We start from the raw sequence: 72,089 nt of genomic DNA on the forward strand, positions 1-72,089 counted from the left end.
AAAATACTGTACAATAGCGGCATATTTGGAAAGCATTTTACTGAAGTCACATATTTAATGTACTCGGTTCATTTAAGAACGAACATGGAGACTATAAACCTGATACCTTTTTCCAAGTGGTAGAGTTTTTTTCATTGAAACAGTACCTAAAGGATCCATAGAAGTATCCAGTCTAATCCTGAGACTATTTTCAAGTGATGGAAAAATTGCCAGCTTGTTTTAAATGTATGGATATGTATAATTGTGCACTGCAAAGCGTAGAATGCCCTTTGACAACAATATCAATTAGTCGCATTTGGGATTAGTGAAAAGTACCCGTGTGTAACAGTTTTTATGGGTTTGAAATGATCACATAGACTTCACTGTAGATATAAGAGGCGGCAGATTTCGTTTCATTTTCAAGACACTGAAAGAATTCAGTCAATTTAAAGAGTCACTAGCTAACAAAACCCTTAAGCGTCACGTCTTAGGATACTGCTCAAGTGAGTGAGACCCATCCAAGTGAAATCGACAGGGATGTTGAACGTATTTGCAGACGGACAGCACGCATGGTCATGGGTACCTTTGACTCACGGGAAGGCGACACGCAAATGTCAAGAAATGTGAACTCATGGAAGCTTGAAGATTGGTATTGCCAGTTATCTACGTGTACATATCTACCTCTACATACTTACTCCTGACATTGCCAGAATGGGAACGATCTGTGGTATAGTGAACTCCAAAGAAACTCCAAACCGAGTTCTGTAAGACTATGTTACCATCTTCGGACCTTCAACTTTACCATTCATACAACCTCCACAATGTGCGCGTTGTATCCTGTCGTATCACAAATGTATGTGTAAGGATAATTGAAACACCCTACATCGGCATGTCATGATTCAAATAACTGTTAATACAAAATATATTATAATTGACACTATAGAAAAAGCAGATGGCGACCGTCTAAATAAACACTGGAATAGCGCTTTTGACCGGAGTTTTTCCGGAATTCTACGTACACACCCTACAAGCCATCATATGGAGCTTGGTGAAGAGAACCTTGTGCCACTACTAGTCATTTACATGTCTTCCATTCGCAAACAGAGGGAGGGAAAAACGATTGGATATGTCCCTCCGTCAGAGAGAGCTCAGTAGGCAGTACAGTCGCAGAGGAAAGGACAGCTCTAAAAACGGCAATCACAGAAGCTGGAAAGGGAAACGTAGGTACAAAGAAGATAATAGTGAAGAAACCATAGGCAACAGAAGAAATTTTTCAGCTGATCGATGAAAGAAGGAGGTACAAAAAATGTTCAGGGAAACACAGGAGTACGGAAATACAGATCACTGAGGAATAAAATAAATAGGAAGTATAGGGAAGCTAAGTCTTAATGGCTGCATGAAAACTGGGAAGAAGTCGAAAAAGAAATGATTGTCGGAAGGGCTCAGTCAACATACAGAGATGTCAAAATAACCTTCGGTGAAATTAGGAAAAGCCCGCATCTCGTGGTCGTGCGGTAGCGTTCTCGCTTCCCACGCCCGGGTTCCCGGGTTCGATTCCCGGCGGGGTCAGGGATTTTCTCTGCCTCGTGATGGCTGGGTGTTGTGTGCTGTCCTTAGGTTAGTTAGGTTTAAGTAGTTCTAAGTTCTAGGGGACTGATGACCATAGATGTTAAGTCCCATAGTGCTCAGAGCCATTTGAACCATTTTGAAATTAGGAAAGTCCGAATAAACTTCGGGGAAATTAAAAGCAAGGGTGGTAACATGAAGGGTGCAACGGAAACTTCACTGTTAAATGGAGAGAGAGCGCGGATAGATGGAAAGTGTACACTGAAGGCCTCTATGAGGGGAAGATTTGTATGATGTGGTAGAAGAAGAAACAAGACTTGGTTTAGAAGGGAGAGGGGATCCAATATTAGAATCAAATTTTACGAGAGCTTTCGAGGACCTAAGAACGAATAAGACAGAATGGATAGATAACATCCCATCAGAAATTCTGAAGTCATTGGGGGGGGGGGGGGGGGGAAGTAGCAACAAAACGACTGTTCACGTTGGTGTGTAAAATGTGTGAGTCTGGTGACATTCCACCTGACTTTCGGAAAAATATCATCCACACAATTCCGAAGACTGCAAGAGTAGACAAGTGCAGGAATTACCGCACAACCGGCTTAACAGCTCAGGCATCAAAGTTTCTGACAAGAATAACATACAGAATAATGGAAAAGAAAATTGAGGATATGTTAGATGACGATCAGCTTGGCTTCGGGAAAGGTGAAGGCCCAGAGAGGCAATTTTAAGGTTGCGGTTGATTATGGAAGCAAGACTAAAGAAATATCAAGACTTGTTCATAGGTTCTGTCAAGCTGGAAAAAGCGTTAGACATTGTAACGTGGTGCAAGATGTTCGAAATTCTGAGAAAAATAGGTGTAAGCTATAGAGAGAGACGGATAATATACAATATGCACAACAGCCAAGATGGAATAATAAGTGTGGACGACCAAGAACGAAGTGCTAAGAGATGTAAGACATGGATGTAGGCTTTCGCCCCTATAGTTCAATTTGTACGTCGAGAAAATAATGACGGAAATAAAAGTTCAGGTGTGGAATTACAATCCAAGGAGAGAGGATATCAATGATAAGCTTCGCTGATGACATTGCTATCTTAAGTGAAAGTGAAGAAGAATTACATGATCTGCTGAACAGAGAACAGTCTAATGAGTACAGAGTATGGATGGAGAGTAAATCGAAGAAAGACGAAAGTAATGAGAAGTAGTAAAAATGAGAACAGAGAGAAAGTTAACATCATGATTGATGGTCCCGAGGTAGATGAAGTTAAGGAATTCTACTACGTAGGCAGTAAAATAACCAATGACGGACGGAGCATGGAGGACATCAAAAGCAGACTAGCTACAGCAAAAAGGGCATTCCTGGCCAAGAGAAGTCTACTACTATCAAACAGAGACCTTAATTTGAGTAAGAAATTACTGAGAATGTTCATTTGGAGCACAGCTTTGTATAGTAGTGAAACATGGACAGTAGCGAAACCGGAACAGAAGAGACGAATTAAACTTCCTGGCTGGTTAAAACTGTGTGCCGGACCGAGACTCGAACTAACCTTTGCCTTTTGCGGGCAAGTGCTCTACCATCTGAGCTACCCAAGCACGACTCACGCCCCGTCCTCACAGCTTGAATTCCGCCAGTACCTCGTCTCCTACCTTCCAAACTTCACAGAAGTTCTCCTGTAAACGTTTCAGAACTAGCACTTCTGGAATAAAGGAATGCGGTGACCTGGCTTAGCAACAGCCTGGGAGAGGTTTCCAGAATGAGATTTTCAGTCTGCAGCGGAGTGTGCGCAGATACGAAACTTCCTGGCCGATTAAAACTGTGTGTCGGAACGGAACTCCAACTCGGGACCTTTGCCTTTCGCGGGCAAGTGCTCTACCATCTGAGCTACCCAAGCACGACTCACGCCCCGTTCGCAGCAAAACTTCTGTGAAATTTGGAAGGTAGGAGACGAGGTACTGGCGGAATTAAAGCTGTGAGGACGGGGCGTGAGTCGTGCTTGGTTAGCTCAGATGGTAGAGCACTTTCCCGCGAAGGGAAAAGGTCCCGAGTTCGAGTCTCGGTCCTTCACACAGTTTTAATCGGCCAGGAAGTTTCATATCAGCGCACACTCCGCTACAGAGTAAAAATCTCATTCTAGAAGAGACGAATGTTGGGACTGACAACATAAGGAATGAGGAGGTTCTGCGCAGGATCGCAGAGGAAAAGAATGAGTGGAAAACACTGATGAGGAGAAGGAACAGATTGATAGGACATCTATTAAGACATGTCGGAATGACTTCTTTGGTACTAGCAGGAACTGTAGACAGCAAAAACCGTTGAGGAAGACAGTTATTGGAATACATCCAGGCGCAGGAGAGTAATTCGTGCCAGTCAGCATCAAACCAGTGAGAAGACTCATATTCGTTGTCCTTAGGCGAAAAGTACTCTGCCGGCATTAGAAACGATCTGCAGTCAGCTTCAGATATCGGTTCTGTAAATTTTTCCAACAGCTGTCCGCGAAATGAACGTCGTATTCCCTCAGTTAGACTTGACTTCCCGAAGTAGCTCCATTAAACTCACGCGTTGTTCGAACCTACCGGTAACAAATCTGGCACAGCGTCTCCGAAATGCTTCGATGTCTCCCTTTAATCCGACCTGGTGCAGATCCAAGACACTCGACCAGTACCAAAGAATTTTTACACTAGTTTTCTTTACTCAATCCCCTCTACAGGTGAAACACCCATCATTCTATTATTGTTCAAATAAATCAAATTCGACCGTTCGCCTTCGCTATTACTGTCCTTAACTATTTGTTCCAGGCCATATCGCTTTGCAACGTTGCGCTAAGATAATTAATCGACATGACTGACTGTCTCAAGTAGCACCGTACTAATGGTGTGTTCGAAAATGACAGGTTGGTTTTTCCTACACATCTGTAGTCCCAATTTAAATTAATGCCTGAAAATATTATAGATAATTTTACATATATAAATAAATTTGTATGTCAATTGAAAGAAACGATGTACTAATGATCATTTTGTGGTGTTACTAATGAGATGATGTAGTTTTCATTACTCATGAATTATTTTGTAAAGAAATATCCATGACTTAAAACGCGTAAAGAAAACTGTGTGAAACAAAATGTAGTAGGTAAATTCGTTTGTCTAACGGTATAAAAAAAGGAACACGACCTGCTCGCTCTCTCTCTCTCTCTCTCTCTCTCTCTCTCTCTCTCTCTCTTTTTCCTCCGCTACCAATGTAAGCTCTGTGTCACTTGTGTAACTTGTACGCTTGTGTTGAACAGCTACGTTAGTTTGAAGTTAAGTAGCCGTGTTTCATTTGAAGATCCCTTTCCTGCCCATTCATGTTAAATGTCATTTTATTACGCATTTTTTTAGTCCAGTTTCAGGCTGCATCGAAGAGAGGTTGCTGGTGCATTGTTAGGTGAGCACGCCCAAACACTTCTAGTGTTCATTCGGCGGTTAATCCATCAGATTATAATTCATACGTCCCTGATATCATTTTTACCGATCATTTTCTCTCAGAATCCGGCCAATGTTATTACGCGAACCGCAAAACATTCAGGTGGGTCATAGGCCTCCGAACAATGTGATCTACAAACGCATTCGCCGGTGTGGTGTAGTGACGATGCTGGAAGGCAGAGATCAGCTCAGAAAAGGGAATAAAATTTTTGTGTGCCACGTTTTATCATTTCAACACTATGGCCCCCAGCAAAGCCAGAAACATTCATGTAGTGTTCTCACCCAATACTTATCGATTATTCAATGCTTTATTAAAAGTCATGGTTACTAACAGAGATAAAATCTATCAACACTCCATTTCAGTTAATTAATTCATATCTCTCTAATCAATTACAATACAAAATATCTTATTTTTTATTGAGAAACGTTACAATGTCCTGCACATGGGAGTTTGAAAGACGGTCAAACGATATGTTGTAACTCCTCCAGCGTGGATGATTTTAAAAACGATAAATTTTCAGCCTTCCTTTTTTTGCCTTCTATTTCCATACTAGTCTGGTCAAGGAGTGACTGGGTAGAAGTTTTCGACCCGCTTACCGACTTTGCGTTGGATCAGAATTATATAGGGTTCTCTGCAATATCTTTTGCTAAGGTATGACGGTGGTTGTTGTTGTAAGCTTCGCAAATCGATCTTTTAGTAAACACACAGATTTCCACTAAATTCTACTTGTTATTTGCTCGTTCTTTTTTTAACCGAGAGTGCAACCGTCTCTGTTTCTTCAGCAGTTTCCGAATTTTATTATCAAATCCCGCGAAAGGCTACATATAAAATTTCAAGGACAAGTTTAAACCGTGCGACCGCTACGGTCGCAGGTTCGAATCCTGCCTCGGGCATGGATGTGTGTGATGTCCTTAGGTTAGTTAGGTTTAAGTAGTTCTAAGTTCTAGGGGACTGATAACCACAGCAATTGAGTCCCATAGTGCTCAGAGCCATTTGAACCAATTTGAACAAGTTTAAAAACAGAAATCGCAAACTGGATTGTGAAATTGGATACGTCAACTCTCGCCCGATCACCGAAGTTGAGCAACATCGAGCCCGGATGGCACTTTGATGTGTACAATGAGTGCCATTGGCTCAGGGACACACAAGTAGCCGAATTGGCGTCCAGGCCATTGCACCATAAACACTGTCAATAGTAAATAACGGACTCTAGAAACGTTGTTCGGCCTCTTCCTTCTCGTTTCCGTCGAGACAACGGAAACAGGATTAATTACAGTGCAAGCAGGGGCTTTCAAGCAGTCATCTTTCCGTTGCTCCTTATGCGTGAGGAAAGGGAAGGATCCCTGACGTACGGTTCACAACTAAATAACTTCGAGGTATTTATGCCACTTTGCTGGTCATCATTTGATTTCAGTGTGCCATATAAGGCAAAAAGACACACGTATAAAGAATTATGCGAATGGGACAGAGGTCGGTAGGTGTGATGTACATGAACCGACGAACAAATGATTAAAATTTCAGAAAAATGGGATGATGCAAGAGAAAGAGCTTCACGAATTTATTAAGTCAAAAACATATTTGGTCCTCCTCTGGCCCTTATGTAAACAGTTACTCGGCTTGGTATTGATGCCCTCCTGAGGGATATGTGTAACTTCTGTCCAGTTGTCCCGTTAGGTCGTCAAAATCCCTCGCTGGTAGATGGGCGCTGCCCATAATACGCTAACAGTTCTCAATGCCCATAATACGCTAACAGTTCTCAATTGAGGAGCCAGCCGGTGGCCTTGCTGCGAAAGTAGGGTTTGGGAAGTACGAAGACAAGAAGTAAAAAGTCTCGCCGTGTGAGGGCGGACATTATCTCACTGAAATGTAAGTGCAAGATGGCTTACCATGAAGGGCACAAAACTTAGCGTACTATTTCGTCGATGTACCTCTGTGCTGTCAGGATGCCACGAATGACAACCAGAGCGGTTCTGATACGAAAAGAAATTGCAAGGTCCGACTGCCAGGAGTGAAGGTCTGGGGGTGTCACTTCTTTTCGTAGCAGTACCGGTCCGGTTACCATTTGCGGACCCCTCAAGTAGAGTGGTACGTCGACGAAATACTACTCTATGTTCTGTTGCCCTTCTAGGCAGGTCATACTGGGCTTATATTTCAACAAAGTAATGCTCGCCCTCATACGGAGAGAGTTTCTATTGCCTCTCCTCGTGCTTTCGGAGCACTGCCTTGGCCAGAAAGTCTACCAGATCTCTTCCCACTTGAGAACGTTTGGAGCGATATGGGAAGGACACTCAAACTACCTCGGGATTTTGAAGATCTAATGCGCTAATTGGACATAGTTTGGCACGTTATTCCTCCGTAAGACATCCAGAAAACTATCATTCAATGGCAAACCGAAAAACTGCTAGTTTAAGGGCCAGGGATTGACCAACACCTTATTGAACTGCTCAGTTTGTGCAGCTCCTTCTCTTGAATACACTATCAAATTTTTCTGCAATTGTAATGATTTGTTTGTCTGTACAAGTACATCAATCTACCGATATCCACCGTATTCGAATAATTTCTTTTCGGTGGGTTCTTTTTTTTGTCTTAGAATGTGTACATTCGCTGCTATGGCTGTGTATGTCAGAAGAGATACGTAAGTTAACCGCCCCACTGAGACACATGGTCAAGACATCTAAACTTTTAGTGCGGAAAAGTTTCAGTGGGTAGAAAAGTCTTTCTTTGATCTAAAGCCGACAGCAGAGACTCCCTTGCAAAGTTGGTAGCATTATGCATAACTTCATTAATATGTTATTCTAAAACTCAGCTGATTATACTGGATTCGCTATTCATAGCCAATTTTGAATAAGGAACAATCAAATGAAAAGGATACAGATGGAGCATTGAATAAACTGATTCCTACTTCAAAAGTAGCTGACGGAATTGTTAATCCACTTATCTCACTGTGAGACCAGACGTTCAAGGCCTTCATGGAAAAATGTAAACGGTTGCCTACGGAAAGGCCTTCGTCCGAAGCAAATCAATGGCCGCGAATGTCTTTCTTCATGGCACCAAATATGTGTAATTCGCACGGGGAGAGATCGGGACTCTGTGGAGGACATACAAGGACTTCCTAGCCGGAAACTTCCTCAGCGTGCTCTAAATAACCTTGATAATTTGTGGATGGGCATTATCCTGCAGCAAAATAACGCTGTTCGTCAATGTTCCTGGACGACTGGACTGGACAGCGTGCTGAAGTTTTTGCAAGCTATCCACGTGCCGTTGTACGTTACTTGTGGCGCCGTGCTCCAGAAAGTGAATGAGCAGCGGGCTCTTGCAGTCAAAGACGAAGATGATCAATACTTTCTTCGAACTTGCGTGTACGGTTTTCGATTTTTTCAGTGGGGATGAATCCACGTGCTTCTGCTGTTGGCTCTGACGCTTGCTATCCGGCTCAAAACGGTGACACATTGCTTTTGTTGGTTGTTTTGCGGGAGGGGACCAAACAGTGAGGTCACCAGTCCCACCTGATTAGGGGAGGATGAGGATCGGGGAGGAAGTCGGTCGTACCCTTTCAAAGGAACTACCCCGGCATTTTCCGGGAACGATTTAGGGAAATCACGGAAAACCTAATCAGGGTGGCAGGACGCTGGGTTGAACCGTCCGTCCTTCCGAAATCGAGTCCAGTGTCCTAACCACTGCGCGGCTGTACGAAATAGGAAACAAAATTCTTCATCGTGATACCGTTTCAGTTGCTGCAATGATGTCGACATTTTGTTCAATTTGTGATCCTCCGTCAGACGTAGTGGAACCCACTGTTCCGGAACATTAGATGGTGCGAGCAGTACCGTGATTGATGCCCGATATGAGCCGAATGTCTTGTACCGTCTGCCGTCGGCCATTTATTATGGCAGCATCTATTGCCGTAATGACTGAAGGGGTAACGACACAATGAGGCTCTCCTTGTCGATTGTTGTCTTTCAATGACACCCGACTTTTTTTAAATAGTTTATTCCACTCAGGGACACGCGCAGCCCGCATCTCGTGGTCGTGCGGTAGCGTTCTCGCTTCCCACGCCCGGGTTCCCGGTTTCGATTCCCGGCGGGGTCAGGGATTTTCTCTGCCTCGTGATGGCTGGGTGTTGTGTGCTGTCCTTAGGTTAGTTAGGTTTAAGTAGTTCTAAGTTCTAGGGGACTGATGACCGTAGCAGTTAAGTCCCATAGTGCTCAGAGCCATTTGAACCATTTGACACGCGCAACTGACATACTGTGTTCGCCGTAAACAAAACATGTTTTGGCATTTATTTCACTTCCTGGAACCTCCTCCACTGTCAAAAATTATATTAGGCCTCGCTGTTCTTCTTTCACCTCATCCACAGTGAAGTCGGGCGCACACACGGCTCCCTGTCCTCAATTCTAACATGGAGAGGCCACGACTTTGGGATCACGAATTTACCTCAAACTTTGTACACCTTTAGTAGGTGATTAAAACAACATAATAGGAATGTATTAAGGTGTACTACTCTTGCAATTCCAAGAAATTTGCAAGAGAAGTTTTACGCAGCTGTCATACAACTGATGTACCTGTGCGTAGCTGCCGGTCGTCAGATTTCATGGTGGTAAAGTGGTTAGCGCTCGAGCTTCGTAAGACACAGTTGTATAAACCGTCGCTTCAACTTCCCTTCAGCCATTCATTTATGTCATGCGAGTGCAAGTTCTGAGATATTCAAAAAATGTTTGTGTCTTCCTACATTAGCAACGTCTCACGCTACGCAGGTTAACTGCCAAATGGGGCCTGCGTCTGTGTCTGCAGCTCGAACTGTCGAGATGCAAAGTAGTTCCGGGTACCTTACCAGACTGCTTGTATAGGGGATTTCGCAAATCACCACAGGCATACATTTCAGAAAAACTCTATGCGTTCCTTCATTTACTTGCCGGTAGTTACAAATATATTCGTTGTAATAATTAAATTTAATTGAAATAGTAAGTAGTCAAATAACATGAAACTGATTAAAACTGTGAGAAAGTACAAGTGGCTTTTTAAATTACGTTACCTCTCAATCCCATACAAATTAATTAATACGACTAGTGCCGAAAAAAATATAGATTAAAAATTAAAACTGAGCTTGACTCGAACCGTCGTCTGATACACGTTCGTCTAACGAAGCTCGCAAGATAGCCACTTTTCTTTAATCTCTTCTTGTTCGTTATTGTTCGTCGCATTTGTTCACGTGACACCCGGTCAAATTCGTCGTTGATAAAATCACTCAGTTTCTTTTGTTACAGACGGCAGCTAATCCTCTGACCGAAAACGCTTTTTTTGTTGAACTAATTTTGTTCGTTACTGGTCGTTCTATGACACCTGTTCAAGTTCATCGTTGCTCTATTCAGTTAGTTTTGTATTACAGGGGACAGCCAGCCCTCCGACAGAGCACACTGAACTAGCGTGAGGTCTTTTATATTACCACCATGAACTCCAACAGCCGATACCTACGCATAGATACATCCGTTACATAAGAGACGCGTAAAACTTCTCTTGAGATTTTCTCGGAATTGCCAGAATAGTGCACCTTATTACTTGTATATTGTGTTTTTTTAATGGCTTACTAAAGGCGCACAAAGTTTGAAGTAAATCTGTGACCCCCCAACGCCGTGGCCTCCCCTTCCGAGAAACAAGTGGCACAGTGGCGAACGTTCGCACTGTTCCTTCCCGAATCCCCATAGATGGCGCCTCTGTGCTCACCTACCTACTTGCTTTATCAAAAATGGTTCAGATGGCTCTGAGCACTATGGGACTTAACATCTATGGTCATCAGTCCTCTAGAACTTAGAATTACTTAAACCTAACTAACGTAAGGACATCACACAACACCCAGTCATCACGAGGCAGAGAAAATCCCTGACCCCGCCGGGAATCGAACCCGGGAACCCGGGCGCGGGAAGCGAGAAAGCTACCGCACGACCACGAGCTGCGGACTACGTGCTTTATCAACGTCCGTGTCTTTCTCGTTATACCGGGTGATCAAAAAGTCAGTATAAATTTGAAAACTGAATAAATCACGGAATAATGTGGATAGAGAGCTACAAATTGACACACATGCTTGGAATGACATGAGATTTTATTAGAACCAAAAAAATACAAACGTTGAAAAATGTCCGACAGATGGCGCTTCACCTATCAGAATAGCAGTAATTAGCATAACAAAGTAAGACAAAGCAAAGATGATGTTCTTCACAGGAAATGCTCAATATGTCCACCATCATTCCTCAACAATAGCTGTAGTCGAGGAATAATATTGTGAACAGCACTGTAAGGAATGTCCGGAGTTATGGTGAGGCATTGGCATCAGATGTTGTCTTCATCCCTAGAGATGTCGGTCGATCACGATACACTTGCGGCTTCAGGTAACCCCAAACCCAATAATCGCACGGACTGAGGTCTGGGGACATGGGACGCCAAGCATGACGAAAGTGGCGGCTGAGCACATGATCATCACCAAACGACGCGCGCAAGAGATCTTTCAAGCGTCTGGCAATATGGGGTGTTTTTTTGTTCTAATAAAACCCCATTTAATTCCAGGCATGTGTGTCAATTTTTACCTCTCTATCTACATTATTCCGTGGTTTATTAAGTTTTCAAATTTATACTGACTTTTTGATCACCCGGTATGTTCTGTCTCCTATTTCATTTCACTGCCTCACACATTTGAAATACTATTTATTAATAATCTTTCGGAAGACAAGCAAATTAATCGACTTAACATCATGAATCTCGTCGAAAATGGCCGTTTTCTGATGGAAATTAGCTCTCTGTGATTAAGTAGAAACTCTCAGGTGTGGTCATTAAGCAATATAATTCGATGCTCGGCGATATAAACACTAACTCGGTATGGAAATAACGAGACGTAATTTGGTAGCTAACAGTGAATTAGTTGTCAAAAATGCCTTGGGCAATATTTTATGCGACTTTAAATGACTCTCAGAAAAAGGCAGTAGCATTAATTACAATAGTTGTGACGTTTTATATTGTGATTAAGCAACTCTGTCGAATCATTGACTTAGGGACTTTTATTGACTTTCACGTGGCATGAATTTTTCATTTACCGGACGTTAGTGTTTCCCTGTTTCACTCAAAAACCACGAGCGAAAAGTATGTATGTGCGGGAGATTTTCCCCCGTTCGCTCCAATTTTTGTTCCACCCTTACTAGATGATGCCACAAAATTTCCGTGGGTAGTCGATACCATTGGATCATACAATGTTTAATTTTTCCATCCCGAGTAGCCTCCTGAGGTAAAACAACATTTACGCCTTAAAAACAGTAGTACTTTGTCGCAGGGAGCTAGTTTCCCTCCTCATTTGTAGGAAATAGACTATTTACGTCGGTCGATCTCTGTTGTTAGTGTTTGAGAGTGACAGGTTTGAAAATGTGAGAACCGTCTTCAAACCATTACTCGTAGTTATATAGGATCCAGTTTTAATTTGACTATCAATTTCACTTTTATACTAGTATTTCGTGGTTTTTAGTTCCTTAATGTACCTTTGACAGCATTATTGAGCTCTTATTGACGGGTGTGGAAAAGTGTTACCTGCAATCAGGCAGTACTGTTACCTGTTTATCCACTTGTTGGTAAACATATTGGAGCAACTGTAGGCTATTGTCACAACTGTTGGAATAGTGGTGTCCGGTGGGAGGTTATAGTATTTTACTTTGCTTTTGGCAACAGGGTTCGATTAAGCGCGCCCTTACTCATTCTATTAAACAGTATGGTTATTTATGGCATTGAAACAAAACCTTTTAACAGGAATAATGGGATTTGGCCGAATCAAATCCGGTGATGCTAAAAGGTGCTGAATAGTTTTCCTATTTGGTCAGCAAAGTGACTGATGGCCGAAGTAGACAGAAAATACAATGCAGACTAGTTGGAGCAACAAGACGTTTCTGAAAATACTAAAAATCTTAATATCGAATATAAATATGTTAGGAAGACGTATGGAAGGTATTTGGAGTGCAGCCTCTTGTGGAAGTCAAACGTAAAAGACAAACAGCTCACATAAGGAAAGCTTTTCGAATGTGGCGCATTCGAGATTTAAGGAGGACGGGGATAAATTTATGGCACAACATGAGTAAATAAACAGATTGGAAGACAGAACCATTGGTGCACAGAGAACAGCTAGCGTGACTAAGGCTCATCTATAGAAAGCATGAGCCTGCTTTGTCACCACTGCTGCATCTCGATCGATATGAAAATAATTACGACTTTTGTGAGTTGCGACAAGACGCGGTTAAACAACTCTGGGCTCATCGATGAGTTCCACGGTCGGTTGATTTTCAGCGCACGTCAGCGCTGCAGTCGCTGATGTGCCGTCTTCAGATGTTTTTCCAGATGTTGTCGGTCGCGAACTTCCGGTCGGAAAAACGTAAGTAGGATACTGAATTTTGTTTAAAGTCGCGTGTCGGATGAGGGTTGAATATTAATTCGCACTTAGTACGAATAAGTGTCTACTAAGATTGAGGGACTCGTGATAGTTGAAGTTTTTATTCAAATCTCGTGGCATTATTTTATTACTACAGTACAATAATCAACAAAGGGATATAGGAGCCGATTTGTAGCATCTGAGTCCATGATGTTTAACGAATTTCAACTATCTGACCATTAAATAACACTAGTAGTGAAACAATACATCAGCGACAGCGAGAAGGGTACATATCAACGATGTGAGGAAATGCCGCGTGAGCCTTGTAACGTGCGTGTGGGTTGCAGTAGTTATTCGGAAATGAAGAGTTTTTCACAGAATAGAGAAGTGCGTACAGCTGCATCAAACTAGTCTACGGATTAAATACCACAACAAACTTTTGATGGCGTATTGTGTGAATTTCTGTCTGCTAAAATGAGCTCTAACGAGGTGTAGATCCAAAAATGCTAACTTGGTAGCAGTGAATTGTCTGTGCAAATCTGATTCTGCTGATATAAGGTCTTCCTTACATGAAGAGGGGAGGTAGCGCATCTCCCAATATTTCCAGGTAAAACACACGCCTGTTAGGTCTTGAATATTCACTAAGAGCTTATCTTCGGCACACTGCGTCCGGCTTAATAAGAATTTTGCTCTGAGATACTGATGTCGAGTACGAAACTGGGGTCGGTTCGCATAGCAGCTTCACAAATTTAAGTCGGTCCGTTGTGCATGGTTGTCTGCGAAAGGCATTCTGTCCCTCTCTCTCTTTCTGTCCCTCTGTGTATGTGTATTTCTGTGTGTGTTACTGGAAGGGGTTTTATGTTCATGCTCTAACCGTCCGTCACAAATGTGGTTAAAACGTGTAACTCGAAAATAATACAGACATACAATTGATTTCCATCGAACTCATTCTCTCCAACAATATCAGCCTATCAATGAGTATGTTGCGGCAATGTAAAAACTGTTTACAACGGGGACTAAAACATGGATTTCCTGATGATTCCCATGATTCACCTCAACAACTAAACTATCCTCTTTTCGTTCCAAATGATTTGTTTTCTTCGTAATAAAAATTCTGTGCGAGTTAATTTCCTGTTATAAACACAGTCTCTCGATGTGCTGAACTCTTTTCTATTCTCTGGAATACTATTTTGGCAGTTTCAGTTCGCCTCCTGGCCTCTCGTCGACGTTCAGTCTTAAATGCTCTCCCAGGATGTAGCTGGAAATGACACCACAAGCGATGTATATGAAACTGATTAAATGCACATTGAATGGCTCAAGGGTGATGAAATCAGTTACGAAACAGTGATATTAAATTATATCTGTGTAAACATTTCAGATACACTCTTTTGAATAGCACTGACACTAATATCGAAATTCTTAATGTAACACACAGTGCTTTCCCTTCTTCATTTTCAACATTCTTCAGTAGGCACACATCTGAAATTATTCGATTCTCTTCTGTTCCGGTTTCACCAGTCGACGTTTCATTCCCATACGTGCTGTGCTGCAAATGTACAAAAAATGGCTCAAATGGCTCTGACCACTGTGGGACAAAACTTCTGAGGTTATCAGTCCCATAGAACTTAGAACTACTACAACCTAACTAAGGACAACACACACAGCCATTCCCGAGGCAGGATTCGAACCTGCGACCGTAGCGGGCGCGCGGTTCCAGACTGTAGCGCCTAGAACCGCTCGTCCACTCCGGCCGGCTCCAAACGTACATTCTCAGTAATTTGTTCCTCAACTTAAGGCCAATGTTTAATACTAGTGGCCGGCCGAAGTGGCCGTGCGGTTAAAGGCGCTGCAGTCTGGAACCGCAAGACCGCTACGGTCGCAGGTTCGAATCCTGCCTCGGGCATGGATGTTTGTGATGTCCTTAGGATAGTTAGGTTTAAGTAGTTCTAAGTTCTAGGGGACTAATGACCTCAGCAGTTGAGTCCCATTGTGCTCAGAGCCATTTGAACCATTTTTAATACTAGTAGACTTCTCTTGGCCAGGAATGCCCTTCTTGCCAGTGACAACCGGCCTTCTGTATCTTCCTTGTTCTGTGCATCGTGTGTTATTTTACTGTCTAGGTAGCAGAATTCCTTAATTTCACCTACTTCGTGATCGCCAATCTTGACGTTAACTTTCTCGCTGCCCTGATTTCTGTTACTTCGCATTACTTTCGTCTTTCTCCGATTTACGGTCAGTTCATATTGTGACTCAATAGACTGTTCATTCCGTTCAGCTGATACATTAAATCATTTTCAGTTTCACTGACGACAGCAGTGTCATCAGGGAATCGTATCATTGATATCCTTTCATCTTAAGTTTTAATTCCACTTATGAACCTCTGTTTTATTTCCATCATTGCTTCTTCGACGTTTAGAGCGAATAGTAGGGCCGAAAGACAACATCCTTGTCTTATACCCTTTTTTAATCTGAGCACTTCGTACTTTGCCTCCGCTCTTATCCACTCTTATTATTCCCCCTTGGTTCATGTACACATTGTATAATCCCCGTCTTTCCCTACGGCTTACTTCTATTTTCCTCAGAATTCAGAACATCTTCAACCATTTTACATTATCGTCGGCTTTTTCCATGTCGACAAATCCTATGAACGTGTTTTAATATTTTCTTTACTTTTGTCTCCATTATATACCATAACGACAGAATTGCTCCTCTGGTGCCCTTCCTAAAGCCTAAATGATAATCATTTAAGGCAGCCCAATTGTTCATTTACATTCTTCTGTATATTATTCTGGTCAGCATGGATGAATGAGCGATTCAGCTGATTGTAGGGTAATTCCCCCACTTGTCGGCTCTTGCATCCTTCGGAATTGTCTGGGTTATGTTCTTCCGGAAGCCTGATGGTATATCACCAGTCTCATACGTTCCACACATCAACGTCAATAGTCGCTTTGTTTCTACCTCTCCCAATGAACTTAGAAATTTCTATGGAATTATATCCGTTCTGTCCACCTCCTTTGATCTAAGCCTTCCAAAGCTCTTTTAAATTTTGGGACCACTGTCTCTTCCCTACTGACTCCTGTTCCTTCATGTCATCAGACAAATCTCCCCTCTCACAGAAGTCTTCAATGCACTCTTTCCAGGTATCAGCTCTCTCCTCTGAATTTAGCATTGCAGTTTTAATGTTAACCTCTTTGATTTCATTTCACCGAAGGTTGTTTTGGATTTTCTATATGCTGAGTCAATCCCTACGACAATCATTTCTCGTTCGATTTCTTCACATTTCTCATGCAAAAATTTCGCCTCACTTCCCTGCACTTCCTATATACCTCTATTTCGTTGGTACTCCTGTATTACTGAATTTTCCTGCAAGTGTTTGTAGTTCCATCTTTCTTTGATCAAGTATTTTTCTTGTTATCCTCATACCTACATTTTTCTTTCCAGATTCTATGACAGCCTTTTTTAGTAATGTCCATTCCTCTTCAACTGAACCGGCTGTTGAACTACAAATTATCGCAGTATCTATAGCCTCAGAGAACTTCAGGCTATCTCTTTATTCCTTAATTCTTCCTTATACCACTTTTTTAAGCATTTATTCTTCCTAGATACTCTCTCAAATTTCAGCCTACTCTTCATCATTACTTCATTGTGATCTGAGTCTATGATCCCGTGTACGCCTTGAAATCCAATATCTGATTTCGAAATCTCCTCCCCTACAACTGCATTTCAAACGAATGTCAGATTTTTATTCACTTTTATGTACTTACTTATCCCTTCAATTCTCTCATGTACGTTCTCTCTCTCTTCATTCCCAGCTTGCGGCGTCGGCATGTACATGTGAACTATTTTTGTCGGCCGATTCTGGTGAGAACAACCCTATCACTGTGCTGTTCACAGAAACTCACTCTCTCCTCTACTTTCCTATTCTAAACGAATTCTTCTCCCATTATACCAATTTTCTGCTGCTGTTGATATTGCCCTGCACTCGTCTGACCGCAAATCCCTGTGTTCATTCCTTTTCACTTCACTGACACAACTGTATCTAGTCAGAGGTTTAACATTTCCTTCCCAGATTAACTAACTTCCCTACCACTTCTGACCTTTGCCGCTCGTCTCGTACAACATTGCCCTTCCGCTGGTTATTCAGTCTTTTCCTCATGGTCGTCCCTCCCTTGTCAGTCCTCTCTGGAGATCTGTTTAGGAGACTAGTCTGGAATCTTTACACAATGGAGTGATCATGGAGTGTGCTATGGATACTTATTATGTAGCTTTAATGCACTGGTATCCACTGCCTTCTGCAATCTCATGCCGTTGACCATTGCTGTTAGTTTCGCTTTTTATTAGCAGTTTTCCACAGCAAAGGAAAAAGCGTACCCTGACCTCTGTTTCCTTATAATTTTTTTTTTTTTTTTGGAAACTTGAGCAGTGATGAGGTTTGAACCCAGGACCGAGGAAGTTTAGATTACTAGTAAGAAGACGGGTGCCGACTATAAAACAGCAAAGTGCAAAAATTCACGTGAAGGGTCAACGCTTTGACAACAGAACCAATGTTCAATCGAATGTGATGCGCGATTTCCATAGCGTCCCAACGGAGAACTTTCCTGGCAGCTTCACATGGTTGTCTGAACGTTCTGTGGGATGTACTGGAGTGGAGGGAGACTACGTAGAATACTCTACAACCACCATTTCAACGTGTTTCTGTTATTTTTATTAATCTCGACTTCTAAGTTTTGTACTGTTTTTGAGTCATCAGTCTTCTGACTTGTTTACGTCCTCATTTATTTGTTGTATGTCTTGTACCGCGCGCCACGAAATTTTAATCCGCGCCAGACGGCATGGACGTCGAAGACCCCCAGGGGTCTCTGCACCATCGCACCGTAAGCCGTGGCGGCGCGCCTCCTGACCCACGTTTAATGTAAGGGCGCCACAGTGGAACACGTGGTCCCAGTGGCCAATAGTGGTGCCCCCGATCATGTATTTAAGCGCCTCGATCTCGCTCAGCAAGTAACATCCATAGTCGTTCCGCCGCCCAGTTACGGCGGTGGCGTCGGTTCCTCTCATCCATCTCCACTCCCCTAACCTCATTGGCCGCATAACGGTGGATGTCCTGGAGCCTATTGGTAGCGACCATCTCCCTGTCCCCATCACCATTTCAGACGGTCGTCGCCCCCGCCCCGACCCTCGTAATGACCCTCCCCCAAAGTACGTCCATGACTATTCCCGTGCCAACTGGAATGCCTACCGGGATACCCTCTCCACCCAGGTCGATAGCCACCCCTTCACTTACCACCACCCTGACGATGTAACCCATGCCGCCTCTTTTCTCCAGCAGACCTTGTCTGAGGCAGTGGAGGCCCACGTCCCTACTGTCGCCATCCACCCTCACCGTCCTATCTTACCCCCACAGGCCGTCCTCCTCCTCCCTGAATCCCGCCGTCTCTACCGTGCCTTTCTCCACACGCGTGACCCGGACACACTACGACACCACCGGCAACTCCAGCGACACATTGGTAATTTGCTCGCGGCTAAGAAACGCCGGGACGGGCGACAGACATGCACCCGTTTAAATGCTACCCTACCTATCAACTCGTCCAAGTTCTGGTCAGCCTTCCGTCTCCTTACCGGAACTAAACCCTCCCCCTACGATCATCTTTTCCATGATGATCTCCCCTTCCCTGACACCCTTAGTAAGGCCAATCACTTTGCCTCCTACCTATCCGATGTCTTTTCCATCCCCGATGACGGCCAGTTCGATTACTCCCTCTTCCCGGATGTCCGTGATCGAAATGACACCTCTGTCCCTCCCCTCGCACCTGGTTTCCAGTACTTGGACAACATTGCACACACGGAACTCAGTGCCCCTATCACTACACAGGATCTCATTGCTACACTCCGCACAAAACGCAACACCGCTCCTGGTCATGATCGTGTCACCTACCGTCGCCTTCGTGAAGCTCCTGTCTCTTTCCTCTCCACCCTAGCCAGGCTCTACAAAGTAGTCCTGTCCATCGGTTACTATCCCGACCTGTGGAAAACCTCCTGTATCCTGATGTTCCTTAAACCGGGTAAACCGCCGTCCGCCGTCTCCTCCTACCGTCCCATCAGCCTTACCTCGGTCTTCAGCAAGGTCCTGGAATCTATCCTCACCCGACGAATCCACCAGCATCTCCACCAGCACCGCCTCCTTCCCATTACTCAGTGTGGCTTTCGGCCATCCTTCTCTTCCGACGACCTTCTCCTTCACCTCACACATCTCCTTTCCAAACAGTTTAATTCCCGTCGCTCCGCAAGATTCCTCTCCCTGGACCTCGAATGTGCTTATGACCGTGTATGGCATTCCGGTCTCCTCTTCAAGCTCCAAACCTTCGCCCTTTCCATTAACTACGTCCGTCTGATCGGCTTCTTTCTCTCCCACCGTCCTCCCTACTTCACCATCCATAGCACGGATTCCTACACATTTTTTCCCTCCGCCAGTGTGCCCCAAGGCTCTGTCCTCTCCCCTTCTGTACCTTTTGTATATGGCGGACATGCCGCCCCCGTCCACCTTCTCCAGTTTGCCGATGACACCGCCTTCCTTGCCCTTGCCCCCACCCTGCAGCGCTCCCAACACCTTCTCCAGTCCCATCTTGACCGGTTCACCGCTTGATGCAATCAGTGGTTGCTCAATGCCAATCCCTCCAAAACCCAGGCGATCGTTGTAGGCAAAACCACCCCTTCCTTCCGCCTCCTTGATTTCTATCTCACCATCTATGGCCGTCCTATCGCCCTCACCCCCACCCTTAAGTACCTTGGCGTCCGTCGCCTCTCTCGGAGCCCCCATCTCCAGACAATCCAAGCCTAGGCACGCTCCTGACTCCGTCTCCTCAAGCTCCTTTCCGGCCGTACGTAGGGTCTGGACTCCTCCACCATACTCCACACCTATAAATCCCTCATCCGCCGTATCCTTTGTTACGCCCATCCGGCCTGGACCTCCGCCCCCCCCCCCTACCTTTTATAAATCCCTTCAAATCCTTGAACGCCATGCTCTCCGCCTCGCGAATCACATCCGTCTCCCCTCCCCCACGCGTATCCTGTACGATCTCATTCCGTTCCCCCACCTCCTTTTCCTTGAAAGTAATACGGATCCTGTACACTTCCCGTGAACTCGATCCTCCTCACCCGCTTGTCTCGCCCATCCTCTCCCACCTCAGCCCGCTGCCGCGCCTGTATTCCATGTCCCACCCAGTCTCCATCACTCCACCCTCCTTACCCTCTCCCAATGTGGCTTCCGCCAGCTCCCGCTCCCTGATGATGTCCTCCTCCCCTCCATCTACCCCTCCTATCAACTTTGATCCTCCCCCCCTCCTGTGTCTTTCCCTTTAGGCACCCTCCCACCTCTCTCCTTTCCCCCCATCCCCCTTCCTCCACCCCTCTTCCCCAAGGATTCCCCTCCCCCTTCCTCCCTTCCCCCTATCTCCCCTGCCAGTGGCATCTCTGCTCTCCCCTCTCCCACTCCCACCCCCCTCCTCCTCTCTTGGCAGGTCCCCGGACTCGTACACGCTCAGTGGACTTTCGTGCGCTGGAGATCATCGCCATCAGTGTCTCGTGTGTGTGCCTTCGTTTTGTGTTTAGTGTTCTTTCGCCGTCACGCCACCACTGTTCACGTGTGCCGTCGCGTCATCCGTGTTATGTTCGCTGTGTCACCAAGTGTTAGTGTTATTTCTCGTCCAGCGTGAACGGCTTCATGTTTATTGTTTTTCGTATCCACATTTTTTGCCCGCCGTTTTTATTGTATTATCTGTGCCACCTATATGTCATATTATTGTACCACTCAAGGCTGAAGAGCAGCGTAATATGCTGCTGACAACCCGCCTTGTATGAGGTGATTAAAATTACAATAAAGAAAAAAAAAATAGCTCAGCCAGTCTAATCTTTGAGTGCGTCTCTTGACGTATCGCCTCGACAAAATACAGCTTGTTTACCGCTCTTTGTTTTCGTCGCTAGTGGACGTATTGGATTCGTTTGGTTGTCTCTGTCACCCCGTTGCTTCTTGCGTGTTGTCGTCGTAAGGTCTCGCTCGATCGGCCGTCGTAGTTTCGTGTCCGTCCTTTCCGTTCGTTTGTTTGTTCGCGGGCCGCTCTCCGTTTTGTCACGCCGCTCTTTCCCGGCCACCCCGCGACCGATCCGGTCGCGGTTAAAACAATGTATCTTTGCCCTCCGCTACAGTTTTCACCGTATACAGCTCTCTCTAGTGCCATATATTTCCTGAGGTCCTAACACATGTCCTGTCATCCTGTTCCTTCTTCTCGTCATTGTTTTCGGTGTGTCCCTTTCTTTGCCGATTCTGCGGAGAACCACCTCATTTCTTACCTTATCATTCAAACTAATCTTCGACATTCTTCTCTTCTTCTCTAGCACCATATATTTCACGCTTCGATTCTCCTACGTTCCGGTTTTCCCATGTTCTGGTTTCCCCACTGTCCATGATACACTAACAAGCAATGCTGTGCTCCAGACATACGTTTCCAGAAATTTCTTCCCAAAATTAAAGCCCATGATTCATACCAGTAAACCTATATTGTTTAGGAAAGCCATATTTGCCTGTTCTAGTCTGTAATGTACGTTCTCTTTCGTATAATTTCCTAAAATTGTTGCCCTCTTGCTCTGTCTAGGAAACTGGAAGGAATTACCTTATGCCTCAAGACATGTTTAATCGTGCCCCTTTTAGTGGTTAGTGTTTTCAATATATTCCTTTCCTCGACAATTCTGCGGAGTACCTCTGCTTTGCTTTTAACACACATAATTTTCAGCGTAGTTCTGCGACACATCTCTCAAAAATCTTAGTTTTGTAGCGATTCAAATGCAACACTGGGAAGGTAGACACTAACGATGGGTAAGTAGTACACACAAGTAACTTTGGGGGTGAACTGATAGGGTAACAAATCACATAGAGAAAGTATTAAAAGAAAAAAAATATGGAAGACAAAGCACTAGATTAAGGTAGACCCAAATACTCGTACAATAAAGTTCGATGTCAGTCTTCGGATACGAACCAATATGCTTCATTACAAGTAGTCGGGAAATACATTTAAATAGACAATATTCCCAAGAGCAGAATTCTTTTTAATAAATTAGATTAATTAAAATGAAGTTCTAGCTCCTGTCGACATCTGGAGCAGGAAGAATTAACTTAGATTATGCAAAGGTTTTTTCAATTACCGCTACCAGTCATAAACTTTGTTAACTATTGTATTATTTACATGAGGCAGAAATGAACACTAGCAAATACATCTCAGATAATAATGACTATCACGAACATGAAATTGACGCACTATCACAATGCACAACTAAAACTAACAACAAAGAAAGTGACAGCTTCCTCACACAACATCCAAAAACCCAAGTATATAACATTACCATATTTAGGTGTCATATAAGACAAAATAGCCAAGCTGTTTAAAAAAACAGACAGCGGGATCACCTTTGCCACCAACAACGTAAAGAAAAAACTATTTCATGACATCTCACATCCCACAGACAAACTTAACAAATCAGGAATTTATAAAATTACATGCAGTCATTGCAACAAATATGACATTGGCCAGATGGGAAGAAATTTTAAAACCAACTTTAAAGAACGCATTGACTGTTTCAGACTTGGCAAACCGAATAAATCAGCTATAGTGAAACATATAAATGAACATATAAATGAAACAAGACACAGAGTTCACTACAGTACTCATAGAAGAAAAGACACATAATATGACAGTCATTTGACTCTAGTCCCAGAAATAGCTCAGAAATATGTAAAATAAATAGTTTATATCATGATTTCTACAATAATATTGTAACAGGTGCTCAGTTTCTAATGCTTTTTGTCAACCTACATCTGGAATACAGTAACAAGACGTGCAGAAGACATCTAAACATCTAACACCACACAGATCTACTGATCGATAGTCAAATCGAAACCAGCTGTATTTTGACCGCCATCTTGCCCACTGCACTACAGATTTGTTTTTGTGATCGTGCTTCCAAGTTACTGTTACGTTAGTGAATATTTGTGAACAGTGATCAAGAAAGCCAAGAGATCCACAGTGAGTCACTGTTACAAAACATTTTCATGAAAACATCAGCCCAGTTTCCGAAGTGACATCGCCTCTTGCTAAATTTCCTCTTCTTGCACAGGATAACCACAGCATTTATGAAAAGTCTACGTAACATCAGTATAATCTCATGGTGAAATCGTTTTTATAATGCCATTTAGCCTGAAGATGAGGTATTCACTCGAAACATGTAGCAACACAAATAAATTATGTAATAGTTAACAAAGTTTCTGACTGGTAGCGGTAATTTAAAAAAAAGGTTTACATATTTCTTGAGACAGTTACCGTCGAAAAACAATGAAAATGACTTCAAAACCTTAATTTGATTACATTTACCCATTTTTCTTCTTTCTTTTCTAAACATTCTATTTAATAGTGTGGGCTATTCATATTACTCGATTAATCTAAGAACTAACAAAACCTTAAACACAAGAAAAAAACGTAATTTTTCGCTAAAGAAACCTTCTCGAGAGGTTTTAACCACTGTGCGTCAAAGAAGGCGATACTGGTCACTGAAAGACATGGCTGAAGGGGAGGAATGAGGCCAATAAAAAGTGAAACGTTAGAAAATATAAAAACCAAAATAATAAAACAACACTGAAAATTGAAAGAAAAAGTGGAGAAAGGGCATAACCAGTTTCTTTCCTCATCACTCAATGATGCGAATATACGCTCTGTTTTTAGTGATCTAGGGTTTGAAGGGACATTGAACTGCAATCTTCTTTTCTTCCAGAAGCTTCAATTCGCATTTGTTCCAGTTTCCTATGGTTCGTGATTCACAAAAAATTCTATGCGGCAGACGTACGTTCTCATAAATTTCCGTCTCAGACCGAGGCCTATGTTTTATACAAGTAGTGTCTCTGCTGATAAACCACTATTTTTTCATTTTATTTCTTATTGAGCTCCATTGCTATATGTTATATTATTTTGAGAAATACAGCTAGGAACGACATTTTAAATATACTTTTATTTGTGCCAATATGAGTTTTGGGGCTTTCGCCCATCTCCAGTTGGCCTAATACTTACTTAAATCTTCAATTTGCACGCTGTTAAATACGCCGACTGCAATTTGCAAGCTGCTGATGCCTTTGTATCCGGCTTCAGTTTTTTCCTGGCATAAATACTTTTTCTTTGCGTGTTGCAAAAGAGAAAAAGTGTTGGCACAAATCCAAATACATAAATAATGGCTGGTTGCTGTATTTCTGAAAATGAAAGTAATCTGTTTTGCATTTATAGCCTGCTACGTCTGTCATGCGCTATTTTGCCAATGTAGCAGAACTTCTTCCTCAGACTACTAGGTGGTCCCCAACCTATAGATGTCAAGTTAGACGCTAACTTCATTTCTCCTACTACACAGCACTCTTGTTTTCATTTGCTTCATTCGCACTCAGTACTCGCTCAGTGGACTATTCATTCGATTCAACAAATCTAGTAGTTATTTCTCGCTTTTGCAGCTGATATCAGTGTCATCAGCGACTTTTATCATTGACTGCTTTTTATCCTTCTCACGAACATTTCTCCTTCATTGCTTGTTTGATATACAGGTTGAACGATGAAGGAAAATCACTTGATGCCCGTATAACGCACAGCTGTTGTAAAAATAAATAAATAAATAAATAAATAGAAATATCATAAGAAATGCATAATCGAAAGTAATTCAGATGCAAGCTAAGTATGCACTCTATTTGACAAGAACCGGCACTTGTGCTATGTCCATAACGCTTTGCTAGGTTCAGTCATGGTTAAAGCATTACTGTATGTAGTTGTGAGTGCACTGTTTCGGAAACAAGTGATTTCCAACATAGGAAAATTGTGAGTTCTTGTATAGCGGGTGCTCCTGCAGCCGAGGTATTCGAAATGTTTGTGGTTTCAATGGGCATGATACCAAAGTAACAATGTGAGCGAAAATGTGTGTTGAGTGATCGAGAAACATGGTCATTGAAGTAGATTGTCAGGGCCCGCAGCTCGTGGTCTTACGGTAGCGTTCTCACTTCCCACGCCCGGGTTCCCGGGTTCAATTCCCGGCGGGGTCAGGGATTTTCTCTGCCTCGTGATGGCTGGGTGTTGTGTGATGTCCTTAGGTTAGTTAGGTTTAAGTAGTTCTAAGTTCTAGGGGACTGATGACGATAGATGTCCCATAGTGCTCAGAGCCATTTGGACCATTTTGGATTGTCAGGAAAAATAATAGGACGACAGCAGTAAACGTCACTGCAAAACTGAAAGTCATACTCACGAACCTTGTCAGCATGAACAACATGAAGCGAGCTCTAAACGCAAGGAATCGTAGGATCAGCTGCAAATCCAAAACCAATCACCAGTGACGCAAATGTCCGGAACGGGCAAATGTGGTGCCAATGCCATAAAACCTGGTCTGTAGAGCAGTGGAAGGAAAGTCATTCGTTTGTATGAGTCTTCTTCCACACTGTTCCAGCTTTAGAGTTTAGTTTCAAAGAGTGGGTTCGCTAATGATTTGGGTAGCCACATACTGGTACTCCATGAGCCTCCGCAAGGTTCATTACTATGAAGGATTATGTGACCTTTTCGGCTGCTCAGATCATCTACTGGTGCAATGCCTGTTCCCCTGAGTTGGTGCTATGTCCCAACTCGACAGGGCCCCTTGTAAGAATATTATCGATATTAGCTGTAACGGTCATATCTAACTTCTTTGTCTGTCTTTACTTAAACTGATTTCTGTATAACTATGCTCTTTGATGTAACGTCCATGTACATGTCTTACTGATTATTTATGATCTATGGGTGCAAAGTCAAATGTAATGCCTTGTAAAAGAATCAAAGTGTTATATATTATTGGTTCATGTATAGAGAAAGTAAGTTTGTAATGATGTTAAACTTGGAGGGAAGTCCCTCCGCAACTGAACTGGGTAAACGCGAATAGAAAAAGTGGATCTGGCGGTCGATCTTTGATGGTCCTTTGTGGCACGAGTCAATCGGTGCCTAGCACGCAAAGAGTGCACATTTTGTGAACTGGAGGCGAGAAGAACTGCATTATTATATAATACTGTCTCGGATGTGGAAGTAATCAGACCTATTATTCATGGCATACTTTGGCTGACCCTATACTACGAAAATCCGATTCTATGAAGAGAAGTTTCTGAGCTTGTTGTACAGGACGAGCCATGGATACATTTCCGCCTTTCTTTGAATAACACCGATATACCATCTTCATCTCAAATTATCAATTGAGTACTGTATAACTGCATGGACCAGTTACGTGGTTTCGTTTTCAATAATAAGTATGAGTTTTATAAACTTTGTGTTGAGCCACCGCATTTTTTCTTAGTCACTCACTAGGTCGTATGTGCTGCTATGAGACCGAGTATCCTATTTTATTGATCTGAAAAGCAATTACCTTCTTTAACAACCGTTAACAATCTTTGTGGAGTTGCAGAGAACGTAATTATGTAGTGAGCATAAGTTTTGAAAAACTCCACACAGTTAGTGTTTCATCAAAGTTCAATTACTAAAAGAAGATTTAAAATCTTCACGTCAAAGATTCTTCTTACTGAAATGATAGTGTTTACAACCATATGTTTAGAGTGTTACGACTAAAATAAACTAACAAAAGATCCTCTTGTCGAAGTCAATAGTGCTCCACCATTGTTAAGCATTGTCCCTATAATTATCTTTATATTCCTGCTGTAATGAACAGATAGTAAGTATTATTGAGAGCCAATTCTTCCCTAAACGCATTAATTCACGTCCTGTGCAGTTAAAGTCGTATATCCTTGCTAAATTGTGCTGCTGTCTTGTGTCATCTGCTCAAGCCAAGTCAACTACAATAGTTCAATTTCATTATGAACCATGATAGTACTGAGTAAAAATTTGCCTAATTAGGCTGGCGACCGTTTCTTTTCGTGTAATTACAGTGTACTAGATTTCTGATACAACCTTGACTCGATTCCCGTTTACGTTCCTACTGCTTTCGTTCAATATAAATCTTTAGGGAAACAAAATAAGTCCTATACCTTACCACTACACACAGTCATGTTTACAGAAGTACTTCCAAAGGAGTAATATTATCGGCATACAGCTAATTTAGTAGTAGTCGGTAGAGTTGTAATACCTGTTCACACAGCTCGCATAGTCCAAACGTGGTTATGTGAGCACGAGGATGAATTCTTTCTCACCTGGCCACCACAGTTACCAGATCTCAACACACTGAATCCTTGTGGTATAGTCTGGAGAGAAGTTTGCTTGACAGCTATCCATTTCCATTATTGTTATCTGAATGTGCCGACGACTGGAAGCCATTCTGAATACAAAATCTTTTCCTACACCGTACTGGAGATTGTAATTTGTTGTGTTTTTGTGGCTTCCATATTTTCTCCGCCCCCTGTATATGGTAGGTGTGGGATGACGTGATTTGTGAAATAGTGCTGGAATAGTTAAAAAAGTTTCTAATTAAGATCTCCACTGGCATACATTGCAGAATGAGATCACTTTATGGAAAAAAAAAACATTATTGCCATACTGCTCATTATACACTTAATATACTAAGCCAGAACGAAGTTAGTCGTCATGTAAAGGGCAGAACATGCTCTTAACTAATTTAACCTTTAGAACTACTTGCAAACGGTGCATTTAACTGTTCAGTCTTACAGAATATGTACATTCACGTTCTTCAGTCCATCTTCTTGATGCAGTAATTTACCAACAGCCGTATGTATTGTAGAAATTTATTTTATTTTATGAACTTGTATGTGCTATCAGTTTTGGCATTACACTGATGCCATCTTCAGGTCCCTCTCATCATAGTCGTAAAATCGCTACACACGCCTGGCCACCAAGAGCTGTTGCAGGATGATTGACTCACGGATCCAGTTATATGGGTGCTTCCGTGTGTAGCGATTTTACGACTACGACGAGTGGGGCCTGAAGATGGCATCCATGTAATGTCGAAACTGATAGCACACAGAAGTTCATAAAATAAAATAAATTTCTACAATACGTACGACTGTTGGTAAATTATTGCATCAAGAAGTTCATACCAGCCGTCGTCCCATGATCCGTAATGGGTCAACGAAGATTCTGCAGTCCAGTCCAGACGCTAGCCCTTACGGAAAACTGATAATGCTTCTCGGCTGGATGAGCTGTAGTAGACACAGATGCATCAACTTTTTAAAGGTTGCATCAAGTTTTCCTAGTGTAAGGTTAATGGAGCTATTAAAGGATGAACAACTTTTGAGTGAAAAGTTCGCTGTAGTGTTGATCATACTGTACAAAACACCGCAATATCCTTGTTAGTCAGAAATTTCAGTTTCATTTTTCACAAGCGATCACACCCATAATAGCCAGCTTGTGCTACTATCGGAAAGATTACAAAACGGAATGACTGTGACAGAACGCTCGCTCAAAAATTCTACAACTCGATCGCTTTGATCGTTCAGTTCACAGTGCCGACTTGCACCAGATGCCATGCGGATTTTAGTTAAAACTAAAGTCACGGATTACACCTAAAACTGGGAATTGCACGTGTTCGTCTATCTTACTGGTTTGCATTCATTCTGCAGCACTCCGCAGCCAAGTTTAACTCGCAATACCGCAAAGTTATCACATATATCCAGATCTAATATAGTATCCTAATATAGTATCAGATAAAGAGTGAGCTCCGAACTCAGTCTACACTTCACGAAGCAGTCTTCAGGACACAAAATACACGCTAACGTACTATCCTCTGACTGATTTATATACATACATTTCTTTCTACTGTGGCAAACTTGTCATATGAGGGCAACTCATGCTACCGACGTCCTCAGTTATTTGCTGGATGTACGCCAATATCTGTCCTTTTCCCAGTTCCTACCCTATACGGCTCCCTCTAGTACTATGGAAGTTATCACTTGATGCCTTAACAGATGTCCAATCATCCTGTCCCTTCTTCTTGTCAGTGTTTTCCATATATTCCTTTCCGGTTCTACAGAGCATCTTCTCCTTCCTTACCTTATCACACTACATAATGTTCAACATTCTCAGCACGTCTCAGATGCTTGGATTTTCTTCTGCTCCGGTTTTTTCGCTATCATTGTTTCACTACCATACAATACTGTGCTGAAAACGTGCATTCACAAAAATTTCTTCCTCAAATTAACCCACAAGATTCATAGTAGTAGACTTTTCTTGCCTAAACATTCTCTCTTTGTCTTTGCTGCTCTGCTTTTTATGTTCTCCTTCGCATACTTCGTGTATTTCCTTAAATTTTTTGTGCTCTTGCTCACTCTAGGAAACTGGAAGCTATTGCTGGGTGCCTTAATAAATTTCTAATTGTCGTGATCCTTTTTGTAGTAAGCGTTTTCAACACATTTCGTTCCTCATCAGTCCTGTGTAGAGCCTCCTCATTCTCATTAGCACACGTAACTTTCAGCATTATTTTGTGACGCGCTTCTCAAAAACCTCTATTAGCGACTGAAGTAAAATACAGGACTGTGAAGGTAGGCACTAATGAGGGATATGTAGTACATATAATCGAATTTGGAGGTTGATTGACAGGGCAAGAAATAAGTTTTCGAGGTTGAATAACTGGGCATCAAATAAGATAAACAATTTTTTTAAATGATTTCCAGCTCAAATCTCAGCAAGATACAGTCACAGAAAAGATCCATGTTAAAATTTAGATAGAGCAAATACGTGTGATTGTAAGCAGTGGGGCATTACCGTTACATAGAAGAATCCCTGTGAGCAATATTTCTTCAAAAACTTATATTAATTAAAATTAAGCTACAATCTACATATGCCAAAGTAAAAATTAACTTCATTTTACAACATTTATCAACTTTTCTTTCTGTACATTCCTTCGCATGGTGGAGAACCATCCATTTTACGTGATTGACCTTAGAGCGAAGAAGACCTTAAACACAAGCAAAAAGACAATTCACCTTTAGCAAACCGAAGAACTTAAACACAAGAAAAAAACACATGCACCTTAAGAAAACCTTCCTGAGAGATTTCAACCAGGCACTAGGCGTAGAAGAAGACGATATTGGTGACTGAAAGGCAGGTCTGAAGTGAAGGATGGAGGGAAAGAAGAAAAAAGCGTAACAAATGCAAAAGCACAGAAACAAAAAAGTAAAATTTGAAGAATGGAGAGAAGAAGACCGATTGCTTCCTCTCATTACTCTACGCGAGCATGTGTTCAGCTGCTAATGAACTTGGACACGACGTGACATTAAACCGTAATTTCTTCTGTTCTTCCAGACACTTTGATTCTAATCTTTATTGTTTTCCTGACGATTCGTGATTCACGTACAATTCCATATGTCAGCGCTACCATCACCAATTTACGCCTCAGATTAAGGCCTATCTTTGGTGCTAGTAATGTCTCTACTGGTCTAATTTTTTTTCATTTTACTAGTTTTCAAACTTTGTGGCTGTGGGTTATGTTATTTTTAAGAAATAGAACTACGAGTCATTTCTTAAATGCATTTGTGTTTATACTGATTGGCGTATCAAGTATTAAAAAATCTTCAATGGGTACATCGTTGAACTAGCCGACTGCAGTTTGGATGCTGCAGTTGCCTTTGCTTCTTGCTTGTTGATCCTCCAAGTTTCCGCCTTCTCAATACTTTTTCTTTTTGTGTTGCGCAAAAGGAGAAGTATTGCCACAAACATGAATATGTAAACAAGTGGCTGGCTGCTGTATTTCTTAAAACGAAACAAGTCTGTTTTTTATGCACTCATTGCTACGCCTGTAAAATGCTTTTTTGCAGTGTAGCAGAATTTCTTCATTGGGTTGCTACATGGTCCCCATCTTAGATATAAAATTAGACGCTAACTTCATTTCTCATACTACTCAGACCTCTCGTTCTTCTTTGCTTTACTCTCACTCAATACTCTGTGCTCAACAGACTATTCATTGAATACAACAGATCTAGCAGTTGTTTCTCCTTTTCATAGCGAATAGAAACATCAGCGACGCTAGCAATTGATAGCTTTTCCTCCTTCTTACGAAACTTTCTCGTATTTCCTTTATTGCGTCTTAGATACAAAGGTTGAATGATAGAGAGAACATACCTGATGTCTGTATAGCGTCCAGCAGTTGAAAATAAAAAGTGGAGAAAACCTGAGAATGGCATGTTTCAAAGGAATGAACGTGCAAGCTATGTATGGACTTTGTTCTATTGTATTTGACCACGAGCAGCGCCTGTGCAATGACCTTAATGCGTGGGAAATGTAAGCCGTGGTATCTCTGGTGGCTGGAGTGCACTATGTCGGAGCTAACTGAATTTTAACGTGGGAAAATAGTAGGTACTCGATTGGTGCATGCTTCTGTAACCAAGGTATCTGAATTGCTTGCGAACCAAGGTATCTGAATTGTTTGCGGTTTTAGGAGGCATAATACCGAAGACTGATATCGCGCAAAGAGAAAGATGAAGAAAAACCTTCATCTGCAAAGTCACAACATGGTCCAAAGTGAGTGATGAGTGATTTTTACAGACCGTCATTGATGGACTGTGAAGAGAAAACTTCATCTGCAAAGTAACAACGCGGGCAAAAGTGAGCGCTGAGTGATCGTTACAGACAATCATTGAAGGACTGTGAAGTAAAATAAGACGACAACAGCTGTACGAGTCACAGAAGAACTAAATGACGCACTCACGAACCTTGTAAACACCAAAACAACATTAAGCGAGCTCTGTAAGCGATGAATTACAGGGACAGCTAGAATTCCAATATCACTCATCAGTGATGCAAATGCCCGTAACAGCAAAACATGGTATCAATACTGTAAGACCTAGACTGGGAAGCAATGGAAGAATGTCATTTGATCTGATGAGTCTTGCTGCACACTTGTGGCCTGGTTTAGGTTTCAACAGTCACGTCAGCAGGGGTTCTGTGATGATTTGGACAGCCATAACGTGGTACTTCATGGGGCCTGTGGGTGGTCGCATTACCGCTCAGTATTATGTTATATTTAGGCTGGTCAGATCATCTCATTGTGCCATATTTGTTCCCTACTGGTACTGTTTTCCAAAGTGACAGGGCCATTGTTCATGCAGCTCGCATCGTCCAGGAGTGGTCATGTGAGTACGAAGACGAACTGTTGTATCTCCTCTGGCCACCACAGTCATCACACATCAACATATTCAGCTTTTGTGGTCTGCTTTGAAGAGAAGTGTGCATGGTAGCTATCGACTTCCATCATTGTTAATTGATCTTGCCATATCATAACAGACCCATATTTATTCGTTCCGAGGTGAATGGAAGCTGTTTTGAATTCAAACGGGTAATGTGTTTTTGCTGCTTCCATATGTTTGTCTGCCCACTGTGTATGATTGTTGCAGGGTGACGTGACGTGTGGAAGAGTGCTGGAACAACTGAAATACTCATATTAGTTTCCAAGCAAGGTCGCCACTGGCATATACTACACAATGAGCATATCGTATGGAAACGAAGTCACATTATTTCGCTTATACTCGGGAATTACCTAATACACTAAGCCATAATGAAATTAATCGTCAAATATAGAACAGAACATGTTGTTAAAACTAATGATTGATATTTTTAACCATTTTAACCTTTAAGAATACACATTACACATATCATTGAAACTATATATCAGAGTGAAAACCCAGTAATTTTTATTGTAAATATTGAGGTAGTCACAGCCTATACTTAACGCTTTTGTCCTCAGTCCGACTCATCCTTTTCACACACACACACACACACACACACACACACGCACTCACACACACACACACACACACACATACATAAAACTCCTTTCTTCTTCTTGCCGGCCGGAGTGGCGGAGCGGTTGTAGGCGCTACAGTCTGGAACCGCGCGACCGCTGCGATCACAGGTTCGAATCCTGCCTCGGGCATGGGTGTGTGTAATGTCCTTAGGTTAGTTAGGTGTAAGTAGTTCTAAGTTCTAGGGGACTGATGACCTCAGAAGTTAAGTCCCATAGTGCTCAGAGGCATTTGAACCTTCTTCTTCTTGAGGATTATCTACGTCTGGCACCACTTACCTCAACTTTCACACTAAAAAAAAATGGCTCTGAGCACTATGGGACTTAACATCTAAGGTCATCAATCCCCTAGACTTAGAACTACTTAAACCTAACTAACCTAAGGACATCGCACATATCCATGCCCGAGGCAGGGTTCGAACCTGCGACCATAGCGGTTGCGCGGTCCCACACTGAAGCGCCTAGAACCGCTCAGCCACACTGGCCGGCCAACTTCCCCATTCCTTGCTTTCATTGCTTCCTCCATGTCATTATGTCAGTTGCGTCATGGGCGACCCTTTCCTTCGGTGGGATGGTATCCATCGTAGTATCCTATTTGGTATTCTGTTTTCGTTCATTCTTTTCAAAGGGCCAAACCACATCACCTGTTTTTGTTGGACGCCGTCGCAGATATCCCTATCAATTTTCATCCTTTGTCGGATTACGTCATTTTGTATCTATCCATTCTAGTTCAGCCTGAGCTTCGTTTAAGTGATCCACCTTAGAGGCTAGCAGTTTATCATCATTTCTTTCGCTAACATCCCAGCCTTCTGCTCTTGGTTGTTCTTATGTTTTTGCTCCACAGAGCAGAGTTCATTGCTCTTGTTAGAGCTCGTCATTTATTAATCCTACAAGTGATTTCATCATTACTTGTGCCCTGTTTATCAAATAATATCCCAAAGTAATTTCCCTTTGCCTTACCTACAATTACTTCTCCACATTCCTCCAAATTATTTAGTTTCTCCGTTCCAAGGACACACACTTCTTCATGTTCATCTTCCTCTTTAAGCTCTCATATCATAGAGCTCAGATCATCTTCAGCTACTAAAATCTGGTCAACTGTAACATAAATACCTTGCTGTCCTCTACTGTCACTCCCAAAGCCTTGCATTTCTGTGTAAAGTCGGCCGGATTGCTCCTAGATACAGGACACACATCTTCCCACCCTCTGAAGAACAACCACCTAAATGCCCACATAACTCAAGATCACCATTAAGTGAACCATCATCATTCTAAACTCTGTCATTTAGGTCATAATCAATATATGATGAACAAGGATAAACCCGTTACTCGTAATTTCAGTTTTAAGAATTGTCTTGAACTCTGGTTTCATAGACTTTTTAGACAGCACACGTTAATTTCGTTATAACGAATACCTGTTATCTTTGTAATAATGGATGCAATTTAACCGTAAATAAATCATTAGAACTGCATTTCTCTGTGGCATGTAGAACGGTGACCAGAGCGCATTACTGTTGTTCGCGTTTAGTATTGTCTCTTGGCGTGGCAGAGTGTGTAAGGGACTTTAACAGCGTCTCAGGTTGTCTGATCCCTGTGGAGGACACAGATATGTTGCGCGCACATGTGAGACAGCGTTATCAGCATCTGAATGGGGTTTGATTGTGGGACTCCATTTGACCAGCTGGTCAAGTAGCACAGTATCAAGATTGTGACAGTGGCTCGATTCCAGATAGCTGTGAGAGCAAGGAAAGGCAGACTCGTCGTCAAGTTGCCGGTCGACAACCTCTGACCACTACAAGGAAATACTGCCATATTGTGCATCAAGCACAGCGTCACCTCTTCAAATCTATGTCAGCCGTACGGGAGCAACATTCTGTACTGTCCCACGCCACTCGTCGAAGTTTAGCAGCAGCTGTACTAGAGAACTTCGTTCCAACACAAAGGGTGCTGATAACACCAGAAAATGAGCTGCACCATTTGGTTTGGTGCCTTGACCAGGAACCATAGATTGCTGATGAATGTCGTCGCATTCTGTTCAACGATGATCTGCGGTTACGCACTAACATGGATAACCATCGTCGGCGAGAATGGCGGCGATTTGGAGAGATTCCCCATTGTTAGAATGGTTTGGGGAGGCACAGCGCTATTTCTCCAGGCGTGGTGGTGTGGGGAGCCAACACGTATGACTTGAAGTCACAGCTGGTAGTGTCTGAGGGAGCTCGGATACTAAAGTGGTACGTCACGGACGTCTTGCATTATTAGAAGCTGACTATTACTCCTTGTGAACGTGCCAGAGGTACAGTGTATTTCACCCTGACTTCTGAAATTTGGCTGAATTATTCCTTGGGCATTTCCGCAAGAATTAAAAGGCTAATTTATTTTTATTTAAATTTATTCCTTAGTCATTGTATAAAACATGACCAAAAATGGACGAAAAATCGTCGTACTTAGTTCAAACGTCCGTCGTTTTACTATTCTGCAAAATTAAAAAAAAAAAAAAAACTGTGCTGTTGTCCCATGTGCAGTGCCCTGCACTAACACAGTAGTTTGTTTTTGATTTCAGAAAATGTTTACAGACTGCAGGACATCCGTCAAGGACACACCTCATTTTGGACAGATCAACGTAAGCTCATCGGACGGGGGGCTTAATTATGATTGAATTTCTTTAAAAAATCAGACAATTTAGTCAAAGAATAAATAAATGATGTGCAGAAAGTTCGGGCATGCTACGGTGCAAATAATATTTCTTCCACTAGTATTTCAGCCTTCCCCCATGAACCATGGACCTTGCCGTTGGTGGGGAGGCTTGCGTGCCTCAGCGATACAGATGGCCGTACCGTAGGTGCAACCACAACGGAGGGGTATCTGTTGAGAGGCCAGACAAACATGTGGTTCCTGAAGAGGGGCAGCAGCCTTTTCAGTAGTTGCAAGGGCAACAGTCTGGATGATTGACTGATCTGGCCTTGTAACATTAACCAAAACGGCCTTGCTGTGCTGGTACTGCGAACGGCTGAAAGCAAGGGGAAACTACAGCTGTAATTTTTCCCGAGGACATGCAGCTTTACTGTATGATTAAATGATGATGGCGTCCTCTTGGGTAAAATATTCCGGAGGTAAAATAGTCCCCCATTCGGATCTCCGGGCGGGAACTACTCAAGAGGACGTCGTTATCAGGAGAAAGAAAACTGGCATTCTACGGATCGGAGCGTGGAATGTCAGATCCCTTAATCGGGCAGGTAGGTTAGAAAATTTAAAAAGGGAAATGGATAGGTTAAAGTTAGATATAGTGGGAATTAGTGAAGTTCGGTGGCAGGAGGAACAAGACTTTTGGTCAGGTGATTACAGGGTTATAAATACAAAATCAAATAGGGGTAATGCAGGAGTAGGTTTAATAATGAATAAAAAAATAGGAGTGCGGGTTAGCTACTACAAACAGCATAGTGAACGCATTATTGTTGCCAAGATAGACACAAAGCCCATGCCTACTACAGTAGTACAAGTTTATATGCCAACTAGCTCTGCAGATGATGAAGAAATTGATGAAATGTATGACGAGATAAAAGAAATTATTCAGGTAGTGAAGGGAGACGAAAATTTAATAGTCATGGGTGACTGGAATTCGTCAGTAGGAAAAGGGAGAGAAGGAAACATAATAGGTGAATATGGATTGGGGGGAAGAAGTGAAAGAGGAAGCCGCCTTGTAGAATTTTGCACAGAGCATAACTTAACCATAGCTAACACTTGGTTCAAGAATCATAAAAGAAGGTTGTATACCTGGAAGAATCCTGGAGATACTAATAGGTATCAGATAGATTATATAATGGTAAGACAGAGATTTAGGAACCAGGTTTTAAATTGTAAGACATTTCCAGGGGCAGATGTGGATTCTGACCACAATCTATTGGTTATGAACTGCAGATTGAAACTAAAGAAACTGCAAAAAGGTGGGAATTTAAGGAGATGGGACCTGGATAAACTGAAAGAACCAGAGGTTGTAGAGAGTTTCAGGGAGAGCATAAGGGAACAATTGACAGGAATGGGGGAAAGAAATACAGTAGAAGAAGAATGGGTAGCTCTGAAGGATGAAGTAGTGAAGGCAGCAGAGGATCAAGTAGGTAAAAAGACGAGGGCTAATAGAAATCCTTGGGTAACAGAAGAAATATTGAATTTAATTGATGAAAGGAGAAAATATAAAAATGCAGTAAATGAAGCAGGCAAAAGGGAATGCAAACGTCTCAAAAATGAGATCGACAGAAAGTGCAAAATGGCTAAGCAGGGATGGCTAGAGGACAAATGTAAGGATGTAGAGGCTTGTCTCACTAGGGGTAAGATAGATACTGCCTACAGGAAAATTAAAGAGACCTTTGGAGAGAAGAGAACCACTTGTATGAATATCAAGAGCTCAGATGGCAACCCAGTTCTAAGCAAAGAAGGGAAGGCAGAAAGGTGGAAGGAGTATATAGAGGGTTTATACAAGGGCGATGTACTTGAGGACAATATTATGGAAATGGAAGAGGATGTAGATGAAGATGAAATGGGAGATAAGATACTGCGTGAAGAGTTTGACAGAGCACTGAAAGACCTGAGTCGAAACAAGGCCCCGGGAGTAGACAACATTCCATTAGAACTACTGATGGCCTTGGGAGAGCCAGTCATGTAAAACTCTACCATCTGGTGAGCAAGATGTATGAGACAGGCGAAATACCCACAGACTTCAAGAAGAATATAATAATTCCAATACCAAAGAAAGCAGGTGTTGACAGATGCGAAAATTACCGAACTATCAGTTTAATAAGTCACAGCTGCAAAATACTAACGCGAATTCTTTACAGACGAATGGAAAAACTGGTAGAAGCGGACGTCGGGGAAGATCAGTTTGGATTCCGTAGAAATGTTGGAACACGTGAGGCAATACTAACCTTACGACTTATCCTAGAAGAAAGATTAAGTAAAGGCAAATCTACGTTTCTAGCATTTGTAGACTTAGAGAAAGCTTTTGACAACGTTAACTGGAATACTCTCTTTCAAATTCTGAAGGTGGCAGGGGTAAAATACAGGGAGCGAAAGGCTATTTACAATTTGTACAGAAACCAGATGGCAGTTATAAGAGTCCAGGGGCATGAAAGGGAAGCAGTGGTTGGGAAAGGAGTGAGACAGGGTTGTAGCCTCTCCCCGATGTTATTCAATCTGTATATTGAGCAAGCAGTAAAGGAAACAAAAGAAAAATTCGGAGTAGGTATTAAAATTCATGGAGAAGAAGTAAAAACTTTGAGGTTCGCCGATGACATTGTAATTCTGTCAGAGACAGCAAAGGACTTGGAAGAGCAGTTGAACGGAGTGGACAGTGTCTTGAAAGGAGGATATAAGATGAACATCAACAAAAGCAAAACGAGGATAATGGAATGTAGTCAAATTAAATCGGGTGATGCTGAGGGGATTAGATTAGGAAATGAGACACTTAAAGTAGTAAAGGAGTTTTGCTATTTAGGGAGTAAAATAACTGATGATGGTCGAAGTAGAGAGGATATAAAATGTAGACTGGCAATGGCAAGGAAAGCGTTTCTGAAGAAGAGAAATTTGTTAACATCGAGTATAGATTTAAGTGTCAGGAAGTCGTTTCTGAAAGTATTTGTATGGAGTGTAGCCATGTATGGAAGTGAAACATGAACGATAACCAGTTTGGACAAGAAGAGAATAGAAGCTTTCGAAATGTGGTGCTACAGAAGAATGCTGAAGATAGGGTGGGTAGATCACGTAACTAATGAGGAGGTATTGAATAGGATTGGGGAGAAGAGAAGTTTGTGGCACAACTTGACTAGAAGAAGGGATCGGTTGGTAGGACATGTTTTGAGGCATCAAGGGATCACAAATTTAGCATTGGAGGGCAGCGTGGAGGGTAAAAATCGTAGAGGGAGACCAAGAGATCAATACACTAAGCAGATTCAGAAGGATGTAGGTTGCAGTAGGTACTGGGAGATGAGGAAGCTTGCACAGGATAGAGTAGCATGGAGAGCTGCATCAAACCAGTCTCAGGACTGAAGACCACAACAACAACACAATATTTCAGCCGCGTACCGTAAGCTCATCCTCTGATTAAGGCCTACTTGATGGTACGAAACATCAACAGAAGAAGTAATATTTGCTGCATGCCCGAAATGTTACGAATTACTCAATACGCCGCGAGAAGTCCAAAATGATTTACGTTGATTACTTTATTAGTTTCTCCAAAAAACTACTCATTTCATTGGCTGACGGAGGAGAATGGACCCTTTAAATCCACCCTTTCTTTCTTTGTGCCCTCAGTCTTCTGACTGGTTTGATGAGGCCGCCACGAATTCCTCTCCTGTGCAACTTCTTCATCTCAGAGTAGCACTTGCAACCTACGTCCTCAATTATTTGCTGAATGTATTCCAATCTCTATCTTCCTCTACAGTTTTTACACTCTACAGTTCTCTCTAATACCATGGAAGTTATTCCACGATGTCTTAACAGATGTCCTACCATCCAGTCTCTTCTTCTGGTCTCTGTTTTCCATATATTCCTTTCCCCGCCGATTCTCGTGAAAACCTTCCTGTTCCTTACCTTATGAGTCCACCCAATTTTCAACATTCTTCTGTAACACCACATCTTAAATTTTTCTATTCTATTCTTTACCAGTTTTCCCATAGTACATGTTTCACTATAATACAATGCTGTGCTCCAAACGAACGCTCTCAGAATTTTCTTCCTCAAATTAAGGCCTATGTTTGATACTAGTAGACTTCTTTTGGTCAGGAGTGACCTTTCTGCCAGTGTTAGTCTGCTTTTTAAGTGGTGGCTCTGAACGTCTTCGGTTATTTTGCTGGCTAGGTAGCATAATTCTTTGACATCATGTGTTTTGTGATCGCCATTCTTAACATTAAATTTCTTGCTGTTCTGATTTCTGCTTCTTCTCACTAGTTTCGTGTATTTTCGATTTACTCTCAATCGATATTCTATGCTCATTATACTATTCATTCCATTGAACATAATCTGTAACTCTTGCTCACTTTCACTGAGGATAGTAATGTCATCAGTGAATCTTATCATTGCTGTTCTTTCACCCTGAATTTTAATTAAGCTCTTGAATTTTTCTTTTATTTCCGTCATTGCTTCTTCTGTGTATAAATTGGAGAGTAGACTCTTATTGTTCCCACTTGGTTCTTGTAAATATTGTGTATTACCCGCATTTCCCTGCAGCTTAAACCAGGTTTACTCAGAATTTCGAAATTCTTGCTCCATTTTACATTGTCGAACGCTCTTTCCCGGTCGACGTATCCTGTGATCGTGTCTTGATTTCTCTTCAGTTTTGCTTCTATTATCAACCGCAACGTCAGAATTCCCTCTCTGGTGCCTTTACCTTTCTTAAAACCAAACTCATCTTCATCCAGTACATCTTTAGTTTCCTTTTCCATTCGTCTGTAACTATTCTTGCCAGCAGCTTGGATAAACGAGCTATTAAGTTGATTGCACGATAATTCTTGCACTCGTCGGCTCTTACAATCTTCGGAATTGTTTGAATGGAAAAAGGTCCGCTTTGTGACGTAAATAATTCCACATATCTAGCCGCATTCAGTATTTGTTTGTTTCGTTCTTTTCACAGCTACACTACGACTTTCACAATGCTATAGACGACAATGAAAACTGTGTACCACCTGATGATGAATCACTGAGCGACTTGAAACCGGTGATAGCAACCGGTTGAAGCTACTTATGAAAATCTTTATTCATCATAGTGGTAGCGTTCCGCATATATAATGGATGGGAGTTCTCTGGTCTTTATCGCTGCCTGTCATCAGACCCCTTTTTACTAGGTGTTCTGTGTCACAGTTAGTGACTGTGGCAGCAGCGCCCACGAGGAGCGAGACCACTCAACCACTGCTGGCTCACAGCCAGTTGCAGTTCACACGCGGTCTGGCGGCTGTGCTGGGGGCTGACTGTCACGACTGACACGGGAGCTCGCCCCATTGGGCAGCCGCTCGTCCGTCACAGATGCCGAAGTCGCAATCTGCTTCGCCTGCCACCCCTGCCGTGGTAAAGCGCCACGTTTATAAGAGCGAAAACCTAGGTAGAAATTCGGGCTCAGTTGTTCTGATTTAGGATTTCCGCGCTCTGTGTAAACCGCTGACGCTGAATGTCATGCTCCTAGTGACAATTCACAATAAATATGAAGCTATAATGATTTTAATTAGCAGCATCACCAGTTACTTTCCAGTAAACGTGGCAAGAACTGTAACAAAAGCTGTAATACTAAGACTACACACGTAGATGTTACGTTTTGTTCTTTCCCGAAGTATTTTTGCCGCACTGGGTGTGCTTGATACACGCTACTTGAGAAGTCTGTGGTGGTGTCTGTTGGCCGTTTATGGTACTCGTTGAAATACATAAGTTTACGTTTTTGTAGATCTTCAATATAGATTTTGTTTTATGTTTATGCATATGGAATTATTTGTGATGAAAGTGTATTAAAGCAATGAAAACCTTTACACTGGAGAAACTTTTCAAACACACCCTATTTTGCGAATGGTCAACAAAGCACTGTAGCACTTTTGGAGCGAACATACTTCGACGGTCAGACACACTGCATTGGAATAGTGATTAGCTACGAATACGAGCGGACCTGTGATGGAGTGCAGAGCGTCTAAAGTGGGCAATATGAAGAGGACTCTCTGTGTAAAAGTACCCATACCATTACACATACGGAGGAGTAATGCGATGAAGCAGTTGTGGAATTGCTAATTGACGAAGCTGGAGACGATGGTAACGTCGTGTCAGCAGCTACAGTAACATCCTGAAGGGCTGTTATACCACAGTTAGAATCTACTTAGTTTTGTAATCTGACCACTCACAAGGGAACCTCCCCATCGCACCCCCCTCAGATTTAGTTATAAGTTGGCACAGTGGATAGGCCTTAAAAAACTGAACTCAGATCAATCGAGAAAACAGGAAGACGTTGTGTGGAGCTATGAAAAAAAAGAAAATATACAAACTGAGTAGTCCATGCGAAGATAGGCAACATGAAGGAGAATTGCGCTCAGTAGCGCCGTGGTTCCGTGGTTAGCGGTTCAAGTCTTGCCTCAAGTGGAAAGTTTACTTTCTTTATTTTCGCAAAGTTATGATCTGTCCGTTCGTTCATTGACGTCTCTGTTCAATGTAATAGGTTTAGTGTCTGTGTTTTGCGACCGGACCGCAAAACCGTGCGATTAGTAGACGAAAGGACGTGCAGCTCCAATGGGAACCGAAAACATTTGATCGCAAGGTCATAGGTCAACCGAGTTCTCCACAGGAAAACACGTCTGATATATTCTATACGACACTGGTGACGGCATGCCCGTCACATGACTGGAATATGTTGTCGACCTACCGAACTTGTACACTTGACGTATGGGCAAAAAGATTCTTCTACCTTGCCCGATTTAGGTTTTCTTGTGGATGTGATAAACACTCCCAAAAAAGTGATGAAAACATAAGAGTTTATCACATAAACTGCAACAAATGAATGCAACAGTTTCACAGACGCACAGTTTTCCCTGTGCTCTGTCAAAACATACGTTTTTAACGTTTTCAAATTTTTCTGTGTGTAGACCGTCAAATCCTGCATATGGTGGTTAGACACTGGACTCGCATTCGGGAGGACGACGGTTCAATCCCGCGTCCGGCCATCCTGATTTAGGTTTTCCGTGATTTCCCTAAATCACTCCAGGCAAATGCCGGGATGGTTCCTTTCAAAGGGCACGGCCGACTTCCTTACCCGTCCTTCTCTAACCCGATGACACCGATGACCTCGCTGTCTGGTCTCCTTCCCCAAAACAACCAACCAACCAACCTGCATGTGTCCAAGCAAATCTGAACATGTCCTGGAATTTTGGAGAGCGAAGTTGATTATGTCTGAGTGCCTGAACTTTGATAATTGTCTGAAAATAAAAAAAATTGAACTTTCCACTCGAGGGAAGACTTGAACAAAGGACCTCTCGTTCCGCAGCTGCTCCCGCTAACCACGGCACCACGGCGCTCCTGAGCTCAGGCTATCCTTGATGTTGCCTATCTTGCGCATGGACTACTCAGTTTGTATATTTTGCTTATTTTTTTCATAGTTCCACACAAATTCTTCCTGTTTTCTCGATTGATCTGTGTTCAGTTTTTCAAGGCCTATCCACTGTGCCAACCTACAACTAAATCTGAGGGGGGTGCAATGCTGAGGTTCCCTTGTCAGTAACTTCACACACATTACAGTTGAGAACAGAGAGCGTTAAACGAGTTTTAGCTGTCGTGTTGTCAATGTGAAATAATTTGTCCCACACCAAGCTCTGTTCATCTGTCCTTGATTTCAGTCGCACTCATGGATCATTGTTGTTTCAGTAATTAATCACCAGAAAAATTAGTCAACGTCGCCCGCTAATTGAATTATGATATATTTTTATCACTACGTTACACTTAGTAACATTCTTCAAATTACTTGCTATCAGTGTACTATTATTATTAGCATATTGAGCGTATGAATACCGTGTGAATATGATGACACGAATGAAAAAGTGAATGTCTTTCACTCCTTTTGGCGTTAGTGCAACGTTGAACGGTTACCTTCCCCGTTGTTATCTTTTTACTCTCTCTCCCAAGCCGGCCGGTGTGGCCGTGCGGTTAAAGGCGCTTCAGTCTGGAACCGCGTGACCGCTACGGTCGCAGGTTAGAATCCTGCCTCGGGCATGGATGTGTGTGATGTCCTTAGGTTAGTTAGGTTTAATTAGTTCTAAGTTCTAGGCGACTGATGACCTCAGAAGTTAAGTCGCATAGTGCTCAGAGCCATTTTCTCTCTCCCAATCTATGTTGGAGCGTACCGGTTGCGTGTGTGCCAAGGCATCTCATACACAAGCTGCATATCCGCTTGGTTCAATTTTCGGAAGGATTCATCGAAAGGGGACCGGCCTGAAGTTAGTACTTGATTGATTAGGTGGTTGTAATATTAAGATTTCGCAACGGATAACGCGGGGAAGGGTTCAAGCAACTAAGTGAGCAAGTAACTAATTACCACGCTCTAACATGTTCTATATTACCCATCCTTATTAAGTTTCATTCCCGCAAGATTATCATGACTTCAGTTTAGTACTAACATTGTTCTCTACACAGGATGCGGGTGTTATGATCAGACACTGAATCCATGACATTAAATCCATGTTATAACCATTTTTAGTCGCTAATTAAGCGATCCCGTAATTGCAATTAACAAAACAAAGACAAATAAATTCTATCTTATCTAGCACTGAAGGTGATCGTATTGTCAGAAACATATTCAACACTTTCTCGCACTGAAGATGCTTATGCTATCAAAAGTAAGGTCTCGTTTATAATATTATGCACTGGGAAAGGGGAGTAATCTACGTCGCTGGATCTGTAGTCCGTCTGCTTAGACAGTGATTGAAATTCGCATCCCATGTTGTTACTTGGATCGAATTAATGAACCGCGCTTTGGTTCCTCAATGTTCACTCTCTCCATTACTTCTCAGCACCGTTCCTTAGTTAAAATTATAGCAAAAAGTCTTGGCGGGAAAACGGGGGGGGGGGGGGGGAGACAAAGCAGGCACAAACTTCTTTCATATACATCAAAAAACAATTTCTTTAAAATAAAAATTTGGCACACGCATATTAACAATTTACGGCACGCGCAAGCAAGTCGACACCACGTGGATGATCAACACCAACGGCTAATTTGTTTTTGTACTCACCCCACCGTTCATTCTCGTTATCAGTCAATAGAATTATTAACATGCGCAACCTAATATTTAACAATTACTTAGGACGTGTAGCCTGGTATAGGTTGCTGCTTGGAAATGGGGGTAGTCATGAATCAAAAGATCCGTGCACAAAATTTATATTTGCCAAAAAATTACGTCCCACGCTTAGAACCTTAAGTAACTCACACAAAACACACGCTGAAGTGTAACTGGGAAAGTATTAAGAGTTCACCCACTGCAAGCAAAACTCTATAAATTAAGAGCAGGGGAATTTTTTTGGGTTTCCATACTGTTTATGTCCAAATCGTGTTCTAAAATGAGAACTTAAGTCACGAGAAGCGATTTTTTTTCCCAACAGCCTTTCCATAGGTGACATGTTGTTAAGGCGTAGCAACAAAAGACAGTAAATGCAAACTCAATCTGTATGTTCAGGTTGGAAGGTGCCCCTCTGAGTGGGCAACAACATAAGCTGTCAGCAAATACACTCCTGGAAATTGAAATAAGAACACCGTGAATTCATTGTCCCAGGAAGGGGAAACTTTATTGACACATTCCTGGGGTCAGATACATCACATGATCACACTGACAGAACCACAGGCACATAGACACAGGCAACAGAGCATGCACAATGTCGGCACTAGTACAGTGTATATCCACCTTTCGCAGCAATGCAGGCTGCTATTCTCCCATGGAGACGATCGTAGAGATGCTGGATGTAGTCCTGTGGAACGGCTTGCCATGCCATTTCCACCTGGCGCCTCAGTTGGACCAGCGTTCGTGCTGGACGTGCAGACCGCGTGAGACGACGCTTCATCCAGTCCCAAACATGCTCAATGGGGGACAGATCCGGAGATCTTGCTGGCCAGGGTAGTTGACTTACACCTTCTAGAGCACGTTGGGTGGCACGGGATACATGCGGACGTGCATTGTCCTGTTGGAACAGCCAGTTCCCTTGCCGGTCTAGGAATGGTAGAACGATGGGTTCGATGACGGTTTGGATGTACCGTGCACTATTCAGTGTCCCCTCGACGATCGCCAGTGGTGTACGGCCAGTGTAAGAGATCGCTCCCCACACCATGATGCCGGGTGTTGGCCCTGTGTGCCTCGGTCGTATGCAGTCCTTATTCTGGCGCTCACCTGCACGGCGCCAAACACGCATACGACCATCATTGGCACCAAGGCAGAAGCGACTCTCATCGCTGAAGACGACACGTCTCCATTCGTCCCTCCATTCACGCCTGTCGCGACACCACTGGAGGCGGGCTGCACGATGTTGGGGCGTGAGCGGAAGACGGCCTAACGGTGTGCGGGACCGTAGCCCAGCTTCATGGAGACGGTTGCGAATGGTCCTCGCCGATACCCCAGGAGCAACAGTGTCCCTAATTTGCTGGGAAGTGGCGGTGCGGTCCCCTACGGCACTGCGTAGGATCCTACGGTCTTGGCGTGCATCCGTGCGTCGCTGCGGTCCGGTCCCAGGTCGACGGGCACGTGCACCTTCCGCCGACCACTGGCGACAACATCGATGTAGTGTGGAGACCTCACGCCCCACGTGTTGAGCAATTCGGCGGTACGTCCACCCGGCCTCCCGCATGCCCACTATACGCCCTCGCTCAAAGTCCGTCAACTGCACATACGGTTCACGTCCACGCTGTCGCGGCATGCTACTAGTGTTAAAGACTGCGATGGAGCTCCGTATGCCACGGCAAACTGGCTGACACTGACGGCGGCGGTGCACAAATGCTGCGCAGCTAGCGCCATTCGACGGCCAACACCGCGGTTCCTGGTGTGTCCGCTGTGCCGTGCGTGTGATCATAGCTTGTACAGCCCTCTCGCAGTGTCCGGAGCAAGTATGGTGGGTCTGACACACCGGTGTCAATGTGTTCTTTTTTCCATTTCCAGGAGTGTATTTCACGAAAAGTGTAGAATGTGATATTTTGCAGTGTTTTTTTTTTTGTCGTTTAATATTAATGAAACAAATGGGGAAAATCCGTTAAATCTATTTAATTAATCGTACAGCACAGTTCCTTTTCCTTCCTAACATCTGACACAATGTACCCGACTTACTCGGTGGTAAAGCGTCATGCTTCCAAACCCCTTAACACAAAAAGATCGTAATAAAGATTTAGTTCACGTTTCACGTTTTGAATAACACACCCTTTCTCCCAGGTATGCAGCAGATACAGAATCAACATTTCATAGATTTATCACGATGTTAATCAGATCGGTATCTTTACGCGTCTCATTTCGTAATCCGATGATAAATGTGGAATTATCATAATGATATGGCTTTACGACCAATAAATATTACAGATAGCGAGGGAAACAAGGTACGTTCAAGTGGTACATAAACGTCTTTGCTGCCCGTCAGCACTAGGAGAGGCACGAGAAGGAATTTGAGATGGATCTAGGCAACGTAAAGCGACTTGCAGAGTATCTGAACCGGCAGCCGTGCTTCGCACAGCTTTGCGAGACAGAGTGGCAGGCCGCCTGGAGTGGTGGCTGGTTGCTGGAGGATGTTCGTTTACATTCCACCGCCCTGCGCAACGCCAGTCCGCTGCCCGTGACGCATCTTCTGAGTGCAGGCGCGCCCCGGGCTCGGAGGAGAAGCAGACTCACTCTGAAACAGGCACCCCACAGAGCTGTCCGTTTCGGCGGCTGCTCGAGGCGTTCTGAGAGAAAACGTGTGCCTCCCACGAGGATTTCCAGACAGAACAACAACAGAGTAGCGGTGCTTCTTGAAATTCTCCCGGTGTGCTGGATACTCGATAATATTTCGGTAGTGTAGCAGCTCGTAGTTTACTACGACACATAGTGATTCATTTCGGCACCTGCCAGACAGTATCGAGTACTACTCATCAGACAGCAAGCGCACAATAGACTAAGACTACTAACTAGCCGAACTTGAGAATTACTCTCCTACGCTGTCCTTCACAGCTATAAAACCTTGGTGTGACCCATCCTCGCCTATTCAGATGTTGCATGGTTACCTGTTCCATCAAATTTCTGTGAGTTCCTGTAAACTCCTGAAAGTCGTGCACCCCTATCGATCTTCGCAGTGGGTCAAGTGTTGAAGTGTGAATGCAGCAACGCAGAATGATTAGTCTGTCCAGACAGGCGCAATCCAGTTAGAGTTGTAGTTACGGCTGTGCGTTAAACATCAGGTCGTAGAGTTTGTGACAAATGTAGGAAGACTGTTTGACGCAGAAAAAAGAAAAAAATACACTGATGTGTGTACATATTAAAGTACCACATGTAAAAGTATCTGCTCATACACCTGTTAAACCCCACACATATAGGATTAAAAATTGTCAAAATCAAGATCGCAAATAATTTTTATTGTCGTTGCTAGTTTCATCTACACATGAGCTATCCTTATATCTGTAGGCCATAAAACACAGTCTTGGTTAGTGTAATTGTCATGGCGATTGATCCCGTCGTTATAAAATTTTTGAGTGACAACATTCATACGGAATACATAGATTTAATAATTTGACGTAATTATCGTTCATATACAAACAATTAAAATGAAGGTCATATAATTAATGCATTATACCGTTAAAGCGCGTATTTAATGATTATTTGTGTTCTCTCAGAGCAGAAATCATAATGAGTACGTCATTGCAACTTGGTATATGAAGATGGTATTCCAGTTAACGGCAACTACAGCCACCAAGTGAAATAACATTTGTAATACACATGAAGTAAAAATGTGTGACCTCTATTACAGTGAACAGGAAACAGTTTCATCAGTTGAATGTAACACACAAGTAATAAGGCCACCCCACACTTCCTGTATGACTATTGTGGGGACGTTACCCAAGTAAGTCAATGGGATTTTGTGTTGATAATCATCATTAGTGCAGGTCTTGTGTGAAAATGAACAGCTATGTTCGAAACTAGTCACCAGTATAAATTAGATGCAACTGTGACAGAAATTTACATACACAACTGTCAGATGTAAATTGCTGATCCTTCCCTATCAAAATGCCTAACAAAACGTTGGATCTACTTCATATTCTATGCGGATGCAACTTCACCTTATTACCTCTTCCAGACAATGAGATAAACCCCGTTATTTACCCATACTACCAACTCTTTCACCACCTGTCTCATCCTCTTCAAGGATCCCCATTATTTCCCCTCTAAAAAATGGTTCAAATGGCTCTGAGCACTATGGGACTCAACTTCTGAGGTCATTAGTCCCCTAGAACTTAGAACTAGTTAAACCTAACTAACCTAAGGACATCACAAACATCCATGCCCGAGGCAGGATTCGAACCTGCGACCGTAGCGGTCTTGCGGTTCCAGACTGCAGCGCCTTTAACCGCATGACCACTTCGGCCGGCTTATTTCCCCTCTCCATCTCTCCCCAATCACTTCCTCTTGATATCACTACCCTGTCCACACACCAAACTCCTCTTCACCTTTTAACCCTCTGCTTTCCAAGCGAAGTGGTTCAGTGCTTAACGCAACAGACTTGTATTCTGGAGGACGACTACTAAAATCTCCGTCCGTCCACCTGGATTTAAGTGTTCCGTGATTTCCTTGAACTGCTCCACGCAAATGCCGGGATAATTCATTCGAAATGGCACTGCCGACTTCTTCCCTCATTGTTGAAGAATTCCGAGCTTGTGTTCCGGCTCTAACGACCTCGATGTCTTTTGGATCCATAACCTTCCTTCCTTCATTTCAATCTGATCCTGCCATTCTTCGATATACTTACTTAATGAATACATTTTGATAAAAAGTTATCTTGAACTGTAACTGTTTATTAATGACCCTTGGTTTCTTGTATGTTCATTAAAAGTGTGTAATTGGATATGAAGCCCACTCAGGTTACATGCACAACCGCGGTGTCCACTTTTTTCAGTTGTGTTAATCATTGCCCTTTCTTGCTCCGTTCAATCTCTCCAAATAAAAATATACTGCTCGGTATTGCATTGTAGATATATGCTCAGATCACAATATAATGACGATTAAAAGTAAGCTCAAGTTTAAGGGAATCGCCAAGAAGAATTAAACATGGAAATAAGTGGGACTTATTGAAGATTCTCAATGTGCATTTGAAGTTCTTTGAGGCTGTAGATAATTCGATGATTAATACTACAGTAGGCAGTCAGCTGAAGAGGAATGAACACTCTAGAAAGGCCAATACCAGAAGATGGAAAGACAAGCATAGGTACAAGTAATGTAACGGCGAGTAAACCTTCCGTAATACAAGATATACTTCAACTGATCGACGATTAACGAAGTATAAAGACGCTCAGGAAGAAAACAAGAATACAGCAATGTAAGTCACTTAGACATCGAACAAACGGGATGTGCATGGAATTAAAGGCGAAATGACTACAGAGAGAATGTGAAGCAATCGGAAAATAAATGGTTTTCAGGAGAGCTCATTCAACAAAAAGAAAAAAAAAGAAAGGAAAACTCCGTTGAAATTAAAAGAAATGTTGTTAGTATTACGGGAGTAGAAAGAAATCCGCTTTAAGCTTCGAGGGGAGAGAGGACAGATGTAAAGAGCACATTAAAGGAATCCACAAGGGGAAGTAGGCCGAGATAAAGGAATTGAGATTGAACGTTGATAACATAGGGGATCAGATATTAGAGATGAACATGCCATTGGAAGACATCCGAGCCCGCATCTCGTGGTCGTGCGGTAGCGTTCTCGCTTCCCACGCCCGGGTTCCCGGGTTCGATTCCCGGCGGGGTCAGGGATTTTCTCTGCCTCGTGATGGCTGGGTGTTGTGTGCTGTCCTTAGGTTAGTTAGGTTTAAGTAGTTCTAAGTTCTAGGGGACTTATGACCACGGCAGTTGAGTCCCATAGTGCTCAGAGCCATTTGAACCATTTGAAGACATCCGATCAGAGAAAACAGAAGGGATAGATAATATTCCTTTGGAATTTCTAAAATAATTGGCGGAAATGGCTATGCAAACACTATCGAACTTGGAGTTAGAATCAATGGGACTCGAGACATAAAAGAGATTATCGGAAAAATCCACTTCATTACGAAGATAATGTGACACTACTGTCACTTATCGCTTCGCAGTATTCATTCATTTTTGCTACCATTTCGTAGTTAATTTTATTATGTACTGGGCACATTTGCCCGGAGGAGAGCTTTGCGATTTACTCACTGGGAATGTTCTGCTGGTGTGATCTTTGGGTTCTCTTTGTCGGCAGGAGGCGGTCACTGAATCACATAAGGAAGGGCGGAGGTTTCCTGGATGGGAATTTTCACAGAAGCAAGGCTGCGGCACGCTCCGTGGTTTTGTCGACAGAGCTGGCAGTTCTCCGAGCCCTAAGGAAAAGGCACCGAGAAGCCATTGCCTTCCGCGTAGAATAATTGAGCACGACATTTTTGCCTATTCTGTTCGGTCCTGAAACGACTGGCACTGAGACTCCATCTGACCATCGTGGCAAAGTCCGTAGCTTTCGCTCCAAAATTTACTACACCCAACCAAATTGAGTCGTTCCGCTGACATGCTTGATGCGTAGAAGCTGACCTATCGATGACACACTGCTCCATTCCAGTACCAACCATTTATTTGTAAACTTCGGTTCTAAATACCACGATTGGGAAGTTTCTGCAGCATCCAACGGCGGCCAGGAGACGAGTGACCATCAAGGCTGCCGGCGATTGAATGACTACGAAACAACTTTATACTTCTCTATACTTTCAAAAAAAAAACCTCTGTATGGAGGGGACGACTCAATGCCGTTGCCTGTTACGGATGAAAAAACAATTTGGTCATTCAATCGCCGGGTGCCTTGATGGTCACTCGTCTCCTGGCCGCCGTTTGATGCTGACAGGCGCATCGTTTGTTGATTTTGTGATAATGTACGTGTCGCAAATGCTTTTGTGCTATCCACATTCTGAGCAACTCGTTACCTGCAAGAAAAATATTCAGAAGAACGGAAAACAAAATTGAGAATTTGCAGAAAGATCATTAACTTAGCTTCAGGAGAGGTGAATGAACCAGAAAGACACTTCAGACGATGCACTTGGTAATGGAAGCAAGATTTATGAAAAATCAAATCACCTTCCTAGGAGCTTCCGACCTAAAAAGCTGTTCGGCAACGCGAAGTGGCAGTAGTTGTTTGAAATTCTCAGAAAAAAATATGCCTAAGCTGTAGGGTAAGACGCACATTATACAGTAAGTAGAAGAACCAAGAAGGGACAATAATACTAGGCGACCAAGAACGAAAGTAACCAGTAGTCACGGAGCGAGTGAGTAGCGCTGCTGTCTGGCATTAGCAGACAGCAAGGGGCAGGGCAGCACACGATTCGCTGCTGGACTGCCGATCGAACGAAGTGGGACGGTGATTGGCGTACTCCATTCGCATTCGGGAGGACGACTGTTCCAATCCGCATCTGGTGAACCAGATTTACGTTCTACGTGGTATCGCTAAACCATTTCCGGCCAATGCTGGGATGGTTCCTTCCAAAGATCACGGATGATTTCAATTCCCATCCTTTAAACATTCAGAGCTTCTGTTCTCTCTCTAATGAACTCGATTTTGATGGGAATCTTCTTTCTTTCCCACAGTAATGGTTGTTATTGCTGTTTTACTGTCCCCAGTAAATAAATAACGATAAAACAAACATCGCAGTAGACTGACTTGGGATTGCTATATCGAATGGGCATATAAAATTAAGTCTAAAAATAATTTTGTTTTCAACAGAAAACAAGCCGTTGCATGAAGATTGTGACGAGCAGTATTTGTTGGGCCCAGCGTCATCTCCTCTGTGCAAAAACGTAGTCGCATATGTCTGCCAACAAAACAACAGAGAAAGGGCGCATGACAACTCTTAGGAGGGGCGCTCCGTTACACAGAGTGATTCATCTGCCCCTACTACTGTCGTTTTATACAACCCGCTAGGTTCTAGCTGGCTGTTATGAACACACGTGATATTACCATACAGACTCGCTCGCTATGTGTGAACTATTAGTCCCACAGAAAAATATGAGCAGGTCCTTTCTGTACGAAATTTTCTTTAGTTAAATTTTGTAATGAAGCTAGAGGCTGAATATTTCTTCTGCGGTATTGCAGAAAGACTTGGAATGAGTGTAGCCACCGCACATGATTGCTGGTAGCGCTGTTCACGAGAATTTAACGTCGCAACAAGACCGGGCTCCGGACAGCCACGTGGCACTACCGAGATGGAAGACCATGGTGTTTGGTGTGTGGCTCTGGCGCTTCGTGCTGCATCTACAGCAGCAATCTGAGCAGCAGTTGGCATCACAGAGACACAACTGTTGCTAATAGGTTACTTCAAGAACAGTTCCGAGTCGTGCAGTTCACTGACCCCAAACCACAAAAAATGTTTCACTTCTATGGTGTAAAGCAGGAGATTGCTCGACGGCAGGGTAGAGGTCGTGTCCGCCGGCCGGGGTGGCCGAGCGGTTCTAAGCGCTACAGTCTGGAACCGCGCGACCGCTACGGTCACAGGTTCGAATCCTGCCTCGGGCATGGATGTGTGTGATGTCGATAGGTTAGTTAGGTTTAAGTAGTTCTAAGTTCTAGGGCACTGATGACCTCAGTAGTTAAGTCCCATAGTGCTCAGAGCCATTTAGAGGTCGTGTTTCGTGATGAAGGCTGGTGCTAGCTCGGTGCCAATGAGGAGCCCAGATGAGGGCCTCCAACCACCTGTCAGCATACTAGACACACTGAACCTGGGGTGCGACTTCGTATGACAGTGGTAACACTCTAGTGGCTATCCCACACACCCTGACTTAAGTTTGTACGTCACGCTGCTAATACGATCTGTTGTGTTGCCATTCATGAACAGCACTCCAGGGGGTATTTTTCAGCAGGGTATCGAACACCCACAAACCGCTGTTGTAACCTACAGAATGTGGACATATTGCTTTGGCTCGTCCTATCACCAGTTATTGTCTCCAGTCGAGCACATATGGGACATCATCGGGCAACAGCCTTAGCGTCATATGAGAATGCGGCTTTTTCTCGGTGAATCTCGATGATAAAATCTTCTCAGGGTCACAGTCGAGTCAGTGGGTCGTTCTCTGCCAGCGTGCAGCGTTTCAGCACGTTTCTTACCTGCCATATTCAGACGAATAGTCTGTTCACTTCTCGTTCGGGTCTTTATAGCCACTGGACCACGGGCTTCTCTGCATCTTCGGCGCCAATCGAACCAATCTGGCGCGAGCGGAATCGGCGGGGCCGCGCGTGGTGGGCTAGGGGGTTTGCGGGCGGCGAGTCTGGACGTCTCGTCTCGATGCGGCCTGTTTATTCCATCCGCCACCCTGCTGCCTTCATCAGTGCGCTCTCGTAGTAGTCTTGCTAATAGTGTGATTCACGTGGTGCTAAGTAGGAGGCCAGTATCCCGGTTTACCACGTTATCGTTGACTCGTAAAGAGCAAAGAAACCTGTACACTGCCTAACGCATGTGGGGCCTCCGCGAACACGTAGAAGTGCTGAAACAGAACGTGGCATGCTCCCGACTACTGCCTGAACTAGCGCTCGAGGGAATTGACACTATGAATCCTGCAGTGTTGTCCATAAATCCGTAAGAGAACGACGAGGTGGAGATCTCTTCTGAACAGCACGTTGCAGGGCATTCCAGATGTGCTCAATAATGTTTATGTTTTGGAAGTTTGGTGGCCAGCAGGAGTGTTTAAACTCAGGAGAGTGTACCTAGAGCCACTCCTCAGAAATTCTGGACGTGTGGGGTGTCGCCTTGTCCTGTTGGAATTGCCCAAGTCCGTCGGAATGCACAATGGACATCAATGCAGGTGACGAGACAGGATGCTTACGTAAGTGCCACCTGTCAATATCGTATCTAGACGTATCAGGAATCCCCAACTGAACATGCCCTCCACCATTACAGAGCCTCCAAGAGCTTGGAGAGTCCCTGCTGACATGCAGGGTCCATGGACACACCATGTTGTCTCTATACCCGTACACGACCATCCGCTAGATACAATTTGAAACGAGTCTCGTCCAAGCAGGCACATATTTCCAGGCATCAACAGTCCGATGTTGGTGTTGACGGGCCCAGGCCAGTCGTAAAGCTTTGTGTCGTGCAAAGGTACAGTAGTGGGCCTTCGGCTCCAAAAGCCCATACCGATGATGTGTTGTTGAATGGTTCGCATGCTGACAATTGTTCATGTCCCTCCATTGAAATCTTCAGCAATTTGCGGAAGGGCTGCTCTTTTGTCGGGTCGAACGATTCTCTTCTGTCGTCGTTGTCCCATTCTTGCAGGATCTTTTTCCAGCCGCAGCGATGAGGGAGATTTGATGTTTTACAGGATTTCTGATATTCACGGTACACTCGTGTAATGGTCGTACAGGAAAATCCCCACTTTATCGCTACCTGGGAGATGCTGTGATACATCGCTTGTGCTCCGACTATAACACCACGTTCAAAGTCACTTAAATCTTGATAATCTTCCACCGTAGCAGCAGTAATCGATCTAACAACTGCGCCAGACACTTAACCGATTTATATAGCTTTCCCGACCGCAGCCCTGTGTACTCTGTATTTGAATACGCATACCTATACCAGTTTCTCTGGTGCTTTACTGTATCTCCACTGCCTTTTGTCAACAACTAGCGTAATTCACAAAAACTATTAACCGTCCCTTTATTGACCGACCAAGTGCAACAGGCATGGGATTCCATGCATGGTTGCATTCAACATTCTGGTGGTTACAAGTTATTAATGTACCAGAACTTCACATTTGCTATGGGTTATCTCGCGCTTACGTTAATCAGTAATCTTGTGATGTTAACAACTGAAATATGTTAACTAGAAAAATGCATTACCGCAATTTCATTACTCTACAGTCTACATTAATTATTTTTTGACTTTTCGATTTTTACCGTCTGTATGTGTGTGTGTGTGTGTGTGTGTGTGTGTGTGTGTGTGTTTGCAATCAATGGCTGAGGAAAGATGACAACGACTTAATGAAAGGTATACTAGAAGTATTAGGTAACATGTAGGAACAATATAGATGAATATGACTGAGGACCGTAGTGCCGTACAGTATATTGCAATAAAAGTACGTGTTGTTCTTGTATTGTAGCCATCTGCTCTGGAAATAGATGTCAGTTCCCGGAATTCCATCTTCAGGTGCTCTGTGCGCCCTCTTGAATAACATGTGCAGGAAGTAAATCCTCTAATGGTGATGTACAGAAGATTATCGCAATACAGGTAACAACATTCGGTAAAAGGAGATGGAACACAATCATTTTGTCATCTTGTCGAACCATATGGTAATCAGTGGTGGAAGTTCTCCACCGAATGGATAGCTTTCGATCCCACCGAAGAATCGACGGTATCTGAAATGTTCTGGGCTCTATGAAGGTTGCGTGTTCATTCCTTTGTGAAGACTTACATAATTTTCAGTTTTGGTCTGTTAATATGGATGTAAAGTGAAGTTTAAATACAGAGTGAGAGTTACTGAGCTATATTAAATAAAATCGTCTTAGCTTATGAACTGTTAGCGTTAGGGCGTTCAGGCTGCACGGTTTCTCGGGGGACATGATGGGAATTAGTATGCTCATGTACGGTGGTTTAGCGACGAGACCCACTTTCATTTCGATTGGTTCCTCAATAAACAAAATTGGTGCATTTGGGGTACTGAGAATCCTCATTTCGCGATCGAGAAGTATCTGCACCCTCAACAGGTGACTGGTGTGCAACGTCCAGTCACGGAATAATCGATATTCTTTGATGGCACGGTGACTACCGAACGCTACGTGAAAGTTTTGGAAGATGATTTCATCCCCATTATCCGAAGTTACCTTGATTTCGACAAGATTTGTTTCATGAAAGACCGAGGAGGAGAGTGCTTGAAGTCGTGGAGGAGCACTTTGGGACAGCATTGAGGCTCTTTGGTCCCAGAGGCTAAAGGCATGGGACTCTATTGGGCGCCATATTCTCCGGATCCGAACACATACGACTCCTTTTCGTGTGGCTATATTAAAGACAAGGTGTACAGCAATAAACCGAAAATCATTGATGAGCTGGAAACAGCCATTCATGAGGTCATCGACAGCATCGATGTTTCGACACTTCAGCGGGTCATGCTGAATTCCGCTATTCGTCTGCGCCACAGCATCGCCAATGATGGTAGGCGAATCAATCGCGTCATAACCAAAATCTGAATATCTGTAATGACGCTTGCATGTTGAATAAAGTGTTTTTATCCCGTAGTTTCTAACTAAATTACGGTTTTCCCATATCTTAAATCTTCGTCGATCCATTATGGGACATGGGACAACGGCTGGCGTGTATTTCTGGATGCAATAATTTACCAACAGCCGTATGTATTGTAAAAATTTATTTTATGAACTTCTTATGTGCTACCAGTTTCGGCATTACATTGATGCCATCTTATGGCCCCCGCATGGCCAACTACAGCTGTTGTATAACGATTTGATTCACGGATCCAGTTATATAGCTCCTTCCGTGTTCAGCGATTTTACGACTATGACATGTGGGGCCTGAAGATGGGATCAATGTAATGCCGAAACCGGTAGCACATTAGAGGTTCATAAAATAAATTTCTACAATACATACGGCTGTTGGTAAATTACTGCATCAAGAATTTTTTTTTCCATATAGCTCAGTAATTGTCACCCTGTAGAAAATGTTAACACAAAGCGCCTACTCTGGGCGCTCATAGTTGAGGGCACGACCCTCACAAAAGTCTTGAAGTTTCAAGAAACGTTGAAGTATGTCCTACAATTTTAGTGTAACTATTGAAATTTGTTAGAGTGCGTTTGTATCAGTAGATTTATACGAGGCCTGTTCAGAAAGTAAGCTCCGATTGATTGCCAAATTGAAACCACAGTGAACATCGGAAATGTTTTACTTGTAACAATTAGCTACACCTTTCAGCTACTTCTCTACGTAGTCGCCGTTCTGACTTAGACTTTTGTCATAGCGTTGTACCAACTTTCAATAGCCTCATCATAGAAGGCAGCCGCCAGTGCTTTCCGCCAATTCTCCGCGCTGGCCTACACCTCGTTGTCTGTGTCAAAATGTTGTCTTCAAAGACAGCGGTTCATGTGACCAGAGATGAAACTCAGGGGGAGACAATTGCGGACTGTATTGTGGGTAATCTCACATTTCCACTTGAAAACGATGCAGGAGCATCTTCATTGCCCCTGCAGAATGCGGCTGAGAATTGTCTTGAAGAAGAAACAGCACGACAGTTATGTAATGTTAGCTGCATAGCTTCAGGCGAAATTTCTCACCAGGCCCTCGTACTTGGCGGCAGACACTATTTTCTAGACATCTTTACGCACTCACTGCGAGCTCAGAAATGAGAAGAGCGACGTGATGCTAACTGGGGTTATACTAGAGACACTACCCAACACATCTGTGCAAAGCTTTATCGGATTTTCATAGTCGTTTCCATTTCGCGACCGATCGGAGCTTACTTTCTGAACGCCCCTCGTACATTCATTTTCTGTTACCCTTCTAAGTTTATTTTGTGTGTTGCCATCTATAGAAACACTGGGGAACGTATATCCCTAAATAATAAAATTTATAACTCCTAATTGCCCGTACAGTCACATCACAAATTTTTCCCCATTTCTTTCCGTGTGTCCATATATTTGATGTCGTCCCCAGTTGTAACGCTGATAACTACCATTCTTATTTGTTATTAATTATAAGTTTTCTTTAAGTAGCCTGTATCTTACGTTTCACAGCATTTGTAATGTGTCTTTATTCTATGCTGTGAAAGACACGTTATGTGTGATACTGAAGTCCTGGAATCCTTGAAATTTTTATACAAGTGTACCATTATTACAGTGAAATTTATGATACATGTGCAAAAATACAGTGTTATTTTGGAATATCTATGTTTACTTTAAGTGCCTATGATCTTCAGAGACAGGCTGACTACGTCAAACCACTGATATCTACAATGAACAGTATGAAGAATTCGCTGTCATTCAGAGGGTACCTATCCATAGCGACACAAATCCTTAAAACAGGATGGATCGAGAGCGCTGCCACATTCTCATCCTGAAACTGAATCTTCTTTCTCAGAGAGTCAAAGTAATGCAGAGAGTCACAATGTTTAAAATGGAGCTCATGGTCTCATTATCATATGTATGCAAATTTTGCTATTAAAACTTGAGTAAAAGAGAATGTAGAGGGATTATGCGTTCCCATTTCATTTGGGATGCGCAATGGATGGCATCCCTTGATGTTCACAGTGGTTATTCTCTGAGTACTGTGGTAGAGCTATGGACTTGAAGAAGTCAACACTGTATTTTTCAAGGGGATGTGCTGGGAAAAGGGAACATATTTCAGTTTTCATCTTTTTACTTTCAGACTAGATGAGTAACAACAACGTAGTCACTATACATATTCAATACGTGATCTGGAGTGACAAGTGGGTAACACTGTTGTCACCTGTAAAACAGTATATAGTAGTCCCTGAACGATACTTTACGGTCGTTGTCTATACAGAACTGGGAAGTTCCTTGTCATGAAAAGGTTTAATATTCTTCTTTCGCCTTCCAGAGGTTATAGTAACTTTCAAATAAATATTAACTACTCCAGGTTGAATTGTCACCTAAATATGGCCTAAGAAACCAAAACCTGGTTCCTGACCAAATGAGCATTATTTTGCAGATACTTACTATGTGATTACCTATTTAATTTAAAGATTAATGTGGTAATGAGAATATTATTCTTGTTAGTAGCGTTATAATACATAGTTCAAACAATTATTTGACGAACATTTTATTTAAGCCATTTTGATTCAGAATGAGATTTTCACTCTGCAGCGGAGTGTGCGCTGATATGAAACTTCCTGGCAGATTAAAACTGTGTGCCCGACCGAGACTCGAACTCGGGACCCGAGTTCGAGTCTCGGTCGGGCACACAGTTTCAATCTGCCAGGAAGTTTCATTTTGATTCAGATTTATGATGCTTCACCACAAGTCAGTTAATAATGCCCTAATTGTAATAAATTAATGTATCACATAATTTCGTTCAGCTAATTATTCTGAGGTTCTGGTTAACTCATATCGTTGAACTGGGGTGTGTATGACTGAATTTCGATTATCATCTGATTTAAAGCAGTGTAAGGAGTATAGTCTTCTTCCTGTAACTTTCTTGTCTTACGTCTTGCAGACTATAAACACACTATTTCCCTGCTTTCTATAATATTGTTTTTAACATAGAAGTAATTAAATTGAGCCATGTTTTTATTTATTAGATAATACGTCTCTGTCCATAACTAATAATGTGTAAAATGCTTCTTCATGTACCTATTTTTCATGATGTTGGGAAGCGATTGGAGTCGTGCGTGTGCCATCCACATGTCATTGCACATACATTTGCATTTTTTTCAGGAGTCGAGTGTTGCAGTCCAAATTTCATCTCATGAAGTTCGATAACTGTTTTTAGATTTGCAGAGCACATTATTTTCTTGCGTTATACATCATATGATCGTCGTCCGCAGCCACCAAGGTTTTCTGCTCCCCAATAACGAGTCTGCGCTGGACTGCAAAGGAGAGAATGATACTAGTAGGCAACAGAGCCATCTTGGCCAAGTAGACGGTTTAATTTCAGCGCAAATTGAAATTCTAATTACATATATTTCCATGTTATACTGCTGGAGTGGTCACTGCGATCTATCCCACTTCTGAACAATTAGCTTTTGGAAGAATTAAGTACAAGCATGGCATTTAATCCATTTATATTCCCCATTCCTTAAAAAAAAGAGTTATATGTTGAGTACTGAACCTTAATACAGTTCATAGAGACATATGCAAGCCAGACTCAGTTGTAAAGTTCTTTATTCACTGTGCCATACTGATGGATTTTAGCCTTGGACTACAGCATATTCCAGACAAATAAATAGCGTTACCACTGACCTGCAGCATCCAGCTGTAGTTAACTGAACATGTTTGTAAAGTTGAAGAAACCTACAGTGTCTTTCAAATTCAAGTTTCATTTTCACTCATTTAGATTTAGATGACTCAATCGTAAAGAGGCAGTTAAGTGTTATCCTAAATTATAACTTAAATGTTTCAAAAGCATGTTGGACACCTGGATTTTTTCCAGTGAATTAAAAACTGTTATTTCTTTACTAAACTGTTAAGTAAACTGAGTAGACATTCGAAATGTAACCATTTACATTGACGGTTGTAGTCTCATATAATTTTTAAATGCCCACATTGTATGTAAATAATACTGTAGTTATCTGTATCATGCCTGCGCTGCACTGTAATTTTTACAGATAAAGTTAGCTCCCAGTCACTGAGTCAAATGCTGCTCTTTTTTCTGGACTGTCCTAGCTTTCAGTACATTTTCCTAAGAATATACTTTCAATTTGAAAGTCTATTCTTCAGTAACAGTCATACTAGGTGGCATCTATTAATTCAGCTCTTGTGGCTGTCACTATTAATTATTTCATCATATTCTGCTGACCTTCAATGGCAATGAAAGCTCGATAAGAGACGTTGTATCCAGTCACAAACTTGAAACGCTTTAATTAATTCCATTACATTTATATATCTAGTTCAGTATTCTGTAGCGATGTTTTATAAACAGGAGTGCTGCGACATGATGAACTGTAACAGGGATCTGATGTGACAAAGCTCATAATTTTTTGAAAGATAAAAATTTTCTCTGCTTTCATCTCTTAGGCCCTTCTAACCTTGTTTACACTGCACTGTGTTCTTGAGTGATCCCCAGCTGTAGTTTCATGGGATCAGTGCCATAAGGTCATGTAATCACGGAGTGTGACTTGGCAGGCCAGCCTAATTGTCTGGTGTGCAGTGTGCACCGCAGTGCCACCCCAGACGCCTAATGACACTCGACAATTCCGAAATGTCGACTGGCGAACGGCACCCCAGGGATCCTGGCGCGGTCGCCAAATATCATGTGACGCGGGTAGCTGGCTCTGGCGCCTGCCCTCTGCTCGCAGTGGCAGAGCCGTTTCGTGCACGAGTACTGGACACAGCACAAACGGACTGCTGTGAAGTAGAAACACAGTGTCAAGTCTAAGCAGCAGAGAAGTACTCTGTGGCTCCGTATCTGTCAGTCTATTGCGCAATATTTGGATTACTTTAATATACATTTTCATATTCTGATACTCAAGGTGCAGAGTTCAGGTAGTAACATCATAAAACTATCAGGAATTATGAAGAATTTCGTTATATCTCAAGATGGGTGATATCTTAAATAGTTCACCCATAGTTTGACAAGATGTGTAGACACATGGGAAGACATATATATAAATTTGTAGAAGTGGTAAAACACACTGTTCAGCAATCTTCTCTAATGCACTGCTAATGCACTGACAGAAATGGATGGTATTATTCCATGATGCACCATTCAGATATTTATTATCTAAGAATGAGACAGAAGTGTTAAGTTGACTGGAAAGAACAGAGTAAATCATTTAAATGAAAGCACCAAGTCTTGGATTTTAGATCCAGTATAAAGAGAATCTCTACTGTCACAATGATTTCAGCGAACAGCACACACGTCTCTTTGCTACATACTTATACTGTAGAAGATTCACTCCAAACCTTTCTTCGAATATAATATGAAACAAAAAACATTTCGATTTCAGACTTCAGTAAAGGAAGATACAGAGATAGCCATACACAGTCGATGGTGTAACTTGCTAATAGTTTCTCACAAGAGAGTTAAGAAGTTCGTGATGAATTGTGTCACTTCTGATCGACTCAAATCTATTACACATTTTGTTACAATACATGTCAACTAAATGAAACTCATTTTTTTCATATCTGAACAATACTCTTTTTTACTTTGGATCATAATTACGCCATTAATTGCTGGGAATTGTCAGTGGCCTTTCGTATACTTATAATGTATCGCTACAGAAGCCATAAGAAATCTGTTACTGTGACGCTTTTTGTTCACGGGATTTACCGACGCATATCAGCAGGAATGCCACCGGAACTTTATTAACCAAGCACGACATGTAGTAACGTAAGAATATTGCTCGTTTGTATGGAGCTCCTTACCAGAAAAGTGACGAATTACGATGTAATAGCGCGTTAACGAAGTGATTCATTCGTGTAACAGACAAGAACGTTAGTAAAAACTTCTTCGAGGCAGTCACATAATTCGAACGTACACTGTATTCTAATTAAGACCGCTATTTTCAGTCAAGAGTCTCACAATATACTCCAGCGATCGCCACTACGCAAAGCACATGACATAGGACCCTTTATAGTCAACATCGACATTAAAACTCTTCATGGCATCTGACTCATCTTAACCACTGCCCACGACCAATCTCTACGTCTTGTTCCATTTACAAATGGTATACAAAACAGGTTATTAGTGAAGTCTGTACAAAGGACAACTTCTCTTATTTTATCGTCATTGTATTTTCTCAAGAAACGGGGTAACATGTTTCTTCAGTGTGCTTGGGACACAATGTGTTTTCAGGTGTGGGCCTGCTAGCAACGTAACACTATGAAGTGTTTCACTGTAAGATGCTCAATATTTACTTCTTGAATCTACATCTTCTTTAACCCCTACTCTCTAATAAAATACACTAAATGTGCAATGGACATAGTAAATGTAGCCTGTTTGCTGTTTTAGATTGCGTCGAACTATGGTTAGCACGGTATACAGATAAGTATTAGTAATCCACTTAAGAGAGTTCAGTTGTCTGCTTGCAAAGCTGTAGGTGGTGTACTAAAATGCAGCCAGCCGTGTTACCCCCTATCGCTTAGTGAACTCTGCACACCAAAACACCTGCACCACCAAACCCATCACCTCTGACAATATGCTGGGTGTCTTACGTGTTATCGACTCCCACCATATGAAGGCACGTGCAGAATTGTCGAAGACGATCGGTTTCGTAGACCAGACGTTACGATGTGGCAAGGAGTAATGTTGATTGCGCGTACTGACTTCCATATCTTTTAACACGGCACACTCACAGGTCAATGTTATTGCGACACTGTGCCCCAAGGTACATTCGGCCGTGACTTCAGTTCTAGAATGACAATACACGACCTCAGCGAAAAGCGAATGGGATTTTCTGCCCAATCCTCGACTTAAATCTGTTATATCCTAGCCAGTAATGCCAACCGAGCCCGCTGCCAAAAAGGTTGGCAGCATCAAAGTCCGGACGCCGTCCGCATAAGCAGCGCCAGCGATACAGGAAATCGCCGCAAGTCTGCGCGCGCCACCGCTGGCTTCTGGCTTCTTAAGCGCTGGAGTCGCGAGCGCTAGGACAGTTCTGGATTCGCCGCTCAGTTGTATACTCGCCACCGAATTGTGTACCTGCTAGTCAGTTGTGTGTTCATCGCAGCAGAGTTGTTGTTTGTCGTCAGCCGACGCTGACCAAGCCGCTCCGACTCGAACTAGACAGATTTCTGTAGACCATGTTCACCACTGTGTTCTGTATCGTCGTTAATAAAGATAAGTACCGACTTTCATTTAATCCGAGTGTTTGGGTTTTATCTTTCTGTTCACTGTTCCAGCGGACCGGTCGGCCCGCTATTAAAAGTGTGGCGGTGACTTCGTAGGCCGTTTCTACAGCGAAGTGTTGTCGCTACGAAGGCCGTCACAAAACTGGTGGCGACGAGGATGGGATTACTGGCTAGGATATAACAAAATCCAATCGAACATTTGTTAGTTTGCATTGCGGAAACTGTTAAATGCTCATTTACCAAGAAGTGAAAGGTACTACAGGCTCTTGTGACATTGTGGCATGTAAAGAGAAACATGAGCTACAGTTCTGAGATTTTGGTTGGGTACTGCAGTTAATGTGAAGTGAATAAAGTGCTTATTTTCGTAAGTTCGTTACTGAAAATATGGTATTTTATTTTCTTCACATACCGGTAAAATTTTCTCGCAGTTACTTTTGTGGTACCTAATATATCGACTAGATATAACGGAATTACATATGGTGCCTATTCTGTTTGTCTGATGTACCTGGAGAACGGAAGTAGTTCTGGCAATAGCAACAGCAATTAGCAAACTCAATTAACTTCTAAATGAAAATGGTTTCGACAGTGTTTTATTGTGAAAGCTTCCCCAAGTTTGGCTAGACAAACTTCACAGCGTGATTCGAGTAAGTAATCAAATTTCAGATTCTCCCAGTCTGAAGACAATTCTGCGACTTTTTGCAACGTCACAGTATTTTCGTCTCAGTCACCAAGGCAATTGTCAGACAGAAAATGTTGAATTCTACGCTCCTCCTCGACCACCTAGAATACAGTCACAAAGCAACAGTGACGCAGACTACCTATAAATGCAAATTTAGATATAGGCATAAGCGACGTAGATGAGATCTCACATTGCGCGGCACCTCCTGCCGGAGGTTCGAGTCCTACCTCTAGGGATCGATTACCTCAGCAGTTTGGTTCCTTACGAATTCACACACATTTGACATTTTGAGACGTCACAGGAAGAAGAGCAGTCCCTGAATTATTTACCCAGAAAAGTATCAAACGAGTTAGGCAGGAACACATGTTATATGGTGCGTGCCGTGTACCACTTTCAGTAAGTGAAGACCCTGAATGTGAAAGAGTTCGTACACTAACTTATCTCTAACATTATACTAACCAACGACAGCTTAGAATGCGTATCGGAAGCAGGGCTTAACATTATTCAAATGACAGAAAAAATTGTTTCAATAAGAAACAAGTTTTGTAATCGAAGTTATCGCATGTGAAGCAGCCAAGAAACTCTCTCACAGTATTCCATCTTGTCACTCGGTTACTGAGACAATTGTACACGTAACTTTAATAAAAGGCTGAAAATTGTTTTGAGGTAATACGTATAACCGTCAGGCACATACGCACGCCACTTCAAAACGTAACAGTAAATGTATAGGCACGAGAAATGCGATAACGTTAATTTAAATTGCAGATAATTTACTGTCTATAATTTTTTTAGCCAATTCTAATTGCTGGTTAGATTAATTTGAAAAATGTTATAAGCTACAGAAAGTACAGAAAGATTAAAGAAATTAACTTGTAAACAGAAGTAAACATTTCTTTTTCCATGTGGTCTACAATTCCCCGACATTTCTGACTGTGACGTTGCAATAAGTCGCAGAATTGTCTTCAGACTGGGAGAATCTGAAACTGGATTACTTACTAGAATCACGCTGTGAAGTTTGTCCAGCCAAACTTGGGAAAGCTTTCACAATAAAACACTGTCGAAACCATTTTCATTTAGAAGTTAATTGAGTTTGCTAATTGCTATTGCTATTGCCAGAACTACTTCCGTTCTCCAGGTACACCTTTCTCAATTTTCGAATATTCAAAGACCTTAATAACACTCGTGAGTAACTGCACGGAATCGTCTTCTTTGCATTTAACAGTTTTACACATTGGAGTTTTCTGTCCCTTAGGGTTATTAATCTAAACCACCGGAAATTACCGTATGTCTATTAAATATTCCATTGAATCAGAACTTCAAAGTATCATTTCCGATTGCATACTTCATTGCTGCTGAAATACAAAGATTTAAAGGAAAACTAACTTTAATTTTATAGTAACACTTTGCTTTATTGCAGTTTCTCGTAGTTTATAGAATAAACTCCGCTTCAGCTGCCAATAATTTTATTAATTTATTCCATGGCCAGTCTCGAAGTTTGATGTTTCATCTTCAGGCACCACCTTATCATTATGAAAATATAAATGTATGGTGGCCGGGACAGTCATACGCTGTGGATCACACGCACGTCAAACAAACAGATGGAATTGGAGGATCAGCAACTACAGAATTCTCATGGACAGCACCTGCAGATGAAGCTTTAAGCTTCAAAACCGGTCGCGGAATAAATTAAGAAAATTACTGGCAGCTGAAGCGTTTTGTTATATAAATGTGTTTCGGTTGCAGATGTACACCTTATCAAACATTTTCTCTTAGGTTCTAGAAAATGTTTAATTTTTTCTCTGTAAAAGTCGTAGTTTTATAACACCTTCAATAGAGACAACTGTCCCTGCCAATGACAGACTTTAAAGGCTTGTTTAGGAAGAATATATTGTCGGAAATCGTTAATGTGGTATCGATAGCTACTGTGCCACCGCGAAGGTACGAGTTCTTACGTAGGCACTACGACACAGACACCGACGACAGTACCCTCTAGCCGGCGCTGTGCTGCTCTACGAGCGCCGCTCCGGATTCAGAACATTTGATTCCGAGTAGACGACCAAGCAACATCGTTTCTATTTCATAGTGGGCAAGCCACTGCAAAGTTTCCCTTTGTAACTTCTAGCCGATGTTATATTTGATTGATCTACAACTTCGCACCTAAGTGCTCATATTTACCAAAAGTTACGTACATGTCGTTGACTAATATTCTCTATTAAATGTTCTTTTAAGTTAAAAGAAGTATCGAGATTATTACCTCACCTGCTCCTACTCGCTTCCTACATTCGGCCTACCTTCAGTTTACAGGAGCAGACCCACGCGCCGCCTATACAGGTGGGATACAAAAGTTAAAAAATTTATCAGATTCTAAGGAATATGAGCTATATTAGGAATGAAATAATAGTTTCTTAGCACGTCCTTGCGATCCATCTCATTTGATCAGGTGTACAATCAACGTAATCAATGCAAGTAGATATTGGGGGTTATATGATATGGAATTTAAAGCTCTTACATAATCCTATTACGAATACAGTAAATTAAGGAAGTAGTATTATTGAAGCGAAGAGAATAGGAAAGAGTAAGGGAAAAAGTTGAAAGGAACCTTGCATTTGAAATCCACTGCCAACTGCGATACAAAGGAACTAACGACAGTCCTGCTTAATAACTGTATGAGGGTCACTGTAAATCGATCAAAAATGAGAAATATATTTCAAATAGTCTAGCAGACTCGTAGGCAAATCTATCTTTCTTTCTAATTCGTTGCATTAAATTCGCCTTGTCGAACTCGGATGAACCTGCTACCAAGCTCTGCTCTATAATAGCAGTTTACTGCACAAAACTGCAGCAGTTTTCACCACAGAAATTCGGGAGGACGACGTTTCAATCCCACGTCCGGCCATCCTGTCTTAGGCTTCCTATGATTTCCCTAGATCACTTCAGGCAAATGCCGGGATGGTTACTTTGAAAGGGATCAGCCGATTTCCTTCCCCATCCTTCCCTATTCCGAGCTTGTGCTCCGTCTCTAATGACCTCGTTGTCGACGGGGCGTTAAACACTAATTTCCCCCACCTCCTCTTCCTCCTCCTCGCCACAGAAAACTGGATACATTTCTGAATGTTTCACACACCCCTTTATACTGCGCTAACCGCAAATCACATCAGTTCTCCCACTTACTCTCATGTACTACTTGGATCCAAAATGGCTGCCTTGTACCACGTGACGTTCAGATGACTAATGGCCTCTCTCTTTTCGGCACTCTAGACGTCAGAGATTGTCTCTACTTTCAATATTCTGGGCTTTGCCCTATACCTTAACACAACATCTGAATTTCATTTTTGGCACTACACATGGTGACAGGTGTTCTCAAGGCTTTCACCAAATCCTTACCCTTATATCGTATTACCACAGGATATGACGTGACTCTCACTATCTTGTCCAGTGGCATCGCTCTGCACCACCTCAAGTGTCGCATAGCACTGATTACACAAATGTGCCCCTTATGAGGAGCTGCTGAATGACTGTATCCCATTCGTTTGAACAACTCACAGTTGCTATGTTCTTTAGACTCCGGGAATCACTTTGGAACCCACGATTCCCCATGCTGATGTCATGGTGTTTTTTGCAACCACTATCCGCAATATTCGACGGCTTCTGTGTGTCAATAGATGAGGTCTGCCTAGTCTTGGTTTAGCTGCGGTTGTTCCTCTGCGTTTCTGCTTCACAATTTCAAAACCATTGTGCAATATGCATTAGATGAGTATGTGCCAAGCAAGATCGTAAGAGATGGAGAAGAGCCACCGTGGTACAACAACAGGGTTAGAAAACTGTTGCGGAAGCAAGGGGAACTTCACAGCAAACATAAACATAGCCAAGGCCTTGCAGACAAGCAAAAATTACGCGAAGCGAAATGTAGGGTGAGGAGGGCTATGCGAGAGGCGTTCAGTGAATTCGAAAGTAAAGTTCTATGTACTGACTTGGCAGAAAATCCTAAAAAATTTTGGTCTTATGTCAAAGCGGTAGGTGGATCAAAACAAAATGTCCAGACACTCTGTGACCAAAATGGTACTGAAACAGACGACGGACTAAAGGCCGAAATTCTGAATGTCTTTTTCCAAAACTGTTTCACAGAGGAAGACTGCACTGTAGTTCCTTCTCTAGATTGTCGCACAGATGACAAAATGGTAGATACCGAAATAGATGACAGAGGGATAGAAAAACAATTAAAATCGCTCAAAAGAGGAAAGGCCGCTGGATCTGATCGGATAACAGTTCCATTTTACATAGAGAACGCGAAGGAACTTGCCCCCCTTCTTGCAGCGGGGCACCGTAAGTCTCTAGAAGAGCGTAGCGTTCCAAAGGATAGGAAAAGGGCACAGGTCATCCCCGTTTTCAAGAAGGAAAGTCGAACAGATGTGGAGAACTATAGACCTATATCTCTAACGCCGATCAGTTGTATAATTTTGGAACACGTATTATGTTCGAGTATAATGACTTTTCTGGAGACTAGAGATCTACTCTGTAGGAATCAGTATGGGTTTCGAAAAAGGCGATCGTGTGAAACCCAGCTCGCGCTATTCTACCACGAGACTCAGAGGGCCATAGACACGGTTTCCCAGGTAGATGCCGTGTTTCTTGACATCCGTAAGGCGTTCGATACAGTTCCCCACACTCGTTTAATGAACAAAGTAAGAGCGTAAGGACTATCAGACCAATTGTGTGATTGGATTGAAGAGTTCCTAGTTAACAGAACGCAGCATGTCATTCTCAATGGAGAGAAGTCTTCCGAAGTAAGAGTGATTTCAGGTGTACCGTAGGGGAGTGTCGTAGGACCGTTGCTATTCACAATATACATAAATGACCTTGTGGATAACATCGGAAGTTCACTGAGGCTTATTGCGGATGATACTGTAGTATATCGAGAGGTTATAACAATGGAAAATTGTACTGAAATGCAGGAGGATCTGCAACGAATTGACGCATAGTGCAGGGAATGGCAATTGAATCTCAATGTAGACAAGTGTAATGCGCTGCGAATACATAGAAAGAAAGATCGTTTATCATTTAGCTAAAATATAGTAGGTCAGCAACTGGAAGCATTCCATAAATTATCTGGGAGTAAGCGTTAGGAGTGATTTAAAGTGGAATGATCATTATAAAGTAGATCGTTGGTAATGCAGATGCCAGACTGAGATTCAGTGGAAGAATCCTAAGGAAATGCAATCCGAAAACAAAGGAAGTAGGTTACAGTACACTTGTTGGCCCACTGCTTGAATATTGCTCACCAGTGTGGGATCCGTACCAGATAAGGTTGATAGAAGAGATAGAAAAGATCCAACGGAGAGCAGCGCGCTTCGTTACAGGATCATTTAGTAATCGCGAAAGCGTTACGGAGATGATAGATAAACTCCAGTGGAAGACTATGCAGGAGAGACGCTCAGTAGCTCGGTACGGGCTTTTGTTGAAGTTTCCAGAACATACCTTCACCGAGGAGTCGAGCAGTATATTGCTTCCTCCAAGGTGTATCTCGCGAAGACACCATGACGATAAAAGCAGAGAGATTAGAGCCCAAACAGAGGCATACCGACAATCTTTCTTTCCACGAACAATACGAGACTGGAATAGAAGGGAGAACCGATAGAGGTACTCAAGGTACCCTCCACCACACACCCTCAGGTGGCTTGCGGAGTATGAATGTAGATGTAGATGTAGATGTAAGGAATTGTTAGCGTTCCAAATCTCTCAGTTCTCCTGTCTGACATCTTCTCTGCTGACAAGACAATACCCACCATTTCCTTTTATACTGATGGGTTCGCCTCTCGTGACATCTAGCAGTCAACACCACATTACATGAATTGTTCGAATACATTCGACCTGGTAGTAAACGCTATGTCATCAAAAGAATCCGGACACATGTCTGAAAATAACTTACAAGTTTTTGGCGCCCTCCATCGGTAATACCGGAATTCAGTATGTTTTGGCCCACTCTTGTTGACAGCTTCCATTCTCGCAGGCATAAGTTCAGTCAGGTGCTGGAAGGTTTCTTGCGGAATGGCAGCCCACTGTTCATAGACTGCTGCATTGCGAAGAGGTATCGATGTTGGTCGGTGAGGCCTGTTACGAAGTCGGCGTTCCCAAACATCCCAAAGGTGTTCTATAGGATGCAGGTCAAGATTCTGTGCAAGCCAGTCCATTACAATGATGTTATTATCGTGTAACCATTCCGCCACAGGCCGTGCTCGATCGTGTTGAAAGATGTAATCGCCATCTCCGAATTGTTTTTCAACAGTGGGAAGCAAGAATGCGCTTAAAACATCAATGTAGGCCTATGCTGTGATAGTGCCACGCAAAATAACAAGGTGTGCAAGCCCCTCCATGAAAAACACGAACAGACTATAAGACTACCGTCTCCGAATTTTACTGTTGGCACTACACACGCTGGTGTATGACACTCACCGGGCAATCGCCATACCCACACCCTGCCATCGGATCGCTACATTGTGTACCGTGATTCGTCACTCCACACAACGTTTTTCCACTGTTGAATCGTCCAATGTTTGCGCTCCTTACACCAAGCGAGGCGTAGTTTGGCATTTACCGTCGTGATGTGTGGTTTACGAGCAGCCGCTCGACCACAAAATCCAGATTTTCTCACCTCCTGCCTGACAGTCATAGTAATTTCAGTCGATCCTGATGCAGTTTGGAATTCCTGTGTGCTGGCCTGGATAGATGTCGGCCTATGACACAACTGTCAGCGGTCTCTGTCATTCAGCAGACGAATTCGGCCCGTACGCTTTTGTGCTGTACGTGTCCCTTCACGTTTCCACTTCACTATCACATTGGAAACAGTGGACCTAGGGATGATAAGGAGTGTGGAAATATCGCGTAGAGACTTAACGACACAAGTATTACCCAATCACAACGTTCGAAGTCCGTGAGTTCCGCGGAGCGCCCCATTCTGCTCTCTCATGATGTCTAATGACTACTGAGGTCACTTATATGGAGTACCTGGCACTAGGTGGCAGCACAATGCTGGCAGCACAATGCACCTAATATGAAA

This window comes from Schistocerca nitens, chromosome 2 (genome assembly GCF_023898315.1).
Source record: "Schistocerca nitens isolate TAMUIC-IGC-003100 chromosome 2, iqSchNite1.1, whole genome shotgun sequence".
Lineage (NCBI taxonomy): Eukaryota > Metazoa > Arthropoda > Insecta > Orthoptera > Acrididae > Schistocerca > Schistocerca nitens.